The 72,089-nt window shown below is 46.1% G+C and overlaps 1 protein-coding gene across 2 annotated transcripts; it reads right to left on the bottom strand.

Moving 5' to 3' along the window:
• Positions 1-32,622: 32,622 nt before the first annotated feature.
• Positions 32,623-52,285, bottom strand: LOC137382856 (14-3-3 protein gamma-1-like). Of its 2 annotated transcripts, XM_068055376.1 has the most exons (3): positions 52,173-52,285; positions 47,988-48,059; positions 32,623-34,220 (listed from the first exon to the last, which is right to left on the bottom strand). In XM_068055376.1, exons 2-3 carry the CDS (start codon positions 47,994-47,996, stop codon positions 33,564-33,566), a joined length of 666 nt encoding a protein of 221 aa, XP_067911477.1. In that variant the 5' UTR covers positions 47,997-48,059; positions 52,173-52,285; the 3' UTR covers positions 32,623-33,563. The 2 variants fall into 2 exon arrangements, with proteins under 2 accessions (XP_067911477.1, XP_067911476.1); XM_068055375.1 differs by lacking the exons at positions 47,988-48,059; positions 52,173-52,285 and adding an exon at positions 42,563-42,862.
• Positions 52,286-72,089: the final 19,804 nt, after the last annotated feature.

Below are 72,089 nucleotides of genomic sequence, written 5' to 3'. Positions count from 1 at the left end.
ATTTAGAAAAAATCAAGGTAATCAGGCAGAGTCGACATGGTTTTGTGAAAGGGAAATCATGTTTAACCAATTTATTGGAGTTCTTTGAGGGAGTTACATGTGCTGTGGATAAAGGGGAATCGGTGAATGTGTTGTACTTAGATTTCCAGAAGGCATTTGATAAGGTGCCACATCAAAGGTTATTGCAGAAAATAAAAGCTCAAGGTATAGGGGGTAACATATTGGCATGGATAGAAGATTGGCTAGCTAACAGGATACAGAGAGTAGGTATAAATGAGTCATTTTCTGATTGGCAAGATGTAACGAGTGGTGTGCCACAGGGATCAGTACTGGAGCCTCAACTTTTTACAATTTACATAAATGACTTAGAAGAAGGGACCAAAGGTATGGTTGCTAAATTTGCTGATGACACGAAGATAAGTAGCAAAGTAACTTGTGAAGAGGACATAAAGGGGCTACAAAGTGATATAGATAGGTTAAGTGAGTGAGCAAAGACTTGGCAAATGGAGTATAATGTGGAAAAATGGAAAATTGTCCACTTTGGCAGGGGGAATAAAAAAGAAGCATATTATCTGAATGGTGAGAGATTGCAGAACACTGAGATGCTGAGGGATCTGGGTGTCCTAGTGCATGAACTGCAAAAGCTTAGTATGCAGGTACCGCATGTAATTAGGAAAGCTAACAGAAAGTTATCATTAATTGGGAGGGGAATTGAATACAAAAGTAGGGAGGATATGCTTCAGCTATACAGAGCATCGGTGAGACCACATCTGGAATACTGTGTACAGTATTGGTCTCCACATTGAAGGAAGGATGTAAATGCGTTGCAGACAGTACAGAGAAGGTTTACTAGTGTCATGCAGTCCCTCACCTGTCAAGAATGAGGCATATTAATTTCGCCACATGCACATTAAATTTCAAATTGTTGCTGGGAAGAGGAGAAGGCCTGATACAAGGGGTTGCCAGGCCCCTGGCTGAAAAGACATTTTTGCATATTAACAGACAGTATTTGTTGACAAAGGACCATTCCCTGACCCACCCAGTACACAAAGCCAGAAGTGGTTATACCAGTCATGTGACTACCCTGCTGGCCAACCTGGGGAGTTTTAAATTGTAGAGACAGTGTTTGAACTGGCAAGAGGCTCTTGGCTCCTGGATTAAAAAGACCTTCTCTGCTGGCTGGATAGTTTGCCACAGCCTGCCTGGCTGCTCCCATCTCTTTCTCACGGAACTCCAGAAACCGACTGAAGACCCACGAATCCCAAGAGAGAAAAATCTCCTACAGTGAACAAGGTTTAAGAAGAATACTGGGCCCCAACAAAAAGCAACATCTACTTACAAAATGGCTCTACGGTGAGCTCGAAGAACCATAACAACAACCCTTCAGATATTGCCTCAAACCTTTCCACTTAAATTTTTTTTCTTCTGAGATGGTGCAGGAGGGAGGGGTTCAGATTTTTGGGACATTGGGACCGGTTCTGGGGGAGGTGGGACTATTACAAATTGGATGGTATACACCTGGGCCGGACTGGAACCAGTGTCCTTGGGGGTGCTTTTGCTAACGCTGTTGGGGAGGGTTTAAACTAATGTGGCAGGGGGATGGGAACCAAATGAGGTCAGTGGAGAGTAAGGATGTAGTAACTAAAGCCTGTAAGGAACTAGATAATGAAGTCAGCGTGACTAAGGGGAAGAGTAGGCAGGGAGCAGATGATGAAAGCAAAGGGACTGGTGGTCTGAGGTGTATTTGTTTTAATGCAATAAGTGTAGTAGGTAAGGCAGATGAACTTAGGGCTTGGATTAGTACCTGGGAGTATGATGTTATTGCTATTACTGAGACTTGGTTAAGGGAAGGGCATGATTGGCAACTAAATATCCCAGGATACCGATGCTTCAGGTGGGATAGAGAGGGAGGTAAAAGGGGTGGAGGAGTTGCATTACTGGCCAAAGAGGATATCACAGCTGTGCTGAAGGAAGGCACTATGGAGGACTCGAGCTGTGAGGCAATATGGGCAGAACTCAGAAATAGGAAGGGTGCAGTAACAATGTTGGGGCTGTACTACAGGCCTCCCAACAGCGAGCGTGAGATAGAGGTACAAATATGTAAACAGATTATGGAAAGCTGTAGGAGCAACAGGGTGGTGGTGATAGGAGATTTTAATTTTCCCAACATTGACTGGGATTCACTTAATGTTAGAGGTCTAGATGGAGCAGAATTTGTAAGGAGCATCCAGAAGGGTTTTCTAGAGCAGTATGTAAATAGTCCAACTCGGGAAGGGGCCATACTGGACCTGGTGTTGGGAAATGAGCTGGGCCAGGTGGTTGACGTTTCAGTAGGGGACTACTTTGGGAATAGTGATCACAATTCCGTAAGTTTTAGAATACTCATGGACAAAGACGAGAGTGGTCCTAAAGGAAGAGTGCTAAATTGGGGGAAGGCCAACTATACCAAAATTCGGCAGGAGCTGGGGAATGTAGATTGGGAGCAGCTGTTTGAAGATAAATCCACTTTTGATATGTGGGAGGCTTTTAAAGAGAGGTTGATTAGTGTGCAGGAGAGACACGTTCCTGTGAAAATGAGGGGTAGAAATGGCAAGATTAGGGAACCATGGATGACAGGTGAAATTGTGAGACTAGCTAAGAGGAAAAAGGAAGCACACATAAGGTCTAGGCGGCTGAAGAAAGACGAAGCTTTGAAAGAATATCGGGATTGTAGGCGCAATCTGAAACGAGAAATTAAGAGGGCTAAAAGGGGTCATGAAATATCTTTCGCAAACAGGGTTAAGGAAAATCCCAAAGCCTTTTATTCATATATAAGGAGCAAGAGGGTAACTAGAGAAAGGATTGGCCCACTCAAGGACAAAGGAGGAAAGTTATGCGTGGAGTCAGAGAAAATGGGTGAGATTCTAAACGAGTACCTTGCATCGGTATTCACCGAGGAGAGGGACATGACGGATGTTAAGGTTAGGGACAGATGTTTAGGTCAAGTCGGCATAAGGAGGGAGGAAGTGTTGGGTATTCTAAAAGGCATTAAGGTGGACAAGTCCCCAGGTCCGGATGGGATCTATCCCAGGTTACTGAGGGAAGCGAGAGAGGAAATAGTTGGGGCCTTAACAGATATCTTTGCAACATCCTTAAACACGGGTGAGGTCCCGGAGGACTGGAGAATTGCTAATGTTGTCCCCTTGCTTAAGAAGGGTAGCAGGGAAAATCCAGGTAATTATAGACCGGTGAGCCTGACGTCAGTGGTAGGGAAGCTGCTGGAGAAGATACTGAGGGATAGGATCTATTCCCATCTGGAAGAAAATGGGCTTATCAGTGATAGGCAACATGGTTTTGTGCAGGGAAGGTCATGTCTTACCAACTTAATAGAATTCTTTGAGGAAGTGACAAAGTTGATTGATGAGGGAAGGGCTGTAGATGTCATATACATGGACTTCAGTAAGGCGTTTGATAAGGTTCCCCATGGTAGGCTGATGGAGAAAGTGAAGGCGCATGGGGTCCAAGGTGTACTAGCTAGATGGATAAAGAACTGGCTGGGAAACAGGAGACAGAGAGTAGCAGTGGAAGGGAGTTTCTCAAAATGGAGATATGTGACCAGTGGTGTTCCACAGGGATCCGTGCTGGGACCACTGTTGTTTGTGATATACATAAATGATTTGGAGGAAAGTATAGGTGGTCTGATTAGCAAGTTTGCAGACGACACTAAGATTGGTGGAGTAGCAGATAGTGAAGGGGACTGTCAGAGAATACAGCAGAATATAGATAGACTGGAGAGTTGGGCAGAGAAATGGCAGATGGAGTTCAATCAGGGCAAATGCGAGGTGATGCATTTTGGAAGATCCAATTCAAGATTGAACTATACAGTAAATGGAAAAGTCCTGGGGAAAATTGATGTACAGAGAGATTTGGGTGTTCAGGTCCATTGTTCCCTGAAGGTGGCAACGCAGGTCAATAGAGTGGTCAAGAAGGCATACGGCATGCTTTCCTTCATCGGACGGGGTATTGAGTACAAGAGTTGGCAGGTCATGTTACAGTTGTATAGGACTTTGGTTCGGCCACATTTGGAATACTGCGTGCAGTTCTGGTCGCCACATTACCAAAAGGATGTGGATGCTTTGGAGAGGGTGCAGAGGAGGTTCACCAGGATGTTGCCTGGTATGGAGGGCGCTAGCTATGAAGAGAGGTTGAGTAGATTAGGATTATTTTCATTAGAAAGACGGAGGTTGAGGGGGGACCTGATTGAGGTGTACAAAATCATGAGAGGTATAGACAGGGTGGATAGCAAGAAGCTTTTTCCCAGAGTGGGGGATTCAATTACAAGGGGACACGAGTTCAAAGTGAAAGGGGAAAGGTTTAGGGGGGATATGCGTGGAAAGTTCTTTACGCAGAGGGTGGTGGGTGCATGGAACGCATTACCAGCGGAGGTGGTAGACGCGGGCACGATAGCGTCTTTTAAGGTGTATCTAGACAGATACATGAATGGGCAGGAAGTAAAGAGATACAGACCCTTAGAAAATAGGCGACAGGTTTAGATAGAGGATTTGGATCGGCGTAGGCTTGGAGGGCCGAAGGGCCTGTTCCTGTGCTGTAATTTTCTTTGTTCTTTGTTCTTCTGCTCGTCTCTATTTGCATGGGTGCATCATGTATGCATGCTAGCGTGGGCGCATCGTGTATCCATAGGCGTCAACTGAATTAGTTTGAGTTTAAGTTTAATAAAATTTCGCCTTTCTTCTTTAAACCTAAGAAAGCCTGTTTGTGCTTGTTTCTTTGCCTTATAATTGGAAAGTGGTGAACAAGGGTTCACCAAGGGGGTGTGGGATCAGAATTCCTCCCCCCCCCCCCCCCCCCAACCCCAACTGGACTTTAAAACTGGACTTTGTGGAGTATGGGGAAAGAACCTCAACCCCCATGGACAATAATATTGTGCATGAAAGCCAAAACTCAACAAAAAGCACACAGACGCAGGCTGCATTCCAATGGGTCAATTTCAAACATTCCAACAGACAACAGAACTGATACTGTTAAAGGACTGGAATTTGGAACATTATCATAACAGTGACACGGCATAACTGCCATCATGTAACCCAATTAAGTTATTGGGGGGGCCATTGTTACAACTAACCAGCCCCAGACCACAGCATTCACTCCTGTCAAGACAGGAGAGAAAACATTTTCCTGCATATCAGCTCTGGAGCCTGGAATACCTCACCTTGGTGGAGTTCATTGTTCTTGGTCATGGAAATAACATCAGCACTAAGTGGATCTAACTGGACCAGGCAGGTAATGGACGAAAGAGATTAAAAGGTGCTAAGCGCTGACCATCCAGCAAGGTGGCTTCAGGACATGTGTTTATGATATTTCAATAAGGATCATCATAAGGACAAGATCGAAGGGTTTGGCGCTGCAGTCAAGGAGGAGGGTCAGGAACGGTCAACCTGGCTCGTGGACCTACAAATTCTCACCGGAAGGACCAGTGCCTGGAGGATTTTAAGTTATCAGCCAAATCCGAGGGGTATTTGGGGCTGAGAGTTTAGAGCAATTTTAAGTGTAACAACCAAATCCTGGGAGGGTTTGGGGTTTTTGAATTGAGTGAGTTTGGGGCAGATATGTAGGGTTTTGCCTGTGGTTTTCTGAAAAAGGTTTATCTTATAAGTCCTGGTGACTTGTGTGTTTGGGTGGGAGCCGAGGTTAAATCGTGGAGGGATTTAAATTGGACTAACCAATCAAGGTGTCATGTGGTGTCCTTCAAATTAGTTTAGAGATCTTTGTATCAGGATATCAGGAGGGTATTAATAAATAAATTTGTGATTCAGCCCAACCCTGTGACTGTGCAATTTGTCCTTTATAAAATCCTAAAGCCAAGAACCATCAGTAAGGGGGGGGGGGGGGGGGAGGGGAAACGGGAGCGGGAACCTCTTACAGGAGGAGCTAAAAACACAGTGTGTTGAAAAATAAAACCCTATTACAGTAACACCAGGTAAAGGCTGAAAGGAACCCTAGACCTCTTTCTCACCCGGTCATAACACTAGAGTAATACCTGGAATGGGCGGAGTTGGAGAACAGAGCAGGCAATAGAGAAGCTGTGGTGGATCAACTGGTGGCAGATTTAAGCAGTGAAAGGCAGGAGAGGAAAGTGCGGGAGGAGACTTCAAGAACACAGTAGAGTATTTACAGTGTCAGGTTACGGATGGTAGGAGGGAGTGCCAGGCTCAACGTGAACAAAGTGTCAGGAATCTGGAGGGGGCTGACAAGGCTGAGGGGCAGCTGGAAGACATTAAGGCAGCTTACAGGGTAGCTCAGAGTCAGGCACATGAAGAGGCTGACCATGGACCCTGTAGGGAAAGGATTCGGAAGCTGATTCTAGCATTATCAGGGGCCAAGGGTATGGCTTGTCTCATGGCACCAGGAGAAGGTGGTATAGACTGGAATGAAGAGGGGAAAGGGTCTGACGACAGGATCCAGTACAGCGGGAGTTGGCCAGCTCCTGAGACACCGGCTCCACCGAGACTGAGGTCCCCCTGTGCCAGTAGAAGTTCGGGCCCGCCCCCTGCATGCGGCCGTCTAGCCTTTGCAGAGTGACTATGTGGTTTCCTATACCACGCTACATTTACAGGAAATGCTAGCCGGCATGCCGAAGCTGAAGCATGGAGGGGACGCCTCTGTCCACTTCGCTAGCCTCGAGCAGATAGGGGGATCAACAATTGCGATGAGGACGAGGTGAAAAAGCTGATCTCGTTCTCTCTGGATGGGAAGGTGGACCAAAGCTTATCTGCAGCCCATTCTTACAGGTCAAGCAGACCCGGCAGCTAGTGGGTGAGGCAATGGATGCGTTTGCGGACAGATTATGGCCGGTGTATTTGAAGGCTACAGGGGGGATCCAGGGCCGTTTGCAACTGGTAGAAGCCTCCAGAAACCATTGGCTGAGGACACTAGTAGTCCACAGTCTGCCACAGATCAGAACAAGGGCAGAGTCATGGTTTGACCCCGAGGTTTGACCTGACAAACACTGAGGCAGGGGTGCTGAGGAAGCTGACCCTGGCGTTTAAAGCTAACTGGGGGGAGGAGCTCAAGCAGAAGGGGAAGGTGCATGAGATGAAAGGAAGCAGGGGTGGCAAAAGAGAATGGAAGCAAGAAGGAGGTAGCGGGAACAGGGCACGTTTTAACTGCGGAAGGACAGGACACTGGCTCAGGGATTGTAGGTTCCCGAAAGGGGGAAAACCACAGGACAAAAGCTGCAGGAAGTAGAGGTGGAGAAGGAGAAGGTAAATGGGGGTTCCCCAAGTTCAGAGCTTCGGGAAGTGGAGGCAGAGAAGGAGAGTGTAGATGACCCAGTAAAACTTCTGGTGACCGCATTACAACAGGTTATGAGCAAAGGACAGGGAAAACTGGAAGCCGCAGTGAGCAGTGAGAGGCCCAACATCCTCACTCCTTTCCAATGACTAAGCCGTGCCCACCCTGAGCACTTGTGCCCACTCAAATACGATGAATGGGGGAGACCCTGCGTAAAAATGAAAGTACAGGACATGTGTGGGGAGTATCTAGTGGATACCGGAGCTTCCAGCACGGTAGTCCATTCACCTAATCCGACCACTTCTCCCTGGTCGAGTGGGACTCCGTTTAAATTAATGGGCTTCACAGGGAAAGAGTAGACTGGAACGGTGTCAAACCCCCTGTCGATAGAGTTAGGACCCCTTGCCACGAAGTGGAAATGCATCCTGTTGAAGGGGGTCCTGAGAGCCAAACATGAAAAACCGTTGTCTCTGGGGGGCAGTGGACTCAGTCAAGCTAGAGGAGATTGTTGTATTACCCAAGGACAACAAGGTGAAGGATAACGCCTGCACTGTGCAGCTGAGGGGAAGCTACAATTTATAACAGTTAGTCCAAAACACCCCGGCTACATATCGAAAGTGTGTGCAAGATAATCTCGCTGTATTCGCAACCCACCGACACGATTGTGGTAGGATGGCAGGGGTAGAGGGGACGGTACAGGGAGATCCGATGTCGTGACCCCAGAAACAATAGTTTCCCCAGGGAGGCAGAGAGGGACTTGGAAATCACATTGAACTCCTTCTTGGAGCAGGGTGTTCTGAGAACAATAGTGACCCATGTAAACTCACCCCTGTGGCCGGTTAGGAAGCCTGATCAGTCGTGGAGAGCCATGGTGGAGTACCGGGTTCTCAATAAAAGCATCCCCGCCTGCACACCCACCGGAGCAGCAGCCGTGCATTTAATAGGGAATATCCCCAAGGAGGCGACAACCTTCACCGTATTGGATATAGCGAACGGGTTTTGGTCCATTCCACTAAGACGGGACGACCAATATAAATTTGGTTTCGCATTTAAAGGGCAACAGTACACAGGGACATGCCTCCCACAGGGGTTTCACAACAGCCCCTCGATTTTCCACCAGTGTATGGCGAATGCCCTGAAGAGGTTTAGCCAGCTGATACAGTATGTGGATGACCTACTACTGTTCTCGGGTAGTACAGAGGATCACGGGTCATTGTTAGATGAACTGTTGAAGCTGTTAAAGGAGACGGGGTTTAATGTCAGCTCCAAGAAGGCCCAGATTAGGCAGGAGGAGGTGCAGTTTCTAGGACTAACAATTAGGGCAGGGGAGAGGGCAACAGATGAAGCCAAAAGGAGAGCAGTATAGGAACTACCTACCCCGAAGGACGTATCCGGGGTAAGGTCTTTTCTGGGAATAACAGGGTACAGGGAGTTCATTGAAGGTTCTGCAGCAATGGCAGCCCATTTACTTAGGCTCCTTAGGAAAGGGGTAGAATAGGAATGGGATGAGAGTTGCCAGGAGGCATTTACCCACCTGAAGGAGAGCCTCCAAACTGCCCCTGCACTGGGGAGCAATAAATGGAAATGAGGACTTTTACTTAGAGGTAGCGGCCACCGGGGATAGTTTGAGTGCGGTGTTACTCCCAGAGCGACACGATAGGCTGAGACCAGTGGCTTACACCTCCCGAGTCCTGACAGGTGTAGAGAGGGGCTACTCAAATTGCCAGCTCCACCTATTGGTGACATACTGGGCCGTGAAACGCTTTCAGTCTTTGACAGAATCATCCCTAGTGATTTTACTAACTGACCGTAGGACAGGATGTGGAATATATGGCGCCGATGCTGGAATAGAGAAGGCTATAAAACTCCCCACCACAATGAGCGCACAGCAGGCTGAGCTGGCAGCTGTCGCCCATGTGGTCATGCACCCCGAGGAATTCCCAACTCCCGACATAATATGCTCAGATTCAATGTTCACCTGTAACTCCTGTACCGAATATTTGGCAATATGGGCCAGGCGAGGATTCAAGTCCGCAGACAGGAAACCATTGGTAACGGCCCCGCTGCTAAAAACAATATTGAGTGTTAGGGGCAGCAGAGGGGAATACTATATCCAGAAAGTGAAAGCGCACTCAAAGACAGAACCCACGTGGGTAGGCAACCAGAAGCAACGAGTTGGCAAGGAACAGGGCCTGGGAGGGAGTGTTTTGGGACCTGTCCCCATCGGGACAGATTGCCCACTGTGGGGGGAACATAGGGTGCACCGAAGGTAAATCTGCCCCTGGACCTGTCCCAGGTCCAAGTGCAAGATGCGGTTCTGAAGGCAGTGATCAAGAAAAAGGGAGAGGGGGAGCCAATCGAGGGTCCTTTTGGGGCAGCCGATGTAGTGGTTAAGGAAGGGGTGCTGTTTAAAGGAGAAAGGTGGATTGTGCCTGTGCAAGTAGTGGGAGGAATTCATACAGCTCGCCCACGGGGGACCAGGAGCTGGACATTTAGGGCTGGAGACGACCTGGAGGAGAGTAGAGGAGGCAGGTTGGTGGCCTTATCTCAGGGAAGAAGTAAGGGAATACTGCGATAGCTGTTTGGTGTGCACTGCTAATAACCCAGATCCCCACCGCAGGAAAGCCCCACTGGGGCACGTTAGAAGGATAGAAGGGCCCTAGCAATCCATACAGATAGACTTCATTGGGCCACTGCCCATCACTAAATCCAGCAACAAATATTGCTTGGTACTGGTAAACGTCTTTTCCAAATGGGTGGAAGCCTTCCTGTGTAGAACAGCCACGGCATTGGTCACCGCTAGGATCCTGGTAAAGGACATGTTCTCCCGATGGGGACTGCCTCAGATAGTGGAGTCAGATCAGGGGAGCCATTCCACAGGACACATTCTGCAGGCTACCCTGCAGCTCTTAGGGATACAGGGGAAATGGCATGTAGCCCACAACCCTCAGTTGTCAGGTATAGTGGAAAGAATGAACCGACCCCTCAAGGAAAGGCTCAGGAAAGAGATAGGGGAGCACCCAAAGAAGTGGGATGAGGTCCTGCCCCTAATCCTAATGAACATCAGGGCCAGCCTCTCTAAAAGCACAGGGTACTCTCCACACGAACTGATGACCGGGAGGGCGATGCAGACCCCGACTCATGTCTTGGTGCTAGTCCTGACTGGAACCCAGACTAGAGAGATCAATCAGGATAGGTTTGTAAAGGATCTTTATGAGACCTTGAGGGAAATACATTGGGAGGCAGCGAATAATATGGGGAGCCAGCATCAGGAGAACAAAATGCTGCTGGAGCCACAGAGATTTCAGGAGTGGAAGGTAGGAGACCAGGTCATGGTGAGGAATTATTACCGGGTAGGAGCATTCGACCCACTGTACATAGGGCTGTACAATATTGTGGACAAGTCAAGCCCCATGGCATATGCAGTGCGGCTCCTGAAACAGACAAAATGGTTCCCTATTAACTAATGTAAACTCCATGACCCTGAGGAAAGGAAGGCAAAACAAAATCAGGGCCAAAGGTACAAGCGTGAGCCTGAGGAATGTTAGTCCTTCCCCCATGTTTTGGGATGATGCCGAGGACCCAGACAGCAGGGTGGTAAGGAAGAGCAGTTGGACGTCCAGGGTGCCTTGGACGCCTCCCCACACATCAACCCTGAGCCGCAAGAGACCCTGCCCTGATAGACAGGAAGGGGGAATGCGGTAATTGAGGCACCCCATGTAAATTTGTACATAACCAAAGTCTGACCTGTGGAGGGAGGAGCCCTCACAGAGTACTCTATTTTTCTTCTTTTTCTCTTTTCTATAGAAGCAAATCGGATCCAAGGACACGAGATGGAGTGTACCATGTGGCTGAGCGTGGTGACAATCCTGGTGGGAGCCAGACAGACGGATTGGGGCAACACTGAGATGTCTTTAACCTATGGGTGTATGGGAGGAGCTGGACCCAGTGTAAGACAAGGGACACAGATGGGTCAACCTTATATTCCCATGAGGGAAAGTGGCCAGGTTGGTTGGAGTCAAATTCGACCAAATACTCCAATTCCACCGATTACCAGATTGATGAAGTATCAGTGCCCTGCCCAAGATTAAATATTACATCCAGCAAGGTACAAGTGAAAGAGGGAAGGCAAGTGTGCCTAGAGTGCACGGGGAGCATCGCAGTGGGAGGGTGGTGATGGTTGCGAAAGACGGATCAGACTAAGGGTGATGTATTCGGGGACTGGGAAAGATTGGAAAACGGTTCATTTAGACGTGTTTCTGAGACAAAGGGGGGAGCAAAATTGTGTTGGGACAAATGGTGGAAGGAGGAACAAGGGATTTATGTATGTGTGCGAGGATCAGAAGATAAATGCCAGAAGGGGGCAGCCATTGCTTTCAAATGCCAATGTAAGGATTCTGGATCTGGACTGGACTGGACTCAGAGACTAGACTCTTGTGTGGTCCCAGATCCCCACAACACCGTCAATGCTACCGAACTGATAGCACTTGGAATACAGCCTCCACCCAGGGCCCCAACGGCCCAGGTTATAGAAGTCAAGTGTCCCGGAATGACACCCAGACCCAGAAACGGGTTGGTGCTAATTCCAATAGGGAAGATGCTGTACCATGATGTGCACTATGAGACAGCATCTGTCGTCCTCAATTTGACGGAGGTATGACTACCTCGGTGGTGCCCAGCAGAGACGGAGAAGTTGTTAAAGGAAATGTTCTGAAAATTCTACGAACTAAATTACGGGGACAAATATCGGGAGGATTTGTATGAATTGGGTAGTAACAGGCACATCGATTCAGGAAGAGGGAAGAGAGAGTTGATCAATGACACAGCCACAGTGTTTAATACAGGGACATCATTGATCAATAGTTTAGATAGTGCCCAACTCCAATTGCAGGTCAACACCTTGCGAGATCAGTTAAAGAAAATACTAGGGGGAGGTAACGAGGTTGAAGGGCAGGAGTTACAAGAAAACCAAGTCATGACAATCCACCTGACAGAAATAATAGCTGAGCTGGAAAGTCATGCCCAGACTATAAACAAACTAATAAAAGAGGACCGAAACGCGTCAGATGGGGCCGCCCAAAACGATGCATGCGTTATGTACGGTGCGTGGTTGCTAAGTGAGGGGCGCAGTAAATTGGAGGATTTGGAACAGGGTCACATACCATCATGGGTCGACAACAGACACTTAAGGGCCATGAGCACCCACGACAACCTCATGAACCCGTGCCAGTTGCGGTTGGCCTCTGAAGTGGACCCAGTTCCAATTGACTGTGGCTGCAATAACCATCTATAATGGGTGTAGTTCTCAGGATGCCAGTGATGGGCCGGTGCCAATATACCGAGTGGAGAATATTGGGGTCATCCAAAATGGGGTAGATGTGTGGCATCAAGAGGCCCCTCTGTATGTGGTTAAATGGGGGAACTCCGTGTCTGGCACGGACCTAAAGAGGTGTCAGGAAAGGGGCGCGCATGTGGTATTGTACCCATACCGTATGAACGAATTCAACTGACCGGTGTGTGAGTTTGCATCGGAAGGTGCACACCCCATCAACAGCACTATGGAGGTGATGGTTCAGGACCATGTTCCACCTCAGGTGGTATATGAGGGCAGCGGGACATACTGTGTTACCACCAGCGCGAGCCGATTTAGGCTAAACAATGACACCTGGTGCCCCATCCAGGACCCAACCTTCTGTCTTAAGCCCCCGTTGGAGGTTCAGATATTGCAGGAAAGAATAATCCCTATCTGGGATCATACCTCGGTGAACCTTACCGTAGGCACTGCCCTCCCAAACCTCCAAGAATACAAAGCCCACTTTGGATCTGAAATTCCATTCCTGCCCGATCACCTCACGAAATTGGGACAGAGGAACAGAGACACAGGGGATGAGATTAGGGAAATAGCCTCTCCATCCTGGTGGGATAATGGTTTCAATATTGAAATTCCCTCCTGGATTCGAGTTGCTTTGCACGTGTTGGTGATTGTACAAATTATAATAATATTGTATGTGTTAAGATTGTCGTGTAAACTGAAATGAAAAACCAAAAGGTAAAACATGGGGAAATGATTAAGAAGGGGTTGATAATGGATTCTGATGTATATATAGTGATTTGACTGAGGCTCACAATTCCCTTAACGCAACAGAAGATTTCATTGGAGGTTATATCTCTAGTATTCGAAATATTAAAGGGAGGAGATGTGGGATTGGAATTCCTCCCCCCGCCGCCGCCCCCCCCCCCACCCCCCCCACAACTGGACTTTAAAACTGGACTTTGTGGAGTATGGGGAAATAATTCCAACCCCCACGGACAACACTAGTACTGTGAGTAAGAGCCAAACCTCAACACAAAGCACACAGACGCAGGCTGCATTCCAATGGGTCAATTTCAAACATTCCAACATCACAACAGAACTGATACTGTTAAAGGACTGGAATCTGGATCATTATCATAACAGTGACACGGCATAACTGCCATCATGTAACCCAATTAAGTTATTGGGGGGGCCATTGTTACAACTAACCAGCCCCAGACCACAGCATTCACTCCTGTCAAGACAAGAGAGAAACCTTCTTTGTGTATATCAGCTCTGGAGCCTGGAATACCTCACCTTGGTGGAGTTCATTGTTCTCGGTCATGGAAATAACATCAGCACTAAGTGGATCTATCTGGACCAGGCAGGTAATGGACGAAAGAGATTAAAAGGTGCTAAAAGCGCTGACCATCCAGCAAGGTGGCTTCAGGACATGTGTTTATGATATTTCAATAAGGATCATCATCATAAGGACAAGATCGAAGGGTTTGGCGCTGCAGTCAAGGAGGAGGGTCAGGAACGGTCAGTCTGGCTCGTGGACCTACAAATTCTCACCGGAAGGACCAGTGCCTGGAGGATTTTAAGTTATCAGCCAAATCCGAGGGGTATTTGGGGCTGAGAGTTTAGAGCAATTTTAAGTGTAACAACCAAATCCTGGGAGGGTTTGGGGTTTTTGAATTGAGTGAGTTTGGGGCAGATATGTAGGGTTTTGCCTGTGGTTTTCCGAAAAAGGTTTATCTTATAAGTCCTGGTGACTTGTGTGTTTGGGTGGGAGCCGAGGTTAAATCGTGGAGGGATTTAAATTGGACTAACCAATCAAGGTGTCATGTGGTGTCCTTCAAATTAGTTTAGAGATCTTTGTATCAGGATATCAGGAGGGTATTAATAAATAAATTTGTGATTCAGCCCAACCCTGTGACTGTGCAATTTGTCCTTTATAAAATCCTAAAGCCAAGAACCATCAGTAAGGAGGGGAAACGGGAGCGGGAACCTCTTACAGGAGGAGCTAAAAACACAGTGTGTTAAAAAATAAAACCCTGTTATTACAGTAAGAACAGATGAAGGCTGAAAGGAACCCTAGACCTCTTTCTCACCTGGTCATAACACTAGAGTAATACCTGGACTGGGCGGGCTGTCTTACGAGGAAAGGTTGGACAGGGTAGGCTTGTATCCATCGGAATTTAGAAGACTAAGAGGTGACTTGATTGAAACATATAAGATCCTGAGGGGTCTTGACAGGTTGGAGGTGGAAGTGTTTCCCCTTGTGGGAAAATCTCAAACTAGGGGTCACTGTTTAAAAATAAGGGGTCGCCCATTTAAGACAGAGATGAGGAGAAATGTTTTCTCTCAGGGGGTCGAGTGTCTTTGGAATTCTCTTCCTCAAAAGGCGGTGGAAGCAGAGTCTTTGAATATTTTTTAAGGCAGAGGTAGATTCTTGGTAAGCAAGGGGGGGTTGGTGAAAGGTTAGCGGGGTCAGTGGAAATGTGGAGTAATCAGTTCAGCCATGAACTTATTGAATGGCAGTGCAGGCTCGAAGGGCCGAGTGGCCTATTTCTGCTCCTAATTCATATGTTCGTATGGAACTGAGATGCCCAATGTTGGGGAGAGGGGGTGACTGTGATTGGTATCTGTATATTGACCATGGGGAGGAAAGGGGGTTACTGTGATTGGTCTCTGTATATTGACCATGTGGCTGTATTAAGAGAGAGGTTTGGGATCTATTGCCAGGGCTCTATTCAGATCTGGATGCCTGTTCCGCAAAGCCATCCCTATAGAAAGGTTCCACCCAAAATTATAACTCATTTCTCCACAAACGCTGACTGGGTGTTTCCAGCATTTTTTGAGAGCTTTTTTTCCCAAGTGCTCCTTTTGGAAGAGAGCCTGCCTTCAATCCAGGCCTCAGTCCAGCGTTTTTCCTTGTGCGACAGCTGAGATCAGCAGCTCATTGTGTGGGGAACTCGCAAGACACTGGCTGTATGTGACAAAAACCCCATCTTGCTTTTCTTCCAGTTTCTTTAGTAGTGGCGTGGAGATAAACACACACGGAGTACGGAATTTGAAAATAAAACATTGATAAAAATTGATTAAAACCCTAATTAACTAATTAATAAGTAGAATAACTAAACCAGAGGGAGGAGATTACTGTATTTAGTAAGCATTTAATATTTAGAGTAGAAATCTAGCACTAGGGGCCAAATAGTTAATTGTAACATAATTTTGTAAGGATTTGATAAGTATTTATTTTAAATTAATTTATTTATTAGTGCTAGAAAAGTCAGTTAGAGGGGTGAAGTGCTTCACCTGTGAGATGTGGGAGGTCCGTGACGCTTCCAGAGTTCCAGATGACTACATCTACAGGAAGTGTACCCAGTTGCAGCTCCTCACAGACCGCATGGATCGGTTGGAGCAGCAACTGGATGCAGTTAGGAGCATGCAGGTGGCAGAAAGTGTCATAGACAGGAGTTTTAGAAAAGTGGTTACACCCAAGGTGCAGGCAGATAGATGGGTGACTGCTAGAAGGGGCAGGCAGTCAGTGCAGGAATCCCCTGTGGCTATTCCCCTCTCTAACAAGTATACTGTTTTGGATACTGTTGGGGGGGGGACGGCTTATCAGGGGAAAACAGCAGCAGCCAGAGCAGTGGCACAACGGCTGGCACTGTTGTTCAGCAGGGAGGGACAAAGCGCAGAAGAGCAATAGTTATAGGGGACTCTATAGTCAGGGGCACAGATAGGCGCTTCTGTGGACGTGAAAGAGACTCCAGGATGGTATGTTGCCTCCCTGGTGCCAGGGTCAAGGATGTCTCTGAACGGACAGGGGGCAATCTGAAGGGGGAGGGTGAACAGCCAGAGGTTGTGGTACACATCGGTACCAACGACATAGGCAGGAAGAGTGACGAGGTCCTGCAGGGGGAGTTTAGGGAGTTAGGTAGAAAGTTGAAAGACATGACCTTTAGGGGTGTAATCTCGGGATTACTCCCTGTGCCACGTGCCAGTGAGGATAGAATTAGGAAGATAGTGCAAATAAACACGTGGCTGAACAGCTGGTGTAGGAGGGAGGGTTTCAGATATCTGGATCATTGGGATCTCTTCAGGGACAGGTGGGACCGGTACAAGAAGGACGGGTTGCATCTAAACTGGAGGGGCACAAATATCCTGGCTGCAAGGTTTGCTAGCGTCACTCGGGAGGGTTTAAACTAGTGTGGCGGGGGATGGGAACCAGAGCAGAAGGACAGCAGGTGAAATAAATGAGGAGGACATAGTAAATAAGGCCAGTAAGACTAAGAGGAAGAGCAGGCAGGGAGATGTTGCGGAGTGCAGCGGGACTGGTGGTCTGAAGTGCATTTGTTTCAATGCGAGAAGTATAACAGGTAAGGCAGATGAACTTGGAGCTTGGATTAGTACTTGGAACTATGATGTTGTTGCTATTACAGAGACTTGGTTGAGGGAAGGACAGGATTGGCAGCTAAAAGTTCCGGGATTTAGAAGCTTCAGGTAGGATAGAGGGGGATGTAAAAGGGGTGGGGGAGTTGCATTACTGGTTAAGGAGAATATCACAGCTGTACTGCGGGAGGACACCTCGGAGGGGTCATGCAGCGAGGCAATATGGGTGGAGCTCAGGATTAGGAAGGGTGCAGTCACGATGTTGGGGGTTTACTACAGGCTTCCCAACAGCCAGCGGGAGGTAGAGGAGCAGATATGTAGACAGATTTTGGAAAGATGTAAAGGTAACAGGGTTGTAGTGGTGGGTGATTTTAACTTCCCCTATATTGACTGGGACTCACTTAGTGCTAGGGGCTTGGATGGGGCAGAATTTGTAAGGAGCATCCAGGAGGGCTTCTTGAAACAATATGTAGATAGTCCAACTAGGGATGGGGCCATTCTGGACCTGGTATTGGGGAATGAGCCCAGCCAGGTGGTCAAAGTTTCAGTAGCATTTCGGGAACAGTGACCATAATTCCATAAGTTTTAAGGTACTTGTGGATAAGGTTAAGAGTAGTCCTCGGGTGAAGGTGCTAAATTGGGGGAAGGCTAATTATAACAATATTAGGCAGGAACTGAGGAATTTAGATTGGGGGCAGCTGTTTGAGGGTAAATCAACATCTGACATGTGGGAGTCTTTCAAACGTCAGTTGATTAGAATCCAGGACCGGCATGTTCCTGTGAGGAAGAAGGATAAGTTTGGCAAGTTTCGGGAACCTTGGATAACGCGGGATATTGTGAGCCTAGTCAAAAAGAAAAAGGAAGCATTCGTAAGGGCTGGAAGGCTGGGAACAGCCAAAGCCCTTGAGGAATATAAAGACAGTAGGAAGGAACATAAGCAAGGAGTCAGGAGGGCTAAAAGGAGTCATGAAAAGTCATTGGCAAACAGGATTAAGGAAAACCCCAAGGCTTTTTATACATATATAAAGAGCAAGAGGGTAACCAAGGAAAGGGTTGGCCCACTCAAGGACAGAGGAGGGAATCTATGTGTGGAGCCAGAGGAAATGGGCGAGGTACTAAATGAATACTTTGCATCAGTATTCACCAAAGAGAAGGACTTGGTGGATGATGAGTCTAGAGAAGGGAGTGTAGATAGTCTGGGTCATGTCGTTATCAAAAAGCATTAAGGTAGATAAGTTCCCAGGGCCTGATGGGATCTACCCCAGAATACTGAGGGAGGCAAGGGAAGAAATTGCTGGGGCCTTGACAGAAATCTTTGTATCCTCATTGGCTACAGGTGAGGTCCCAGAGGACTGGAGAATAGCCAATGTTGTTCCATTGTTTAAGAAGGGTAGCAAGGATAATCAAGGAAATTATAGGCCGGTGAGCCTTACGTCAGTGGTAGGGAAATTATTAGAGAGGATTCTTCGGGACAGGATTTACTCCCATTTGGAAACAAACGAACTTATTAGTGAGAGGCAGCATGGTTTTGTGAAGGTGAGGTCGTGTCTCACTAACATTATTGAGTTTTTTGAGGAAGTGACGAAGATGATTAATGAAGGAAGGGCAGTGGATGTTATCTATATGGACTTCAGTAAAGCCTTTGACAAGGTCCCTCATGGCAGACTGGTACAAAAGGTGAAGTCACACGGGATCAGACGTGAGCTAGCAAGATGGATACAGAACTGGCTTGGTCATAGAAGACAGAGGGTAGCAGTGGAAGGGTGCTTTTCTGAATGGAGGGCTGTGTCTAGTGGTGTTCCGCAGGGATCAGTGCTGGGACCTTTGCTCTTTGTAGTATATATAAATGATTTGGAGGATAATGTAGCTGGTCTAATTAGTAAGTTTGCGGACGACACATAGGTTGGTAGAGTTGCGGATAGTGATGAGGATTGTCAGAGGATACAGCAGGATATAGATCGGTTGGAGACTTGGGCGGAGAAATGGCAGATGGAGTTTAATCCGGACAAATGTGAGGTAATGCATTTTGGAAGGTCTAATACAGGTGGGAAGTATACAGTAAATGGCAGAACCCTTAGGAGTATTGACAGGCAGAGAGACCTGGGCATACAGGTCCACAGGTCACTGAAAGTGGCAACGCAGGTGGATAAGGTAGTCAAGAAGGCATACGGCATGCTTGCCTTCATCGGTCGGGGCATATAGTATAAAAATTGGCAAGTCATGCTGCAGCTGTACAGAACTTTAGTTCGGCCACACTTAGAATATTGCATGCAATTCTGGTCGCCACACTACCAGAAGGATGTGGAGGGTTTCAAGAGGATACAGAAGAGGTTTACCAGGATGTTGCCTGGTCTGGAGGGCATTAGCTATGAGGAGAGGTTGGTTAAACTCGGATTGTTTTCACTGGAACGACAGAGGTGGAGGGGCGACATGATAGAGGTTTACAAAGTTATGAGTGGCATGGACAGAGTAGATAGTCAGAAGCTTTTTCCCAGGGTGGAAGAGTCAGTTACTAGGGGACATAGGTTTAAGGTGCGAGGGGCGAAGTTTAGAGGGGATGTGCGAGGCAAGTTTTTTACACAGAGGGTGGTGAGTGCCTGGAACTCGCTGCCCGGGGAGGTGGTGGAAGCAGGTACGATAGCAACGTTTAAGAGGCATCTTGACAAATACATGAATAGGATGGGAATAGAGGGATACGGTCCCCGGAAGTGCAGAAGGTTTTAGTTTAGGCAGGCATCAAGATCGGCGCAGGCTTGGAGGGCCGAATGGCCTGTTCCTGTGCTGTACGGTTCTTTGTTCTTGTTCACACAAAGACAATGAGCAGCCCAGCTACTTACACTACACTAGGGAAAGCAAACATTACACATCTGTGTAACAAAACAGGTGGAGTCACGCTTGTATAATCTGAGTAACACAATATTTGCAATGTCATTAAAGTGAATTACTCAGCACACCCTGACATAAGCCTTGTACTTTAGCACTTGGGTGTTTCTTTGAGCCCTGGTGTCAGTTGTTGATCTGTTCGTAGTCTCCTTCCAATACTACACTAATACAACTGGTTTCTTGGAATGCATCACCAAATTCCCCTAATGACATCTAAGTATAGATGTGAAGTAGATTTTTTTCTAGATATCATATTCACAGACTGAGGGATGTTGCTATGGGAAATGGAACACCTTCCATTTTACACACTCACAAGTGTCAGCATCACGTGCTCCCTGGTCAGATGTAGCACAGTTAAGGAATAACATGCAGTTATATTGGGCCTTGTCACGACCTCAGGATGACCCAAAGCAATTTACAGCCATTGAAATACTTATGCAGTCACTGTGGTAAAATAGGAAATGTGGTAGCCAATTTGCACATAGCAAGCTCCCACAAACCGCAATACGATAATGACCAGATAATCTGCTTTCGCTGCTGGTTGAGGGATAAATGTTGGCAAGGACACTGGCACAAGTCCCCTGCTCTTCTTTGAAACACTGCCATGGAACCTTTTATGTCCATCTGAGAGGTGTAATGTTCGGAAGGAACTATGATGAAATAAAAAAAAATCAACTGTTAAACTGAACCACAAGAAAATTGGCACAATTGGACCACAGGAAAAATGGAGCAGAGGTCACGTGACCAAATCCAGTACTGTAAATAAACAAGTCTGTATGCAAAGGCAAAACTCATTAACTGTGTCTGAATTAGCTCTGGGGAAATCCCATTGAAATTGAAAGGAGCCCATTACATGTTGATGACTCCTATCTACAGGAATGAACTAACAAAGGTTGTGTAGACAGACTGACACCACAGCCCAAGCCAAGATGAATAGGTATCAAGTAGCACCATTGTATAGAATGGTCCTCATCCGGACACCTACGGATAGCAATGGTTTCCATATCCTAGATCAGTGAATAGTCACACCGGGAAGAGGGCCCTGTGTCACCTGACAGAGACTCAAATGTGTTGGATTTTTACCTTAAACGGTAACCCTCTGGAGACAGAGAGGAGATCAAGAAAACACCACAGAAAACCAGTTCCAGCAAAAGACTGAGAGGTCAGTCCCACTAAAGAAGAAGCCCTGCTCCTGATACTATACTTCAATTTGCTACAGCAGACCGAAGTTTTAACCACCAGAATCTACAACACCTCAGCAAGTTCATGACTGCAACATCCAGGCCTGCATCTTTAAAAAGACTTTCCTCCTGAGAAGATTCAACAGGTTCCTGTGAACTATGAACTCTTACAACACTTGGGACATTAATTGCATCTTACCTTTTCCCTTCTTTCTATCTGTCTTTATGTGTAAATGTGCGTGTGAATGATGAGTGGGTGAAGGATGCAAACAATTCAGGTTTTGCTGTTTAAATAAAAATTTAACCTTCCTTTTCTTAAACCTATGAGAAAACCTGTCATTTGTCTGTTTATTTGACCCTAAAAAACGCTCAGGGACTGACACACCATTTCTTAACAAAACACTATTTACGGTCAGTTGGGAGGTGAAAAGTGAAAGCTACCCTCACCACTTACCAGCTAACCATAATAGAGGGGAAAATGAGGCCTCGACTTAACATCTCATCCAAAAGATGCCACCTCTGACAGTCAGCTAGATTTTTGCTCAAGTATCTGAAAGAGGTTTTGAAACCACAAATCTATGACCCTGTGGCAAGAGTGCTACTCCTGAGCAAGTATCTGATCAAATCCCAGAGGTTAGAGGCAAGTGTATAATCCCCAATTCTGCTCAGTCCCAGAGGTGAGAGGCCAGTCATTGTCCCATCACCCCCAACCCTTCCTGTCCCCCCAACCCCCCAATAACTTTCAAGTCACAGTCATGACATGTATGTTACTTCCATATTGTTAACTGAGCGCTAGGTGGCCCCCATGATGGGAGTAAGCACTTTGTAGCAAGTAAATTCCTTTACCTTGTCTCTGAATCTTTTTTTTAAATCATATTGACACTACCTGAAAGAATGGCAGAAGTAAGTTCAACAGTAATGTACGGTGCAGAAATAGGCCATTCGACCCAAGGAGGAGGTATTGGATTGGCGGTTTGTACTTAAAGTTGATAAGGTGCCAGGACCAGATGAGATGCATCCAAGGATACTGAGGGAAGTAAGCGTGGAAATTGCAGAGGCACTGGCCATAATTTTCCAGTCTTCCTTAGACTCAGGGGTGATGCCAGAGGACTGGAAAATTGCAAATGTTACACCTTTGTTCAAAAAAGGCTGTAAAGATAAGCCCAGAAACTACAGGTCAGTCAGTTTAACTTCAGTGGTGGGAAACATATAAAAACAATAATTCGGGACAAAATTAATAGTCACTTGGACAAATGTGGGTTAATTAAGGAAAACCAGCATGGATTTGTTAAGGCCAAACCATGTTTAACTAACGTGCTGGAGTTTTTTGAGGAGGTAACAGAGAGGAGTGATGTGGGCAATGCTGTTGATGTGGTGTACATGGACTTCCAAAAGGTGTTTGATACAGTGCCGCACAACAGACTTGTGAGCAAACGTATAGCTCATGGAATAAAAGGAACGGTAGCAACATGGATATGAAATTGGCTGAATGATAGGAAACAGAGAGCAGTGGTTAATGGATGTTTTTTGGGCTGGAGGAAGGTTTGTAGTGGAGTTCCCCAGGGATCAGTGTTGGGACCCTTCCTGGTATATATTAATGACCTTGGTGTACAGGGCACAATTTCAAAATTTGCAAATGATATGAATCTTGGAAGCATTATGAACTGTGAGAAAGATAGTGTTGAACTTCAAAAGGACATAGACAAGTTGATGGAATGGTTGGACAAGTGGCAGATGAAGTTCAATGCGGAGAAATATGAAGTGATTCATTTTGGTAGGAAGAACATGGAGATACAGTATAAAATAAAGGGTACAATTTTAAAGAGGGTGCAGGAACAGAAGGACCTAGGTGTACATGTGCATAAGTCATTGAAGGTGGCAGGACAGGTTGAGAGAGCTGTTAATAAAGCATACAGTATCCTAAGCTTTATTAATAGGGGCGTAGAATACAAGAGCAAGGAACTTATGTAAAAATTGTACAAAACACTGGTTCGGCCACAACTGGGGTCTTGCTCACAGTTCTAGGCGCTGCATTTAAGGAAAGTTGTGAAGGCATTGGCAAGTGTGCAGAAAAGATTCATGGGAATGGTTCCAGGGATGAGGAACTTCATTTACAAAAATAGACTGGAGAAGTTGGGACTGTTTTCCTAGGGGAAGAGAAGGCTGAGAGGTGATTTGATAGAGATATTCAAAATCATGAGGGGTCTGGATAAAGAGTAGATAAAGAGAAACTGTTGCCACTCATGAAAGGATCAAGAACGAGAGGGCACAGATTTAAGGCAATTGGCAAAAGAAGCAATGGCGACATGAGGAAAAACTTTTCACACAGCGAGTGGTTAGGAACTGGAATGCACTGCCAGAGAGTGCAGTGGAGGCTGGTTCAATCGAGGCATTCAATATGGAATTAGACTGTTATCCGAAAATCAAGAATGTTCAGGGTTACGGGGAGAAGGGGAAGGGGTGGAGGGGGGAATGGCACTAAGTGAATAGCTCAGTCGGAGAGCCGGTGCAGACACGATGGGCTGAATGGCCTTCTTCTGTGCTGTAACTATTCTGTGTATAATCCCCAACTCTGCTCAGTTGCAGAGGAGAGGCCAGAGATGACAGTTCGATACTTTATTTGTAGCCCAGCCCTGTAGAATTCTGCGCTTCTCAGGAATGGATATAATAGTGAGCTTATTGTGTCTGTCCCTATTAAATCTGTTACCAGGGAAACTGAGTCAAGTAGGCAGCAGATGGAAACCTGCAGTTGCATCGACCAATTCTGGATCAGTTCCAAGCTGGCAGGTCTAGCAGGGGACACTGTGTCACTCTGTACTCCTTTCACAGCTGTGTACAATCATTAGATGGTTTGTCTCAGTCTGCAATGTCTTCAAAGTTGGAATTTGGGCTCAGTGTTTGAGGCAGGAATACGATTTTCAATGGAATAGCTGATATATTTTTTCAAGTTTGTAGAGTCACGCTCTGCTGCACTGTTTAATGTCAGGATGTCCTGAATAAAATGGGAGAGGGACAGAAAGACTATATCAGGGAAAAGGTCAGCACAGACCATTTTCTTAGTAGTAGGTCATGGAGTGTTATCATTGAGGTATATTCTGCCATTCAATGAGATCATGGCTGATGTGCAATCTAGCTCCATATACCCAATTTTGACCTATATCCCTTAATGCCTTTGGTTAACAATCTCAGTTTGAAAATTAAGAATTGATCGAGCATCAATTGTCATTTGCAGGAGAGAGTTCCAACCCTCTATAACCCTTTGTGTTTAGAAGCATTTCCTAATTGCACTCCTGAAAGGTCTGCCTCTAATTTTTAGACTACATATCCTTGTCCTAGACTCCCCAACCAGCAGAAATAGTTTCTCTCTATCTACCCTACCTGTTCTCATTAATAATTTGAAAACTTCAATCATATCACTGCTTAATCTTCTAAATTCCAGGGAATACACCCTTAATATCTCCTCGTAATTTAACCCTTGGAATCCAAGTAGCATTCTGGTAAATCTACACTGCACTCCTTCCAAGGTCAATAGATACTTCCTAAGGTGTGGTGCCCAAAGCCGCTCACAGTACTGCAGGTGTGGTCTAACCAGGGCTTTGTATAACTGAAGCATGACGTCTAACCACTTGTATTCTAGTACACTAGATATAAAGGACAGCATTCCGTGAGCCTTTTTGAATAATTTCTGTACCTGTCCGTGACATTTTAATGATCGATGCACATGGACCTCTAAGTTGATTTGAATCTCCACTGCTAACTTTTCACCATTTAGAAAGTAACCTGATTTATCTTTTGTTGGTCCAGAGCGGATGACCTCACATTTGACTGCATTGAAATCCATTTGCCATAGTTCTGTCTATTCACTTAATCTATTAATATTGCTTTGTAATTTTATGCTTCCATTTAAACTGCTCGCAATGCCATCTATCCTAGTGTCATCAGCAAACTTAGATATGTGGTTCTCTATCCTGCCATCTAAGTCATTTATAAATGCGGTGAACAGTTGAGACTCCAACACAGATCCCTTATGATATGTCACGAGTCACTGTGCCAAATGGAGTGTCTGCCCATTGTCTGTACTCTCCGTCTGCTGCCACTTAGCCAATTTCCTAACCAGTTCAATAATTTGACTTCAATTCTGTGAGCTTCAACTTTCGCTCACAGCCTCTTATGAGGGACTTTATCAAATGTCTTCTGTTAGTCCATTTAAATAACATCCATAGACATTCCCCTGTCCATTATTTTAGTTACCTCTTCAAAAACTTCAATCAGCTTCGACCTACCCTTTACAAATCTGTGCTGGCTTTCTCTGAGCATCTGAAAATGAAGATTTAACAAAGTTGGGAGATCACCAAATAAGATCAAATCAAAGCCTATTGGTTACATTCCCCCTTATTTCTGGAAATATGTTAGTGCACGTGTCTTTCAGTTCCTGCCACAAGTCCATTCTCAATTTTTTTCACTAAATCAATACATGCAATTTCCCCTCCATTTTGTTCCCTCCTTGTAACTCAGACATATGTTCAGCTCTGCCCTCTGACGCCATGGTTACATAGTCACTGATCATTTGTGACTGTAACCTGTGACCATCAGCAGGCTATTTCTGCAGGTATCACAGCTATACCCAGTCTGTCCTCATGCAATGTACACAAAATGTGTTCAAATGTAATTCTGCACCACAAAAACAACAACTTACACTTAACGTAATAAAATATCCCAAGGCACTTCACAGAAATGTTAGAAAATAAAATATGGCACCACAGCAGATGAGAAGTTGTTAGGACAGGTGACCAAAAGATTGGTGAAAGAGGTAGCTTTTAAGGAGGAGAGACGGAGAGGGACAGAAAGGGTTCGACAGGGAGCTCCTGAGCTTAGGGTCTAGGCAGCTGAAGCCACAGCCGCCAATGGTCGGACAAAGGAAATCAGGAATGCGCAAGAGGCCAGATTGGAGATAGGCAGAAATCTAGGAGGTTTATAGGTCTGGAGGAGGTTACCAAGGCCCATTCTATGATCAGTTGATGCCCTGCAACAGCGGGTCCCTTGGCCGCAGATCCCCCCTGCAGTGAGCTGAGCTGTAGAAAGCAGAGCAGATGTTGAACCCCTCCAAGTGACAGTGAGATAGAATGCAGATAAATCATCCAAAGTTGTGAAACATAATTTTCTAATGAATCCATTCAAGAGCAGTATTAAGGCTACCTACCTTCCTGACTGCAGTGTGTGTGTCGCATGAAGGAGAGAAAAATATATACTTCCGAACATTTCCTCTCTCTTCTCCATATAAGCTTTCCAATCCGCTTTGCTCTACCCTGCGGTCTACTTTAACTGCTAACCTACTAATGATGACTTACTGCATCGCCATCGTAATTGCATCACATGATTTCACAAACAGACTACGTGGTGGACATATAAATGCTGGGTACACCCTGTCCCTCTGCCCTGCCTGGGTACACTCTGCCCCAACTGGGTACACCCTGTCCCTCTGCCCCGACTGGGTACACCCTGTCCCTCTGCCCCGCCTGGGTACACCCTGTCCCTCTGCCCCAACTGCGTACACCCTGTCCCTCTGCCCCGCCTGGGTACACCTTGTCCCTGTTCGCTACCTTGGTACACCCTGTCCCTCTGCCCCGGCTGGGTACACCCTGTCCCTCTGCCCCAACTGCGTACACCCTGTCCCTCTGCCCCGCCTGGGTACACCTTGTCCCTGTTCGCTACCTTGGTACACCCTGTCCCTCTGCCCCGGCTGGGTACACCCTGTCCCTCTGTCCCAGCTGGGTACACCCTGTCCCTCTGCCCCGGCTGGGTACACCCTGTCCCTCTGCCCCGGCTAGTACACCTTGTCCCTGTGCCCTGCCTGGGTACACCCTGTCCCTCTGCCTCGACTGGGTACACCCTGTCCCTCTGCCCTGCCTGGGTACACCCTGTCCCTCTGCCCCAACTGGGTACACCCTGTCTGTCTGTTAAAAGACCTGTGGCTAGAAAGACTACATGAGGAAGTGAGCACATAATCTAGGCCGTGATTGAGGGAGTACTGCATCATCAGAGGTTGTATCATTTGGATGAGATGTGAAGGAGAGATCTTCTGTATTCATAGCTCAGGGAGACAGTAAAAAGCAGGAAGCTCTCCAAATGTCCTGGTCAACAGTCCTTCCTCGATAACATTGCCAAAAGGTTAATGGTTTCAGCTTCCAGGACATTGATCTTGGTGCAAAATGGCCGACTTAACAATTATTGCACCTCAAAAGTAATTATGTGAAACATTTACAGATGCTGTGCTACATAAAGAATGATTTAACCACAACATAGTGTGGGTATAAAAAAATCAGAAAGACTTGCATTTATATAGCGCCTTTCAGAACCTCAGCTTTACACCCAATGAAGTTCTTTTGAATTGTAGTCACTCTTGCAATGTAGGAAACTTGTGCACAGCAAATTGCCACAAATAGTAATGTGATAATGACCAGATAATTTATTTTTTTAATGATGTTGATTAAAGGATAAATATTGGCTGGAACAGCAGGGATGACTCCCCTGCACTTCAAAATAGCACCACGGGATCTTTTACATCCACTGGTGACAGCAGACAGGGTCTTAGCTCAACAAGCACAGGATGTACTGGAGTGTTAGCCAAGATTTTTGTCCTGGAGGGGGAATTTGAACACACAATCTTCTGACTCAGTAACAAGAATGCTATTCACTAAGCCACAGCTGACACTGTGAAGACTGTAACCACCATGTTCTCTTGGGTCCCAGTAATGAAGGATGGCTGCAGCCACCACCGAAAACAGAGGAAGTGTGGGCTAATGCTTGGGGTAGGATATCCCTATTGGTACACAGCAGGCATGGCAATCTGCATCCATGAAGTCTACCTGCTTTCTTCCACCACATTTCTGGGCCATGGAGACCTGTGAGATTTTCTATGCTTTGCTACTGTTTTGGAACCATTTACAGCTCCTCAGGACCCAGCTTTCGTTTGTATACTTGTCTCATTATCGCCTGCATTTGCCTTCTCCATCATCCATTTATTCACTCCTGGCCCTTCACCTTATCACAGACCTTTCGTTTGTCAGGTTCTGTAATGGGCAGCTGAATGGCCAATTTAAGGCCCAGGTGCCAAGTTGTCAAGCTGCCCCAGTGTTCAGATTAAGAATTCTACACGGGTTAAATATGACACTGAAGGAGGTCGTTTGGCACATTATGCCTATGTCAGAATTATTTTCATAACGTGTCTCACAAGCACAGGATGTCCAAAGCAAGTTTGAGGTAATGAGGTAGTTTTTGAAGTGTAGTAACTGGTGCAATATAGGGTGTGAATGGTACCGAGTGTAATGGACACTCCTGGTGAAGGGTGTGTATTTAGCCAGACTTCACAAATGCTGGAATACTTCTGTACAATTCAATATGGAGTGAGCCTTTTCCTGCAATCCTGGGGTAGTCAGAGTTCCTTTTACCTCTTCAAAAACCCTTATTAGAAACAATTGGTGTACTCATCTAGGCATTTGATTAAATGGTACAAAGCATTCCCTCTCAACTCTCCCAGTGACAAGTCAGCCCCACACACACACTTGGGACTCCTGCATCAACATCCCTTGACACCTAGTCACAGGACATACCGCAGGTGAACAACGATGGAATTTGTGTTGCTCTTTTCCAAAACAAAATACAACCAACAGCACACAAGCACTATTCCTGCATGGTAAATCAGACAGTATGACATTTCCAGATGTTTGCTGTATAGTTTTAGTTAGCTGTGAAGCCGAAGAAACACAGAAACATAGAAAATAGCAGTAGGCCATTCGGCCCTTCTCCGCCATTCATTATGATCATGGCTGATCATCCCACTCAGTAGCCCGTTCCTGCTTTCACCCCATACCCTTTGATCCCTTAAGACCCAAGAGCTATATCCAACTCCTTCTTGAAAACATACAATGTTTTGGCCTCAACTGCTTTCTGTGGTAGTGAATTCCACAGGTTCACCACTCTCTGGGAAATAAATTTCTCCTCATCTCAGTCCTGAAAGGTTTACCCTGTGTCCTTAGACTATGTTCTGGACTCCCCCACCATCAGGATCTTCCTCCTGCATCTACCCTGTCAAGTCCTGTTAGAATTTTATAGGTTTTTATGAGATCCCCCCTCACTCTTCTGAACTCCAGCGAATATAATCCTAACCAACTCAATCTCTCCTCATGTCAGTCCCGCCATCCCAGGAATCAGTCTGGTAAACCTTCGCTGTATGCCCTCTATAGCAAAAACATCCTTCCTCAGATAAGGAGACCAAAACTGCACACAATATTCTAGGTGTGGCTTCACCAAGGCCCTGTATAATTGCAGCAAGACATCTCTGCTTCTGTACTCGAATCCTTTCTCTATGAAGGCCAACATAGCGTTTGCCTTTTTTACCGCCTGTTGGACCTGCATGCTTACCTTCAGCAACTGGTGTACGAGAACACCCAGGTCTCGCTGCATATTCCCCTCTCTCAGCTTATAGCCGTTCAGATAATAATCTGCCTTCCTGAGACCAAGTGGGGCAGCATTAACATTCACCTTGTGCCCTGGGTTGATTGCAGCAAGCCTGATGGGATAAATCGCCCATCAGCTCGAAGATGAAACTGTCTAAGACAGTCACAACCCAGTTCCTAGTGAGCCCAGCCCACAATCCAAAATTGCTTTAAGTCAGCAGTAAATCCATGTACTCTCTCCACCACCCCCCAAACAAGAACAGTAGGTATCGGAGAAACAAAATTCACACCAGCAGATAGGACAAAAGGGCATTGGCTAGAGCACAAAACAAATTTCAATCCCAGCAGCCACAGGGACCATTCAAGACTAGACATTTGTGTTCTAGATTCTATCCACCCTACCCCCAACCCTGTCAGCTGCGGCTCAGTGCTAGCACTCTTGCCTTGGAGTCGTAGTAGGTTCAAGTCCCACTCCAGAGACTTGAACACAAATCCAGGGTGACACTTCAGTACATTACTTTCCAAATGTAGCCACTTATGCAGCAATAAATGTTCACTATATTCAAGGTAGCGTCTCCACTAATGTCAAAATTCTTCATGACATAGGCCAAGTTGGGAGGGTGTAGGAATTCCACTCAAAAGAAATTAGTGAGGGCTCTCAGCAGATGAATGACGAGATAATCTGCAGGTTGAGGGATGAATGGTGGCCAGGAGAACTGACTCTTTTTTTGAATGGGATTTTAACCTCTACATGTACAGGAAGACTGATTTAATTACAAAAAGCAAAACACTGGATGCTTTGAATTTGAAATTTAAAAAACAGAAAATTCTGGAAATACCGAGTTGATCTGGCTGAGAATTTCCAACATTTTCTGTTTTTATTTGAAATCGGTTTAAGACCTGTCTGACAATGTAATACTGTTAAACTAGATTGTGTTCGAAATTACGAGGGGTATTAAAAGGAAGCAAATTGTAAGAAAACGGTTTCCACTGACAGAAGGATCAGTAACCAGAGGACAGTGTTAAAGGGATTTAACCACAGAAAAGTTTATAGCACAGAAAGATGCCATTCAGCCCATCATGTCTGCGCCGCTGAAAAAACTAGCTGCTCATTCTAATCCCACCTTCCAGCACCTGTTCCGTAGCCTTGCAGGTTACGGCACTTCAGCTGCAGGACCAGGTACCTTTTAAATGAGTTGAGGGTTTCTGCTTCCCGGTGAATAGGTTTTTCCTCATATTCCCTGGTAATTGATCTCCCTGCTAGGGGAAACAGGCCATTCCTATCTACTCTATCTGGACCCCTCAATTTTATACACCTCAATTAAGTCACCCCTCAGCCTCCTCTTTTCTAAGGAAAACAACCCTAGCCAATCTTTCCTCATAGCTGCAACTTTCAAGCCCTGGCAACATTCTTCTAAATCTCCTGTGTACTCTCTCCAGAGCAATTATGTCCTTCCTGTAATGTGGTGACCAGAACTGGATGCAATACTCCAGCTGTGGCCTAACCAGCATTTTATATGGTTCCAGCATAACATCCCTGCTTTTGCATTCTATACCTCAGCCAAGGAAAGCATTCCTTATGCCTTCACCACTTTATCTATCTGTCCTGCCTTCAGTGACCTGTGGACATGCACTCCAAGGTGTCTCACTTCTTCTACCCCTCTAATTATTCTCGTGTGTATTCCCTTGCTTTGTTTGCCCTCCCCAAATGCATTACCTTACACTTCTCTAAATTGAATTCCATTTGCCACCTTTCCACCACTCAACCAAACCAAACTATTCGAGTCTACAGCTATCCTCTTCACTATCAACTACATGGCCAATTTTGTGTCATCTGCAAATTTCCCAATCATGCCTCCCACATTTATGTCCAAATCATTACCATCACAAACAGCAAAGGACCAAACACTGAGCCCTGTGGACCGCCTTCCATTCGCAAAAACATTCACCCATTACCCTTTGTTCCCTGTCACTGAGCCAATTTTGGATCCAATTTGCCATTCCCCTGGATCCCATGGGTTTTTAATTTTAAGACCAGTCTGCCATGCCTTGTCAAATGCCTTATTAAAATCCATGTAGACAACATCCACTGCACTATCCTCATCAATCTTCCTTGTTACTTCCTCAAAAAATTTAATCAAATTCGTAAGACAAAAAGAACCAGATGGGAAGGGGAGGGTTTTTTTTTTTTAAGTCTTGATGATCTGGAATGCACAGTCTAAGGGTGGCAGAAGCAGATTAAATAACTTTCAAAAGGAAATTGGATAAATACTTGAAGGGGAAAAATTTGCAGGGCTTTGGGGAAAGAGCAGAGGAGTGGGACTAATGGATAGCTCTCAAAAGAGCCAGCACAGTGGTTTGAATAGCCTTGTTCTGGCTGGACATTTGTGTGTGCTTGGGTCAGGATGAAGTTCACAGTGTGGAGTCCAGTATGTGAGCAGATTAGAAGGCTGGCACCCCACTCCCACACTGCTATTTTTCCCATCTGAACTGGCATTTCATTAATCCCTGGGTCGGAAATGTCATTCCCATCCTCATTCCACACCTGCCCATGCAAAAAAATCCAAATGCAAGCTTGGCATCTCGAAAACTGATGCACTGATAATGGGATAATGCCAAGTTTGTGGCAAGGTAGCATCAACACCAAAAAAAGTCACGTTTTGTATTTGGGATCAATGAATTGCCATTTACGTTATCTGAGGGATGCTGTTTTAATCCAGGACTTCTCTGGTTACCATAGTAACATTTTTGAAAGTCCCTTTCCTAGATTCATAGTCAATTGGCACCTTTTAAACACAACACAACTGGATCAATATCTATGGAGAAGACGGACTGAGAAATACAGAGGTGTCACAAAGCATTGATATTTTCCCTCTGGGGAGATTGGGGAAGTTAGATACTGATGTGTTGTAAAGTCGGAGGATAAGGTGGTGTGAGAAGGAAGATCAACAAAGCAGACGCAGACTCCAGGTAGAGGTAACCTGATGTCAGGCTGGATTTCTTTACAGGTGGTTGAATTTGCATGCAAATATAGGTTGATTTAACACTGACTTCTCTTCCTTTCCTCCCTTCCAAGATCAAATGTAACTAACCAACAGAAGACAAGAAACAGGGCCAATTCCATGATACACCTGAAGCAGCATTTATTGTCATCCATTCAACCCAACATTGAATTACGGTTTGGCATTCCATGGGATTTCAATTTTCTTTTTTTTTTAATGCTGTTCGAACAGGATCTTGTTTTGTGAGCTCAATCGAACTTACTCGAGAACTGATTGGTAAAGCAGATGTATTACAAAGAAAATGTATAATCATTGAGGTTCAGACAGACATCTGACAAAAATGTGGTATTAAAACAAAAGTATCAAAACATTTTAGCAGATGCAATGCATTACCCAAGATCTGTGTACATCATAGAGCTCCATATAAATTAACAGCCAAAAAAAATTCAGCAACACAAAATAGCCAGTCCTCCCAGCTTTATATGAATTTACTTCATGGTTAAAGATTCATTTGCTAAAATGGGCAGACTATATGTAAACACTACAATAGAGTCAATTTCTGACCCACTTTATTCCAAATTGATTGGGTCCTGGAGTTTAAACGACTGAAAGGGATACTGTAGTTTCCACATGCAGAGGCGATCGGCCAAGAGAAACATCACGGCCTTTCCTCATTCCAATCTCGACTGCAGTGCTCAAACAGCAAATACTTTTTAATTTCTTTTTGGGATGGGATGGGGCAGATTGGTGGTTCTAAAAACCACTCAAACTTTAAAAAGGGACCAAAAACAATTTCTGCAAGTGATTCACCAGCAACAAAATGGCTCAAAGAATTTTTGCACAATTTTGAAGTGCGACTACAGCAAAGGGGCTTAAATACTGACACAGCTAATGAAGACGCATCATTTTAGTCTTTCCTTCTCTGATGGGCATACAGTGGATTTAGAGGAGCTGTGTGTACAGTAGATATTAGCAGTAGGGTATATAGCATGTCTGTGTTGGGCGGGTGAGGCAGGGAGGGAGGAGAGGAGGAGATGAAGAGGGTGACTGCACAGACTCAGTTGTTGCCTTCTCCTGCCTCGTCATCTTGCTGGTCACTTGTCCAGAGGGTGAGGTTGTCCCGTAGTAACTGCATGATGAGGGTCGAGTCCTTGTAGGAGTCCTCGTTTAAAGTGTCCAGTTCGGCGATGGCGTCATCAAAGGCTGCCTTGGCCAGCTGGCAGGCCTGCTCAGGAGCGTTCTGGATCTCGTAATAGAAGACTGAGAAGTTGAGGGCTAGGCCCAGGCGGATGGGGTGAGTGGGCTGCATCTGATCCTTGCTGACCTCGAAAGCCTCCTTGTAGGAGGCCTCGGACAATTCCACCACGCCGGCTCTCTTCTCGCCAGTGGCCACCTCAGCCAGGTAGCGATAGTAGTCGCCCTTCATTTTCAAGTAAAAGACTTTGCTTTCCACCTGGGACTCGTTGCAGTTCTTAATGAGGAACTTGTCGAGCAGGGACAGCACATCGCTGCACACGGCCTCCAGCTCCTTCTCCACCTTCTCCCGGTAGGCACGCACCATCTCCAGCTTCTTCTCATTGCCATCAGCAGAAGTCTTCTGCTCAATGCTGCTGATCACCCGCCAGGACGACCTGCGGGCTCCCACCACATTCTTGTAGGCCACGGAGAGCAGGTTGCGGTCTTCGTTCGACAGGGCCTCGTTCAGCTCAGTTACCTGCGAACAAGAAAACAAGCAATAAATAAAAATTACATCGAGGGGCGAGAGTGTGTGTGGGGGCAGGCAGTTAGTGCCCACAATGGGTTGGCAGACAAACACATCACCCAAGTTGACAGCGCAAAATGTCCTTGAGTCAGCTCCCAGTCTGTGTCGGTTTGGATGTGTGAAGAGCACAACTGACAGTGGGGTGAGAGGTGAGCGACTGGCCTGGCTCTCAGTGCCGAGCACTAAAGAAAGAACTACCAGTTATACAGCGGCTTTCACAACGTTGCCAAGTACTTCACAGTCAATGGGGTGCTTTGCACGTGTAGTCGCTGTCATAATGCAGGGAGTCAGTCAGATTTTGTCAGGGTGTGGAAGGAATACTGGGTAAAAGGAGTTTGACTTTTTCTGTGCTTTACTGAGCCTCTGATAAACCTGAGCAAGACGGGTCACAGTTTCAGTATTACTGCAAAAGGACAGTGCACTATAGGGAAAGAAAGGGTCAGGTTCTGCTCCAATTCCCCCCCCCCAGTCAAACAAAACACCTGAGCTCATACACCAGTAATGGCCATATGGGCCAACAGCTACTGTAAAACCCAGAGACGGAGAGAGAGAGCACTTTCAGGGCAAAAAAAAACACCCAGCTTCCCCAATAGACAGGCAGTCAAATGATTCAATTCTTGCACCTGAAAATATTCAGGCCTGAGGTTATCTGCAGACCTTGTTCCCAGAGCCCAGCCACTGCGCAATGCCTCACATATCAGCTTTTTTTAAAAAAATTGTGCTCCTAGATAACAGCATTTGATGAGAAACAATAGTGGTCATGGCAACAAAGTAGTACAAATGACAATCATGTGACATCTGACTCATTATCTCCAGACCATGCTCCAAATTGCTCCCTCCCTTTATAACAAAACTCACCTGTTCTGTGATAAACTTCAAATTTATTGTGACTATGATAGCAGTCATACTGCTAACACTGGTTAATGATTGCATTGACTCCTAAAATCTCTCACATTATGAAAAAACCATCCCCGTTAGAACAATGTGCCACTATTCGTGACCTGGTCTATTGTTAGTTATGTCTTGCAATTTTAAAAATATACATAAAATGATGGATTTTAATTATCCTGAGCCACTATGCACCAGTCACCATTCAGCAACCTTTTGGGGGATGAATGCTCCCGAGGATTCTGTGATTTTATGGAGCTGAACAACACATCAGGTTAACTCAACTGCACCTCCCACATGGTTCATGGTGAGAAACCAATCACATTGGGAGTGAAGAGTGCAATCTACCCCTATTATAGAGGTTCGTAAAACAGTGCCTTGATGAGGGCAATGGTACAAAGGGACAGGGCTGGACTGGATTTAAACCACAGCTTTGAGAACCCTCTACCATGGCACCAGCTTGAACGTTTGAGCTGGGGTGAAATATTACCAAGAGTGCATTCATCACAAGTGAACCACGAGCCAGCTGAACTGACAATATGAAATGATTGCACTCCTAGCAGGGCTAGAGTGTACACACTGCTCTACTAGGAATAGGACTGAGAATGTGCACTGAAAACAAGGAAAGAGTAATCGGTGTTATCTTAAACAAACTGAATAGAATTCTTTGACCTTTCAGGGTCTTCATTTTGGGCTATTAGTGTACTGTTTGCATGCGGGGGTGGGGGGAGGGGGGGGCAGGTGGAAAGGGGGGACTTCCTGGGTTTTTAGAAAAGTTTCCACATGAAAAGACTTGGCATTTATACAACACCTCATGACCTCAGGACATCCCAAAGCATTTTACAGCCAATGAAGTACCGTGGAAGTGTAGTCACTGTTGTAATGTAGGAACAGGAGCTACATTCTGAACAATGGTACAGGCACATCTGTACAACATCAACTTTTACACAAAAAATTTCTGCACGATACTGATCTGACATTTCTCACAGGAACAGTTTCTGAATGAAATAAACCAGCTCTTCAGGTTAGGACTGAAATACAGTCAACTTCATGCTACACAATGATAACATTTCCTTGCAGCTAAACAAGATTTAAAACATGCAGTGTAATTGAGAGATTTGGTCAGAAGGAGTTGAGTAGAATTCCCATTTCCAATGGTATCGCGGTGGGGGGGGGGGGGGGTGGTAGGGGGGAGCATGCGAGGGGGAGAACAGGTGTCTTACAAATAACCCTGGACGGGGCAGACCATGGTCTCACCAATGCTTTGCAGAAAACCACATCACCAAACCCCATCTTAGTGTCCGATAGTATTAATCCTGTTAAGAGTTCTTACTGGAATAAAGTCCATGTTTGCATAAACCTTTTTCTTTAAAAAAAAAACCCAAAAGGTTTCCAGGCCCTTAATTTTTTGCCCCGTCTGCAACGCAACAAGGCTCCTTCAACAGTACCTTGCAAATAGGTGAACTCATTCACTAAGAACAAGGGCAACAGACACATGGGAACACCATCACCTGCAGTTTCCCCTCCAAGTCCCAGACCATTGTGACTTGGAACTATATCACTGTTCCTGGGTCAAAATCCTGGAGCTCCCTTCCTAACAGCACTGTGGCTGTACCGACACCACATGGACTACAGTGATTCAAGAAGGCAGCTCACCACCACCTTCTCGAGGGCAATTAGGAATGGGCAATAAATGCTGCCTTGCCTGAGTGACACCCACGCCCCAAGAACAAATAAAAGTCACTTCTCCAGGTGAAATGCTGGAGATGCAACCAACCTCTACCATACACAGTAACTGTGGTGAAGTGAGACCAGACTCTAGGTGCTACTCAGCAACAAACAGGAACAGGCGCGCACTATGGCTGAGGGGGCGTGTGGGAAGGTGAGGAAGATGATGAACCCTGAATCTGACCATCACAAGATGTGACCAAATTACATCTTATTGCAGTGCTGGTTAACAGTTCAACAGAGAAGACAAATGGAAAGAGTGGGTGGGGTTATATACTCAGGTTAGCTCCAAGCCTCAGTGCAAAACAATGCAAAAACACCACTGTTTGTCACAAAGTGGGTAGACATTTGCCAGAAGTGAAGCATCAGTTCCTGGGACTAATAAAGTGGAATCCACAAGAGCTGGCAAAGAAACTCATTCAAAGCTTTCTTGCTGTTGAACTGGTCGTCAAGGTGTACAGACATGCAAACACACACACATACTTACTTGAGATTTTTTGCAGTATTTTCTGGTAGTTTGAGCCGAAGGTTCTAAAGACAATTAAATAATTCTCCCCCACAATATTCAGTTTTGCAAACAAGACATGCGCTGCTGGCCCAGTGTGTCTGCTCGTATCATCGTGACAAGCCAGCTAGTTGAAGAGGCGGAGGTCATACTGTGAGATCCCAGTGAATAGCTGCAAAACAGGATGGGACCAAGCTCAAAGCCCAGTCTGTGCTGGCAGGGGGAGCAGTAGGTATGTTACACCTGGCCTCAACTTGGATGGGGAAAATAAACCAACATTATTCACTGATGCATATTGCAAGCACATGCACGGAGGACAGGATAGGACCTGAATGAAGCAATTCACATATGGCATCATGCGGGACCAATCAACTCTACCACCAGGCCAACTGACCCCCATAGAACCATGCCAACAGGATCACTGTTTCAGAAGGAGAGGAGAAAGACAAAACTGGAAAACAAAGGTTCAATACAGAACCATAGTGCAGGATGTCAGGAGAGAAGACGAATATATCAAGCAACACTGTGCAGACATTGCCACACCAATGGTTTCAAAGGCTGTATGTGTATAGCAGAGAGAGAGAGAGAATTATTATTAGTAACTGCGACACACTGCACCTTTAGGCATGTTCTTTTAATGTGCATCGGTCTTGGAGATGTTAGCTAATGAGACATATATGACTACTGTTCAAACTGCCAGGGAAATTCGACACCCAAGAGGCTGGAAGATGGACAGAGACAGCAGTTTCAAGGCTCTTCACAGAAGCTGTTGAAGTGATGTAGCCCCGACACTGCAGCCCCACCAATCCAACAGGAAGAAAAATACATGAATGACGCATCATGGTTTAGGCATTACCCATTTCTAGTGCTGTCCTGCTCTTCATTTACTCACACTCCCTTGAGTTAAACACATCAAGCACCATCCCAGCTGAGTTAATAGTTGTTTTAGCTGAAATACTGTATATATACTTTTCTCTATTCAGCCACAAGGAAGCAAGCAGGTCCAGAGTAGCTGACTCCATTTTTCTCTGTCCTGTAAAGGGGTATTTGACTATCTAATTTTCAGCTGTACTGTTTCAGTAGTTTGGAAATTTCTAAACATGTAATCATGAAATAGACAGAAGTCCCATTTTCAAACTAGAAACCTTTCCCATTCCTTGTGTTACAAAGTGGAGGCTCTAGTTGTGGTTTTCAATGAATTTTCACTCAAGATACCAGATCTCAAACCATGGTTCCATTATCCAACTCAATCATCATCCTTTCACTTTAGATTTAGTAACCCTCAGTGCAGCAGACAGCTCTCTGGAACAATACTAACAGCTCCCTGACTCTATTACTGATTCAAACAGTGAGAATTTTTCCTGTGAGTGTTGGTCACAACTATTAGAATCATACCACAAAGGAGGTAGCTATTTGGCCCACTGCACTTGTGTCAGCTCTCAAAGAGTTAACCAATTAATACAACTCCCCTACTCCTTCCCAATATCTCTAAATTTCTCCTTTTCAACTATATATCTAATTCACTTTTAAAAGTTACTATCAAATCTGCTTCCACCACCCTTTCAGCCAATGCATTCAAGATAATTTACTGCTTAAAATTTCTCACTTCACTTCTGGTTCTTTGGCCAATTATCTTAACTCTGCATCCATTGGCTACCAATCCTCCTGCAGCTGCAAACATATTCTCCTTATTTCTATCCTATCACAACCTTCATAATTTTGAACACCGCTACTAAATATCCTAACATCTCTGCTCTAAAAAACATTCCAATTATCACAGAAGTTACATGCCAGATCACTTACACACAATATCAAAGTGATAGTGAAATCTAACACCATGACAGCACAGCACTAGCCACCAATCGACTGCGGGCACGGCACTGGCCACCAATTCAAGTACCTGCTACCTGCCCAGATATAATCATTTTTGTTACCAAAACATTCATCTGGGTCACACACAACCAGCTCCAAAATGAAAATCATGCAAACAAGAGGAACTAAGCACCATTTGCAACAGTCATGTACTAGTGTTTTGACAGGCATGGAGATTCTCCCTCCCAATGGTGCAGTGTACCACCATGTGTAATTCAAAAAACAAGCATGACTCCTTCACCTCTCTTCCTGCCCAGCCAACACAGAGATTTGTATCTGCAGAGCAAGTGGGCATTATCCAGACTACTAACTAAGCTTTCAAAATGTGATTCCTAAACACTAAAAATCCCACTTAAAAAATTATTCAATGGCCCTGGAGGTTTCGCCCTTTGAGCGAAGGGTGTCACCCAGTCGACACCTATTATTTAATCATTCTTCCAGCCACACACCCCTCCCTAATTCCCAAAAGGTGGCTGGATCACATCACACCAGATGCAATAAATCGATCGTCAGCTCTGACAATGCAATTCCGCTGTACGATCCCCAGCTGTGTATTCCCAATGGAAGCTCCCAACTGTCAACTGCTGAAACATGCTGTGCTGCGCTCCAACATCCCATGCCACCCATACTGATCCACCCAGTTACACACATTCCCAGCCGTGAGTCATGAAGCCTCTCAACAGCAGGCAGCAGCACAATGGTGCACTCAAGCTTTGAGCTATTCAGACAGATATTGAAGTGGTAACACAAGGCACAAATAGATATATGCATTCAGAGATCTAAGTGAGCTAAAATTGTTGGGAGTGTATCCTCAGATGCTGCATGATGCCCACACCCTGAGCTCCACGCTAACTACACTCAAAAACCCTGCCACTGCCTGTGTACACATCAGTTTCAATGCAGACACTCAATGCCTCCATGGTCAGTTGCATTCAAAGGACGCCCAGAATTCAACAGACTGGGTGGAGACTATCTAGCCCCAGAATCCGATAAACTCCAGCTGAGAAACCTGTGCCAACCCCTCCCGCCTGTCTGTCTCAGAAAAACGCCTGTCTGTCTCCCTGATTCCAGCACATTACTACATTGCTGGTGCGCTAACACAGCTCCATCCTGGCTTGCTTCCCTTCTTCACATGTAATGAGACTTAATTCATTTTTCATACTGAAGGATGGTGCAAGAAGCAAGTCAGCTATTTCAACTATTCCATTCAAAAACACAATATATTGAGAACAATGGGAATGAACCTTTAGTTCTTTAAACTGATAGCATATCTCACATCAAGTCGAAGAACCTTCATGTAAACCCAAGGTGAAAGTGTTAGATGAAGGGTTACTGTAGAAAGCAGCCATCTGCCCCTGAATTTAAGGTGGCTGCCTTATCTTTACTGCGATGCTGCCCACTCTGACACAGACCTTTCCACTCACTCAATGTCATCTTTCTCTAAAGCCAGATTGCACCCCTACAGATCCCATCCTCCACTAAACCATCTGTGTCAGCGAATGCAGCTTTTTCTCCATCTTTGTCATCCACCCTAAAAAAACAGATTTGAACAGAATCCAATTCATATCCAGCTAAATCTCATCCACTTTTATTGGGGAGGGTTAGGTTTTGTATCTGCATTAGGTCATCTTTTAAAGACAGATAGACCCCCCACGGTTTCACTATTACAGATTTCTCAATATCGTTCGGAGGGAGGGGAAAAAATTCGAACCGCGGAGCAATTCTCTGAACCAGACCACACCCAACAACTGTAATTCACATTCATCTGAAAAGCTCTCCTCCTGGATACTATAGGGATTTATTGGAGGCAGTGAACAGGAACCAGTTAGCTGAAACGGAAAATAATGGGATATACAAAACACGTGTGCTCCACATGTCCAAAAAAATTTTCCTTCATTAAACAAGAACCCTGAAAATAAAACCATTAGAAAGTGTCATTGTTCCTGGATTGCAAGATGCTGCCGAGTTACTGACAGAACCTTACTTTGATTTAATGTAACACTCGGGATAACAGACAGCCCAACACAAAGGGCTGCATTTGCCACCCCCCCCCCCACTGTGCCGCTGGATTTGCCCCCCCCCCCTCCCTCCACTGTGCCGCTAGATTTGCCCCCCCCCTCCCTCCCTCCACTGTGCCGCTAGATTTGCCCCCCTCCCTCCCTCCACTGTGCCGCTAGATTTGCCCCCCTCCCTCCCTCCACTGTGCCGCTAGATTTGCCCCCCCTCCCTCCCTCCACTGTGCCGCTAGATTTGCCCCCCCTCCCTCCCTCCACTGTGCCGCTAGATTTGCCCTCCCTCCCTCCACTGTGCCGCTAGATTTGCCCCCCCTCCCTCCACTGTGCCGCTAGATTTGCCCCCCCTCCCTCCCTCCCTCCACTGTGCCGCTAGATTTGCCCCCCCCTCCCTCCCTCCACTGTGCCGCTAGATTTGCCCCCCCCTCCCTCCCTCCACTGTGCCGCTAGATTTGCCCCCCCTCCCTCCACTGTGCCGCTAGATTTGCCCCATCCTCCCTCCCTCCACTGTGCCGCTAGATTTGCCCCCCCTCCCTCCCTCCACTGTGCCGCTAGATTTGCCCCATCCTCCCTCCCTCCACTGTGCCGCTAGATTTGCCCCCCCTCCCTTCCTCCACTGTGCCGCTAGATTTGCCCCCCCTCCCTTCCTCCACTGTGCCGCTAGATTTGCCCCCCCTCCCTTCCTCCACTGTGCCGCTAGATTTGCCCCCCCTCCCTCCCTCCACTGTGCCGCTAGATTTGCCCCCCCTCCCTTCCTCCACTGTGCCGCTAGATTTGCCCCCCCTCCCTCCCTCCACTGTGCCGCTAGATTTGCCCCCCCTCCCTTCCTCCACTGTGCCGCTAGATTTGCCCCCCCTCCCTCCCTCCACTGTGCCGCTAGATTTGCCCCCCCTCCCTCCCTCCCTCCACTGTGCCGCTAGATTTGCCCCCCCTCCCTCCCTCCACTGTGCCGCTAGATTTGCCCCCCCTCCCTCCCTCCACTGTGCCGCTAGATTTGCCCCCCCTCCCTCCCTCCACTGTGCCGCTAGATTTGCCCCCCCCCCTCCTCCACTGTGCCGCTGGATTTGCCACCCCACTTCACCGCTAGGTAACAAGTTCCTCTTTTGATATAAACTATCCCCGGCTCAATCCCAATGAATGAACCAGTCTCTTCCAACAGAGGAAACTCCAGCCAACTTCATGCATCTTTCTCGGATGGAGGAGGTCCCAGTGTACGGGAGACTCGCCCGTTACCGGCTCGCCGCCTCCCTCGGTCCCAAATAACCGTTGATGGTAGGGGGTCTACTCACCGACTTCATGGCCGCCGCCATGTCATCGTAGCGCTCAGCTTGCTCGGCCAGCCTGGCTCGCTGTACCAGCTGCTCTCGGTCCACCATCTCAGACACGGCACAATATCTCTACCCGGGAAGGGGGGATGGTGGCGGGGTTTACACTGACCGCCTTTCCGATGATGGTTGTGGATGTTGAGAGCGAGTGTCTCCAGCACTGCAGACTAGCTGCCCCTCTCACAAGCTCTAACTCTGTCTCTATCTCCGGCTCCACCACCGTCGCCCCACACCACCTACCCACAAGGCACTGCAGTGCCGCAGTCAAGCATGCGCAGTAAGGCCGTCGAGCCCGCGCCCGGTGCCCGGCTATTTAATAGTGACGTCACTTTCTAATTTTAGAACCATGCGGATTTTTTCAGGGGCGGGTCGTCGCCTGCGCGCGCGCGTGCGCATTACCTCCAGGGTGAGAAGAGTCGTTAGTGCGCACGCGCTGCCGTCCCAGCGCGCGCGCGCGCACTCTGCCCGTTGGGGGCGGGTAGGGTGAGGGCGCCCAGGAGAAGCGGGAAAGTGGAGGGCGGGGCAGCTGCCGAGTGCGCAGCCGTGTTGCTAGGCCCGGCTGAGTTCTTGCGGCGGCGGTGGAAGAGGGACGCCGCTGATTGGCTCATCGCGGCGCGGGTGGGAGAGAGACGCTGATTGGCTCATCGCGGCGGCGGCTGTTTCGTCATCCATTTAAAGTCCCTGATCATTGCCAGTTTCTGCTGGTTTCAGGTTTCCCTAAGGATTTAACGACTATTGTATCTGGGATCAATGGCTACTGCAGTGTATTAACCCACTACAGTTAAAAGTGTTTCACTTTACTTGCTGGATCTGTCCGCGCTATTAATACTGGTGCCTGCAGCCGCTGCAAGAACATGGCAATCGCAGCAGGAGTAGGCCATGCAGCCCTTTGGGCCTGCTCTGTCCTCAATACGATTACGGCTAATCTTCTATCTCAACTCCACGGGGCTAAAGAGTGGTGAGTCGAAGAGACTTAGTAGTTGGCAGGAAAAAAGACAGAAGCGCAAGGAGAGAGCCAACTGTGCAACAGCCCCGACAACAAATTTTATCTGCAGCACCTGTGGAAGAGTCTGTCATTCTAGAATTGGCCTTTACAGCCACTCCACACGCTGTTCCACAAACCACTGACCACCTCCAGGTGCTTACCCATTGTCTCCCGAGACAAGGAGGCCAAAGAAGAATTCCCTTAGTATTCACAAATATATTGAGCTCTGTCTTGAATTAATTAATAAAATTGGAATTTAAGAAAAGCCAATCTCAGTAATGGTGACCGTGAAACCATTATCAATTGTCATAAAAACCCATATGGTTCACTAATGTCCTTTACGGAAGGAAATCTGCTGGCCTTACATGGTTTGGCCTACATGTGACTCCAGACACACAGCAATGTTGTTGATTCCTAAGTGCCCACTGAAATGGCCTAGCAAGCCACTCAGTTGTACCAAACTGCTACAGAAAAGTCTAAAAGCAATGAAACCTGATGGACCACCTGGCATCGACCTGGGCATGGAAATGACAACGGCACACCCAGCCCTGTCGACTGTGCAAAGTCCTTCTTATTAATATATGGGGGGTTGTGCCAAACTTGGAGAGCTGTCCCACAGTCTAGTCAAGCAACAGTGTGAAATAGTCACGCTCACGGAATCATATCTTACAACGCCCCTGACACCACCATCTCTGGGTATGTCCTGTCTCACCAACAGTACAGACACTCACAAACATTGGTGGTTGCACAGTGGTATGCAGTCGGGAGGGAGTTGCCCTGGAGTCCTCAACATTGACTTTGGACCCTGTGAAGTCTCATGGCATCAGGCCAAACATGGGCACGGAAACCTCCTGCTAATTACCACCTACCCTAAGAGAGAAAAGTCTCCTACAGCAAACAAGGTTTAAGAAGAATACTGGGCACAACGAAAAGCAAGATCTATCTGCAATCAAGGACTCTACAGTGAGCTCGAAGAACTGTAACATAAACTCTTCAGATATTGCCTCAAACTTTTCCACTTTATTTTTCTTCTGCACTTTTCTGTCTCTATTTGCATGTGTGTATCGCGTTTGCAGGCATGTCATGTATCCATAGGCGTCAACCGAATTCAAGTTTAAGTTTAATAAATTTCAACTTTTCTTCTTTAACCTAAGAAAGCCTGTTTGTGCTGGTTTCCTTGCCTTATAATTGGAAAGCGGTAAATAAGGATTCATCAAGGGTGAGCTAAAAACACAGTGTGTTTAAAATTAAACCCTCTTACAGTAAGACCAGGTGAAGGCTGAGAGGGACCCCTAGACACCTTTCACACCTGGTCGTAACAGTCATCAACAGTGTTATCAAGCGCCACTTACTCAGCAATAACCTGTTCAGAGTTGCTAGGTTTGGGTTCCACCAGGGCCACACAGCTCCTGACCTCATTACAGCCTTTGTCCAAACTTGGACAAAAGAGCTGAATTCCAGAGGTAAGGTGAGAGTGACTGCCCTTGACATCATGGCAGCATTTGACCTAGTGTGGCATCAAGGAGCCCTAGCAAAACTGGAGTCAATGGGAATCAGGGAAAACTCTCCACTGGTTGGAGTCATACCTAGCACAAAGGCAGATGGTTGTGATTGTTGGAGGTCAATCATCTCAGTCCCAGGACATCACTGTAGGAGTTCCTCAGAGTAGTGTCCTAGGCCCAACCATCTTCAGCTGCTTCATCAATTACCTTCCTTCCATCATAAGGTCAGAATTGGAGTTGTTTGCTGATGATGGTAAGATGTTTAGTATCATTCACGACTCCTCAGATACTGATGCAGTCCGTGTTCATATGTAGCAAATCCTAGATAACATTCAGGCTTGGGAAGATAAGTGGCAAGTTACATTCGTGCCACACAAGTGCCAGGCAATGACCATCTCTAACATGAGAGAATCTGACCATCTCCTCTTGACATTCAACAGCATTACCATCGCTGAATCCCCTACCATCAACATCCTGGGGGTTACCATTGGCCTGAAACTGAACTGGACCAGCCATGTAAGTACTGTGGCTACAAGAGCAGATCAAAGGCTGGGAATTCTGCAGCGAGTAACTCACCTCCTGACTCCTCAGTGCCTGTCCACCATCTATAAGGCACAAGTCAGAAGTGTAATGGAATACTCTCCACTTGCCTGGATGTGTGCAACTCCAACAACACTCAAGAAACTTGGCCATCGAGAACAAAGCAGCAGGCTCGATTGGCACCCCATCCATCACCTTAAACATTCACTCCCTCCACCACAGGCACAAGGTGGCAGCAGTGTGTACCATCTACAAGATGCTCTGCAGCAACTCTCTATGTCTCCTTCGACAGCACCTTCCAAACCCACAGCCTCTACCACCTAGAAGGACAAAGGCAGCAAATGCATGGGAACACCACCACCTGCAAGTTCCCCTCCAAGGCACACACCATTCTGACTTGGAACTATATCGCCGTTGCTACACTGTCACTGGGTCAACATCCTGGAACTCCCTTCCTAACAGCACTGTGGGTAGACCTATCCCTCATGGACTGCAACAGTTCAGGAAGGTGGCTCATCACCAACTTCTCAAGGGCAATTAGGGATGGGTAATAAATGTTGATGTAGCCAGCGACGCCCACATCCCGTGAAAAAATAAAACAAAATTTAAATAAATGTATTCATTAACTGAGCATCCACAACTCTGGGGTAGAGAATTCTGAAGATTGACAACCCTCTGAGTGAAGACATTCTTCTCATCTCAGTCCAAAATGGCCAGCCCCTTATTCTGAGACTACGTCCCCTAGTTTTAGACGCTCCAGCCAGGAGGAAACAATCTCCCAGCATCTACCCTGTCCGGCCCTAAGAATTTTATACGTTTCAAATTGGAGCATGATCCAATTTCTAAGCTGTGATCTGCAGGATGATGCTTTTACTTTATAGGACATTGAATAAAAAGACCAACACACTGTTTCAAGTTTAAAAACATGTTGGGAAGACTTGCTGGATAATTAAAGGTTCCAAATAATATATTGAAATATTTTCAGAATGACAACCACAGAATATTTCTTCATTTGATGCTGCTTCTGAGGAGTTTTATGAACAGCTGATGATTATCCACATTCTAACACACTGGGGGTAATTTTAGCTTCGCCGGGAAGGAAACCCACAGGATCGGGTGGAATGTCTGTTTTACTCCCTCCACCACCGCCCACACCACCCCCCCAAACCTCACCACCACTTTCAATAGAGAGTAAACTCAAGAAGGTCTAAAATAGTGTTGACCAATTCACCTTACACTCAGAGGCTTTGCACCACTTTGACATCCAGTGAGCCCTCACACCATGCAGGAAAGGGTCTTATTGAAATTCAAAAGTCAGGATATGAGAACATCATTCAGACCCCAATGGTATTTTAACCCTTAGCAGCTGCATTTGGTGCCCAGTGCCTGCTGGGTGCAAAGGAACAACACCGGGTGCAAAGGAGCAGCAGGCCCAGAAGAGCCCCTACGGTCCTGGGCTTCCTTCCCCCCCACCACAATCACCTACCCACCCCCACCACTTACTTGATTGCCAGTGACTGTTCCCATGCATCCCTGGCTGTGGTCTCCTGCAGCAATTGGCTGTGTCTTGTCCACTGACCTGCAGCATTGATGCTGGGTTCAGGCAGCAGTTGGCTCTTGTATATCTAAATGAGGCCATGAGTTACTTGCCAACCATCCCCATACTCACCCCTCAATTCCAGTTAAAATTGGGACTATTAGTTTGTAATAAACATTCCCCTAAAGCATTCACCAAGGGTCATCCTGTTCTATCTTTTTTGGCTGACTTCAGCCATGCCTGGCAATGGGCATGTGACAGTTTGCCTCACTGCCTTCTGGCTTGGTGGGGGAGGGAGCAGGGCAGGGGTATGAGCCAGGGTCCCAATCATAATCCAATTACTATTTGTAGATGTCAGTTGGTTTAAAAGATTCAATGGCAGTATTTGAAGAAGGACAGGAGAGTTCTCCCTGGTGTCTTGGTCAATGTTGATTCCTCAACCAACATCTGTAAAAACAGATTATCTGGTCTTTTATCTCAGGGAGCTTGCTGTGTGCAAATTGGCTGCTGCATTTCCCTATATTACATCAGTGACTACACTTCAAAAGTACTTTGCTGGATATAAAACACTTTGGGACACCTTGAGCTTGTGAAAGGTACTACATAAATGCAAGTTCTTTCTTATGAACCCTCACTTGATCTTGCTGCCAAATTATAGAATGGATTAATGACACAATGCTTGGGAGGATGAGCAAAAAATAGGGAGCTAGACGCATTGCAAGGAAATATCCAAGCTCATCAATATGGATCAATGAACTTCACTAAAATATCTTTTTCTAATGAACTTACAGTAAAATTATATCTCAATACCCAAATATTACATACCAGTGGCATATTTTACTGCATCACTTTGTAGATTCATGTTTTCAGTAACAGTAGAGGCCAGACCAGAGTCTCCTGTGTAAAGGAATATGTTGATTAATTTCAATGGGGAAACTGCATCACAAGGCACACTTATCCTAGCAACAGCAAAAGCTGGCAGGCGAATCAAATGCAGAGGTCAAACATTATGCAGGATGTTAATACAGATTTTATAGTTGTCAGTCATTTGAAGCCTCCAGTCCCCATAAGGACTACACTGTATGGATGGAAATGCATTGATGGATGGTGGCTGTGCTGGTGACACAGATACATGTATTCTGTGTGCTAGATACCAGCAGTATCAATTAAACTTGCTGAATATAATCTCCGATTCTAATGCCTGCAATGATCTTATCACATCTTCTCCTCCCACCCACCTCTTCATTCTTCTCCTCTTCCTTCCTGAAGGTGCTCACTTGTGCTGCAGTATGAAGTTAAAGGCATCAGTAGTGGCCATTATTCATATGTAAGCTTAGACAGTGGGTGATGGAAGGCTATTCAACTGTGGAAGGTATCACACAAAGTTCAATTTTTGCTCTTACTTGGCATTTCCACTTGTGGACTTTCCAGCGGAAGTCACCTGGATAGCAACCAGGAGTGAGAACAAAGCTGCATTTGTCTCCTAAGCCCAGGGGTCCTGAGGTCAATTTTACTACTCCAAGTGTCCCCCTCTAAATGACCAGAGAAATTTTTAGTATGTGATTAAGAATGAGAGGAACAGAACAATGCAAGTGCCTATTACTGTTCCTTTGATGTCTTGAAATTCTGAGTTGGTTATTCTTTAACAAGTAAAATTGAGAAGTTTTCCGTTCTTTATCAACTTGTAAAGCAGAAGCAGGATATTTGTCTGGTATAGAGGCGTTTTGATAGGGAGAAACTATTTTCACTGGTAGGTGGGTCAATAACTAGAGGAAACAGAGTCAGATAATTCACAGAAAAGGCCAAGGAGGAGCAAAAGTTTTTTTTTACTCAGCAAGAGTTTATGATCTCGTTGCACTGCCTCAAAAGGTGGTGGAAGCAGATTCAGTAGTAACTTTCAAAAGGGAATTGGATAAATATTTAAAAAGGAAAGATTTGCATGTATGTGGAAAGACAGGGGAGTGAGATTAATCGAATAGTTCTTTCACAGAGCTGGAACTGACCCAATGGGCTGAATGGCCTCCTCTGTGCTATGTGATTCTATGATGGTTTTCTGGTAAGTACTGTATGTGTGATGGACATAGTGGCATCGTTATACAATCACAGCCTTCTCCCAGCACTGTGCTCATGGCAAAAAGACAGTTTCAGTAGGGAGACCCATGTGAACCAAAACTTATAGCCTTACAAGAAAGAACTTGCATTTAGTTAGCACCTTTCATGATCTCAGGAAGTCTCAAAGTACTTTACAGCTAATTAAGTACTTTTTAAAAATTGTAGTCACTGCTGTAATGTAGGAAATGCAGCAGCCAATTTGTGCACAGCTAGCTCCCATAAATAGGAATGTGATAATGATCAGATAATCTATTTTAGTGATGTTGGTTGAGGGATACTGGTGAGAACTATCTTGCTGTTCTTCAAACGAGTGCAATGAGACCTTTTATATCCACCTGAGATGGCAGGCAGGGCCTCAGTTTAACATCTCATCTGATCTGAAAGATGGCATCTCTGACTGCCCAGGACTCGCTTAGTGTTGAGTAGCAGTGTCAGCCTAGATTTTGTGCTCACAACCCACAACCTTCTGATTTGGAGGCAAGAATACTGCCAACTGAGCCATGGCTAATACCTAGAGGTAGTCCCAAGCATCATGGACCCAGATCGAGGAACCTGGCTCAGCCTAGGGTCGTGTGTTTGATTGACATTTATGCCTGAAAGTCAGAGGGTCATTGATGCGCTGTTGTCCTCTTTGACAGACAACTGCTGGCCAGGGTGTCCAATAATGGGATCACATTGGGCTTCTTGAGTTAGATTTCAGTTTTGCACCCTGCGGCAAAGACTGTGCCGACCAGCAGAGAAACTAGGTCAGTCTGAGGCTGCGGCTTTATTCACAACATAAGAAGTTTGTCTCTGTTTTAAAGTCTATGTTTAGAGACAAAGTGACTGGTGTCTTTATTATTTTTGCGGTAAGAAGGATAGCAAATTGTATAATACACTGTTTATCTATTGATATCAATAAACTATCTGTAACTTGGGGAGGGGGGAGATGTTTTCCCAGGCTATTGGAGGCAGGTTTGGATGCAAGGAGGATGGGAAAATTGGAAAAATGCCATTAGACTAGGTATCTCGAAGTGTTCCCGCCTACTTCCAGGGGTGGGGTGGTGCAGAAATCAGAATCCCCCGTGGCTGAGGCAGGAAGGCAAATAAACTCATTATGGAGGAAATTAAGAGGGGTTTTTAAAAAATTCATTCATGGGATGTGGGCGTCACTGGCTAGGCCAGCATTTATTGCCCATCCCTAATTGCCCTTGAGAAGGTGGTGGTGAGCTGCCTTCTTGAACCACTGCAGTCCATGTGGGGTATGTACACCCATAGTGCTGCTAGGAAGGAAGTTCCAGGATTTTGACCCAGCAACAGTGAAGGAATGGCGATATAGTTCCAAGTCAGGATGGTGTGTGACTTGGAGGGGAACATGCAGGTGGTGGTGTTCCTATGCATTTGCTGCCCTTGTCCTTCTAGTTAGTAGAGGTCGCGGGTTTAGAAGGTGCTGTCTAAGGAGCCTTGGTGCATTGCGGCAGTGCACCTTGTAGATGGTACACTCTGCTGCTACTGTGCGTCGGTGGTAGAGGGAGTGAATGTTTGTGGATGGGGTGCCAATCAAGCGGGCTGCTTTCTCCTGGATGGCGTCGAGCTTCTTGAGTGTTGTTGGAGCTGCACCCATCCAGGCAAGTGGAGAGTATTCCATCACACTCCTGACTTGTGCCTTATAGATGGTGGACAGGCTTTGAGGAGTCAGGAGGTGAGTCCCAGTGGAATCCCTCTTTTCCACAGCAGAACAGTCTCATGGTTTATCTCCAACCCAACAGTTCGGACAAAGCAGTGCACAGGGGAGAGACTGCCTTAGTGAAACTGACAAGCTGTGAAGGCTTTGATCAGTTACACTGAAGAGCTGCAACCATGGCCTGGTGAGAGGCTGCTGTTCAAAGCACTCCTGTTGAACAGCAGCACTTCACCCACTCTCAGCTGGACTTCCCTGCTGCCAGTCTTCAGAGTGGCATGGGAGCAGCTTCTGCAGCTCCACAGTCCACCTCTGCTGAGGGTCTCGAGTGGGGAGCATTCCACTACAATGTGCTGCAGCTGGAACACCAGCAACAGCACCAGCTGCCTTCTCCTCAGCCACATATCCCTCCATAGGACAGAGAGAATGGGCACTGAGATCCAACTGGAAGGAACTGAGACCCCTAACAGAAGGTCTACAACCCTGCTATCCTGACATGTGTGAGCACCAGTGCCTCAGGAGGCTCAGGCTGGCACGGCATGTTGCTGCTGACATCTGAATCCTCGTAGTGCAAGACCATCCTCCCAGCGGACCAGACGGGCACGCATTGCCAGTGGTCGATAAGGTGATGTCACTGGAGGCCCAGCCCTCCTGCCTCCCTCAAGTTCGCATCTCTTGACTCTTGCCAAGTTGTGCAATCTCTTCTACAAGGAGAGAAAGCAGGGGAGGTGGGATTGTTAGGAATGGCTTGTGCTCAGAGGAGTGAAGGACAACATTTGAATATAGTGGCTCTGAGGCATGGGTGCAAGAGGGCAGTAGGTGTTAGGGTCTGAAGTTCTGTTAATGGATGATAAATATCTGGTAGTTCAAGATAATAGGGTGAACAGGTGTTGGGTGTTTATTAGTTAATTGTATTCAAGTGTGTATATCTAAAGAAAAGCCAGCCAGCTTTGGCTGGGGGTGTTGTTTGGAGCGCAGCAGCAAGTTTTGTGGCAAGCAAGAAAGAATCCCCCACCAAAGCATCCTAGCCTCAGTGCCTTCTTCACAAACAGGCATGGAAATTTCTCGAACAGTAGGCTGATGGTCATTGTGAGTGTTGTCAGATGGGCATGTGAGATGCCTGCAAAGAGAGGAATGAGTGAAGCTGCAAGGTGTCTTGACCTGAGACGTGTTGTGCACAACAATGCTGTGCAAGTAAGAGTGTGGGGCTGGGCACCTGACAGTGTTGTGTCACTCACCTTTCCCGCCCTCCTGAGGTCCTGGATCCTCCTGGCACACTGTCTGCAGGTTAGAGGAACCACACGGCTGCTCCTCACTTCCTTGGCTGCTTCTTTTTTTTTATTTCCAAAATATACTTTATTCATAAAAATCTGCAAAAATTACATTGCCAAACAGTTTCAAACAGCACCAAAAAATACAAACATTGCAAGGGAGATCAGTTTCCTTCTATACTATCATGAGTTTCTTCCCAACCCTTCCATTTCACAATTGTCATGCCAATTACAGTTTTACATTTACAGCAAAAGAAAATATCAACGATACAGTTCGAGGGGTTTCCCATGGATCCAGCCCCTCAGTCCAGCTTGGTGGGGGGACCTTACACTGTGGTCTTTCCCCATTGAGCCTTTGCTGCGGCTGCCCCAAGCTTTAGTGCGTCCCTCAGCACGTAGTCCTGGACCTTGGAATGTGCCAGTCTGCGACATTCGGTGGTGGACAACTCTTTGCGCTGGAAGACCAGCAAGTTTCGGGCAGACCAAAGGGTGTCTTTCACCGAATTGATAGTCCTCCAGCAGCAGTTGATGTTTGTCTCGGTGTGTGTCCCTGGGAACAGCCCGTAGAGCACAGACTCCTGTGTTACAGAGCTGCTTGGGATGAACCTCGACAAAAACCACTGCATCTCTTTCCACACCTGCTTTGCAAAGACACATTCCAGGAGGAGGTGAGCAACTGTCTCTTCCCCACCACAGCCAACGCGGGGGCACTGTGCGGAGGGGGCGAGACTTCGGGTGTGCATGAAGGATCTGACGGGGAGGGCCCTTCTCACCACCAGCCAAGCTACGTCTTGGTGCTTGTTTGAAAGTTCTGGTGATGAGGCATTCCGCCAAATGACTTTGACGGTCTGCTCGGGGAACCATCCGACAGCATCCACCGTCTCCTTTTCCCGTAGGCCCTTGAGGACATTCCGTGCAGACCACTGCCTGATGGACCGGTGGTCAAAGGTGTTTTCCCGCAGAAACTGCTCCATGAAGGATAGGTGGTACGGCACGGCCCAACTGCATGGAGCGTTCCGCGGCAATGTGACCAGGCCCATCCTTCGCAACACCGGGGACAGATAGAACCTCAGCACGTAGTGACACTTGGAGTTTGCGTACTGGAGGTCTACACACAGCTTGATGCAGCCGCACACGAAGGTGGTCATTAGGATGAGGGCCACGTTGGGTACATTTTTCCTGCCCTTGTCCAGAGATTTGAACATCGTGTCCCTCCGGACCCGGTCCATTTTAGATCCCCAGATGAAGCGGAAAATGGCTCGGGTGACTGCCACGGCGCAGGAGTGGGGTATGGGCCAGACCTGCGCCACGTAGAGCAACAACGTGAGCGCCTCGCACCTGATGACCAGGTTCTTACCCACAATGGAGAGAGATCGCTGCCCCCACATGCCCAACTTTTGTCGTACCTTGGCTACTCGCTCCTCCCATGTTTTGGTGCACGCCCCGGCCCTTCCGAGCCATACCCCCAGCACCTTCAGGTAATCTGACCTGACGGTGAAGGGGACAAAGGATCGGTCAGCCCAGTTCCCAAAGAACATGGCCTCGCTCTTGCCGTGGTTAACTTTGGCTCCCGAGGCCAGTTCGAACTGGTCACAGATGCTCATCAGTCTGCGCACGGACAGCGGATCCGAGCAGAAGACGGCGATGTCATCCATGTACAGGGAGGTTTTAACCTGAGTGCCTCCGCTGCCTGGGATTGTCACCCCTCCTATGCTCGCATCCTTCCTAACAGACTCAGCAAAGGGTTCAATACAGCAAACAAACAAGACCGGGGAGAGAGGACAGCCCTGTCTGACTCCAGATTTGATCGGGAAACTTTCCGATTCCCACCCGTTGATTGAGACTGCGCTACTGATGTTTGTGTAGAGCAGTTGGATCCAATTGCAGATTCCCTCCCCAAACCCCATTTTGGAAAGCACGTCCATCATGTAGGTGTGCGATACTTCCTTGGCTGCTTCCATCCACACATGCTTGATTGAAGAAAATGTCTGTTCATCCTCCTGTAAGGAGAGCTCACTTCACTGCAGCCCTTCAGCTGCACCTCCAGGTAAGACTGAGACCTGGGGTGGGGCAGCTTTTCCAGTCTCACCATTCCTGTGGGTGCTGCAGCTTAAAAAATCCAAGTGCTGCTGAGCTTTTCTGAAACATGCCATGGTCTCTTAAATTAGAAATCCTTCCTCTGACAAAGTAGCCACGTCATCCTGGCCGCTTCCTCCTAATTGGATGAGAAGCCCGGAGATGGCTCTTAATTGCTTTGCTTTGATAAAGAGCAACCAGAAGGCCCACTAATCAGGAGGTCGGGTTTGTGAAAATGGTCCCAACATCTGATAACATAACTAAGGTGGTAAGATGTGGCTCATGCAGTCTACGGGACCACTTAAAATCCTTGCTAGCACTCGTTAAAGAGGCTGCAGGGCATTTTGATGGCTAATACATCATCTCATGGCCTCTCCTAACAGTGACCAGTTATTTGGGAGTAAACACAGTGTTGGCATCAATTTCAAGTGCTAGTGAATGGGATGCTCACCACTTGAAGGGATACTGACTATTTCATGGTCATTGCTACTAGTGCTGTGAATCACTTAGGGAGACTTTCTGGGTCACTTAGTCAAGACTTCACTAACAATCTATCAATATCTATTCTAGAAAATTTCTGAGGATTTCACCTACAAAAGAGAAATGCTGTGCTACTCCACTTTATAGAATTCAGCAGCAGAAAGTGAGTGCTTGGTCTTGGGCATCCTGCTAGCAGTCACCCTTGCTCTGGACAGGGAGTGGGAGGAGGACATGGAACCAGTCAGAGCAGCACCAGCTGCTGAAGAGAGGGACCGGAGGGCAAGGTGGCATCCTTTCCCCCTGTGGGTAGAAGATATCCCTCCTCCACCAGGACCACTTGTGCACCCTCTCAGCCTGTCCCTGAGCCATCCTGCAATGTGCCACTGTGTGCCAGCCACAACACTCCACATCTTTAGTGGAAGTGAGTGTGAGGAAACCACATGTATCTAATCAGCATTTGAGTGCTAAACCTGCATGTGTCTGTTTAACACCTCTGGGAAAGTTCAAATTATGGCAATTAGGAGAAAAATTGTGTGCGAAATCTGGAATTTCAACCAGTTGTGTTTTATTAGCATGGTGACCACTTCATTCCTGTTTTCACCCTTTAGCCAAAATGACACCCCATAAAATGTTCAGTCCATCTTTTGAAGAGAGGAGAATCACATGGTTGCACATGATACATTTTGGTAGCTGGTCAAAGTTAAAAGTTCTTTGTTGCAATCCCTGGGTCTTGTTAGATATTGGGCAGGTTAAGCCACATTCCAATTTGTAGCGGATACAAGGTCCACTAATGGGAGTTGCTGTTGATGCTGAATCCAAGAAAATATCTGGTGTAAAATCCCCAAAATGTGACACCCTTGCTGCATAACTTTCTGCTGCTATTTGCCACTGCTTTTGCTTTACACAGCGTGACATAGAATTTACAGCACAAACAGGTCATTCACCCCAACTGCTCTATGCTGGTGTTTATGCTCCACACGAGCTTTGTCCCACCCTACTTCAAGTCCTATCTGAATATCCTTCTATTTTTTTTCTCCCTCATTTGTTTATCTAGCTTCTCCTTAAATGCATCAAAGCTATTTGCTTCAGCAAGTTCCACATTGTAATCACTTTCCGTGTCAAGAAGTTTATTCTTTATTGGATTTATCAGTGACTATTTTATATTTTTATGGCCCTTAGTTTTGGAGACAGAAGTAGAAACATCTGCTCTACATGTACATTATCAAACCCTTTCATAATTTTTAAAGAGCTCTCTTAGATCACCAAACCACTCCAATCAGCCCCCTCCCCCTGCCCACACACCAGCCTTCTCTTTTCTAGCGTTTAGTCTTTCCTGATATTTATAACCTCTTCTCCAATGCCTCAATATCCTTTTTGTAATATGAAGACAATGGGCTGAATTTTATTCGTGTGCCGCCCTTCACGGCGGCGCGCACTGAGCAGCTGCCGCTGAGCCCCCGCGATATTACACGTGGGGACAGGTGGGACATCCAGCGGAGTGAGGGACCTTTTGACAACTGTGCAGCAGGTGCTGGGGCCCTACTTAAAACACCCCAGCGCCTGCTTCCTGACAGCTGTCAAAGAAATACTTACCTCACTGTTGAAGAGTGGGGCTGCTGTCAATCTGGTAGCAAAGCAGAAAGTGCTGGAGAAACTCAGCAGGTCAGGCAGCATCCGTGGAGAGAGAAGCAGAGTTAACTGGACCAAGTTCACAGACCTGAAAGTTAACTCTGCTTCTCTCTCCACAGATGCTGCCTGACCTGCTGAGTGACCCCAGCACTTTCTGCTTTGCTGCCACATACTTACCCTGCTGTTTCCCAGTGTCCTGTGAAGTTGTGATCCTCTTCTTCCACTCAAGTGTAACATTCCTTCTTGTAGGCGTGCCGCACCTGGGTGAATAATCTTAATTTCGCACATTCCAGGACATGAGACTTAAATGTACCATAAAAGGCAAATACACAACAGAAATAAAACCATAATTGAAGAATATCCACATACTATGGGCTTCTAATCATCTGATTGTGATAAGCCACAGACTAATATGCATTTGGAATCTGTATTTATTTCTCTGCTAGCTGTTATGTGAAAATACATGTAACTGCAATTAAACGATCTTTGTAAAAAAAACAGGAAAGTATGTTCATATTCTAGCTGCATTGCCAACTAGAAATATTACACCAATAATTATGATCAGCTGCTGCAGAAGCAAAGTGTTCGTGAGCACGTGTCGATGTGTAATAGATAAAAAACCATCACTAGTCCTGCATTGGTTTTCAAACATGTGCAAGACAAACCTTGCAGCCAGAAGTTAGAGTAGTTACACAGTGGAGTCACGTTTGCATTTAAAGGACCACACCATAAACTGAGGATGACAGAGGGGTGCTCTAGGGTGACCCCACAGTTCAGCGAAGCCTCCCTGCTCACTCTTCTCCAGACTGTGCGGGCAAGGCGGGAGGTCCTTTTCCCCAACGATGGCAAAAAGAGGCCCTCCCCCCTGAACAAGGCAATGGAAGAGGAGGTGAGTAGCCATGGGGCCATCCAGCGACAAAAGGTCCAATACCAGAAGAGGATGAGCGCCCACTCCCCCAGCCAGCTGGGGCCCTCTAGGCACAGGGTACAACTGCCAAAGTCATCCACAACCAAAGGAAAATCAGATCAACAGCCTTCCTCCAGTCAGCTACTGCCTCTAATGGTTTACACAGGGATGCTGCAGATGTGGACTGGTGCACAGGAGGTGAGTGAGGGTGGTGTGTCGCTTGCAGAGCTCATGTCGCTTCCAATGGAACAGATAAGCCACTGTTGTAATTCCCTAGCTCACTGCTAGCCCTGCATGCAGAGCCTGGGTGCCATCTGCCCTCCCATGTGACTTTCCTGTTGTAGGTCCTCAGTGTCCTCAGAGTCCAAGAAGGGATCCTGTTGACATCTCTCCTCATCATGCCAGGCCTGCCCCCAATTGGGTGCGCAGTTGTGCAGAGCACAGCGAGCATAAAAGAAAGGAGCTGGCCATTTAAGCCCGTAGTAAGGGCATCACCCTATACATACAGGCATTGGAAGCGTTTTTTCAGCATGCCGATCGCCTGCTCAATCATGGCTCTTGTAGCTCAATGGCTGGCATTGTATCTCTCCTCTGTAGCAGTGGTGGGGTCTCTCACAAGTGTTGGCAACCATGTCTGCAAGGGATAGCCCTTGTCTCCAAGAAGCCACCCCTCTATTTGAGTCAGTTCAGTGAACAGCGGTGGCAGCTGGGGCTGGCACAGGGCCCAGGTGTCATGGCAGCTGCCTGAGAAGCAGGCACAGATTTGCATGAAGCATCTCCAATGATGACATACCAGCTGCACCTTGAATAAGAGGATTCCTTTAATGGTGAGTTCTGCAGGTGGTAGCCTGGCTGGAGGCCTGATGGCCACATGGGTGCAGTCTATGAACCCTAAAACCTATGGTTCTCCGGCAATGGTGCCAAAACTGATGGCCCTCTGGGCCTGGCTCTGAGAGTCTGTGCTGAAGCGGACATACTCACTGGCCCTTCAGTGCCGGGCATTGGTGACCTCCCTGATGCAGCGGTGCACTGCTAACTGTGTGACCCCACAAAAGTCTCCAGTGGGCCCCTGAAAAGCTGTATAGACGTCAAGCTTAAGAACTGCTGCCACTATGAGGACTGCAGGTATAGGATGTCCACCGAAACCCATGGGCTGCAGGTCATCGTTGAGCAGGACGCAGAGACGTGTCACCACCCTCTCTACATGCGCAAATTGCTTCTGTCACCAGTGTTCTGACATCCGATGGCATGGCATGTGGGGCCTGTAGATGCACGGCGACCGTAATGCCGAGCTCCCCTTGGGGACAGCTACTCACAATCGGGGGCCTCTACGTGGACCGCACCTGCCTGTTGATTTCGCCTCCGACGCATACAGATCCTCAAGAGAAGCGGATCACACGATGTAGGAAGAGCCATACCCATTTTCATGTCATACAGTCACAGAGTTTTACAGCACAGAAACAGGACCTTCGGCCCAATGCGCCTGCGTTGACCATCAAGCACCCATCCTAACTAATCCCATTTTCCAGCACTTGGCCCATAGCCTTGTATGCTATGGCGTTTCAAGTGCTCATCTAAATGCTTCTTAAATGTTGTGAGTGTTCTTGCCTCTACCACCCCTTCAGACAGTGTGTTCCAGATTCACCCTCTGGGTGAAAAAATATTTCCTCAACTCCCCTCTAAACCTCCTGCCCCTTACCTTAAATCTATGCCCCCTGGTTATTGATGCCTCGCTAAAGAAAAAAGTTTCTTCCTATCTTTCCTATCAATGCCCCTCATAATTTTGTATACCTCAATCAGGTCCCCCCTCAGCCTTCACCGCTCCAGCCATAAGTCTCCTTTTTTTTCCTTATCCAATCCTCTATATCCCTTGACATCCAGGGTTCCCTGGACTTGTTGGTCCTACTCTTCACCTTTACGGGAACGTGTTGGACCTGAACTATCACTATTCCCTTTGTGATAAATAAAGTTGTATCCTTCATTTATTCAAAGGTTCCTAACACGACAGGGATTGGTGTTGACAGGTACATCAGCTGCTTTCATGGATCAACTATGTGGCATGGCATAGCATTGCACATCTTAGCTAACACTCAGAGTGGCACAGCATGACCACCGAAAGATCCTACCAGCTGCATCGATTGCCCCCACCATCCATATAACCTTTATGCTCCTACCCTTTCTGGAACCCTCCCTACACACAGGGTGATGAAAGTGCCATTGCTCTTTCACAAACACAGACACAGAGCGTACACAGTTTACGCAGGGAGGGTACACAGTACCTCCCTTTATGCCTGCAGAGCTTTCTCTCCAGTATTCCCAGGCCCCCCCACTCCTCCTTTCCACATTGCAGAGCTGAGACCCCTGTGATCCCCCCTCCCTCCTCCCTTACAGGATGCAGAGCTGAGACCCCTGTATATCTGGACTTACCTTCACTGTCCAGTACTCCTGCTTCTGATGTCCTGTCTGTTTTCTTTTTGTGAACAGGACGGCACATGACGGCCGCCCGTTCTACTTAAAATGCGGAAGTGCTTGGCGAGAGGCTGCGGGAAGGATAATCAGGAGAGGTCAGTAGTGTTTTACATATTCTAATTGGGGTGCTGCCGCCGAGCGGCGGTGAGACCGCACCGAGGCCCCCCCATGGCTGGTAATATGCAGCGGGCCCGTCTCAACGTTGGGAGTTGAGGTGAGCCTCTCCCTGCAGAATCTTACGGGCCCCCCTGCGCGACCCACGGCATCGAGTGCCGGTAAAATTCAGCCCAATATATGGATTTAGGATATAGGAAAGCAGAGACAGTATGGTTAGAATTCAGCAATGAGAGGAATAAAACTGTAATGGACGATGACTACAAACCTGATAGCAGCAATGAAGTGGCAGAATGTATTAATTCTGATCAGAGAGGCTTGTATCAAAAGCAGAGTTGTTTTAATGGGAGACTTTAATTTGGATATAGATTGGGAAGTCAGAAAAGTTGTGAATCTCTTGAGTGCATTCAAGACAATTTCTGGAGTAACATATTCTGGAACCAACAGACTTAGTTAACAATCTAACAGTTAGGGTATGATTATTTAACAGTGATTAAACTGTTATCAAATTTAATGATAGGTTTAAATAGGAGAAGCTTAACAGTTACAAAATGGGGGGGTGGGGGGACCTTACCACCTTAGTCTCTGGCACAACAGCGCGACCATTTCCGGGTTGTAAACCCGACCTTTCAATTAGCAGGCCTTCTAAGTGCTCTTTACCAGAGCAAAGCAATCCAGAGCCCACCTCCAGGCACCCCCCCCCCACCCCCACCCCACCAACCAATTAGGGAGGGCAGACGGGATGATGCGACCATTTTGTCAGAGGAAGGATTTCTAATTAAAGGAACTACAGCATATTTCGGAAAAGCCCAGCTGCACTTGGATTTTTTTAGGCTGCATTACTCATAGGAATGGTGAGGAGACCTGGGAAGGTCCCCCCCGCCCCCCCCCCCTCCCCCACCACCCCCACAGGTCTCTCAATCTTACCTGGAGGTCCTACAGCAGGATTTGAGGTGACCTCTCCCAAGGAAGGGAGGAAGAGGACAGCCTCTCCAACCAAGCAGGCATGGATGGAAATGGCCGAGGAAGTCATCAGCCGGAGTGTGTTCCCTCCAAGAGGAACCAGGATCTCGGGGGATGGTGTGACACCATCAGGTGCCCAGCTCCACACTCTGACTTGCACAACATTCTTTCAGTGTTACACATCTTGCAGCTCCACACGTTCCTCTCTCTGCAGGCACCTCACATCCCCATCTCAGCAGCCAACACATACACTCACCCTTGGCATATTGCCCTCTCACACCCATGCCTCACAGTTACTCTCCACAAATGGTGTCCTTCCCTCCTCTGCACACAAGCCATTACCAGCACTCTCCTTGTAGAAGAACAGAGCACACAACTTGGCGAGAGGTAGAGACCCAAGTTGGAGGGAAGGAGGGAGGGTTGGCCCTCAAGTGACAGGCCACTGGGAAAGGAGGTCTTGTTGCAGGAGGCTGCAGATGTCAGCAATGACCGACCATAACAGCCTGAGCCTCCTGAGGCACTGGTGCTCAAACATGCCGGGAGAACAGATCCTCTGCCTGTAGACTCTGTGTTGGGGGTGGGGGGGGGGGGGGGGGTCTCACCTCTTTCCAGCTGGATTTCACCTCCACTAAAACTAAAGGAACAAGCATACAAAAGTGCAAAGAATGGTGTAAGTCCAGGAGACCAGGAAAGGAAAACAAAAAAAGTAGTGAGAGCTGCAAATCTAGTCACTATCTCGTAACTGTCCACAGGTCCTTCCTGTGCGCAAATTGGCTGCTGTGTTTCCTACATTATTTCCAGCATTTTCCATTTATATTTATGATTTCCAGTCTCAGCATTGTTTTGTTTTTGTGTAAGTGAAGGAATGTTGTGTATATCTGCACTGTTAGATGCAAAACCTGTGTCACTATTTTCATGTCAGCTCTTTTGAAGCTAGGTTTTTTAGGTTGCCATGTGTGTACGTCACTCAACATTTAAGATTATGGGGCTATTTAATGGACCACTCTACACCTTTAATTTATACATATTAATATGAAAAAGGATACAGGTCCAGTACAGTGCATAATGATAAATCTCAGAGGAATTCCAACAGTAATGCCCTGTCTCTGGTTTCATTCTGCTTATTCATTTATGTTCCTAGGTTTTGAACTTTGATGACTGTCCTCTATTGCACAGGGAATTAAAGTAACTGCAAGAAATTCTGTTTTTAATTTCACTGCAAAAAAAATGATTTGCAGTTACAGAATGAACACAAAGGTCTGATATTTACAGGGAGGCGGGAAGTGAGCAGGGGAGACTAAAATTGGGCAAAAAACCCATCGAGGCCAGAGACACGGAGAGCTTGTCAAACCTAAGAGCAGGACCTCATTGTTATTACTTTTTGTGGGGATGTTCACTGATGATTGCACAGTGTTCAGTTCCATTTGCAATTCCTCGGATACTGAAGCAGTCTGTGCCCCCATGTAGCAAGACACGGTCAGCATTCAGGCTTGGACTGATAAGTGCCAACTAACATTTGCACCACACAAGTGCCAGGCACAACCCGAGGGAGGTGGCTGCAGTTCAACATCCTGTTGTATATGAATGGGTTCTGCAGCAACTTGTTTAATAAAGACAGAGAGCAAGTGACCAGGAAGGCGAAAACTTGACCTTGATTCTGCTGATCTCACTCGGAGGTGTTGGGAGGCTTTGCCTCAGAGTCCCCCTTAGGGCTGTGGGGTGATGAGCCAGGTCCCAAACTGATCACTCTGCAGCCACTCCCCTGGGTCTGTGTAGACAAGGAGTGATGAGGAGAGGCTCAGACTCACACTGGGCAGGTGGCATTGGCACCACAGTACCCTAAAAATGAGGCAAGACTATTTACAGGAGAGGGGGGAGGAAATCAAGAAATAAAAAAAGCTTAGACATTTGTTAGTTTTTTTATATAAAAAGGTAAATTTCACTGCATTTATCCACATTCATCAGCCAGACTTCTCATGAATTTTCACTGTGATGTTTATATCACTCTGGGATCATAAATTCTTTGTCATAGACTGTAATTATTCCCATTAATGAATTCCCTTTTACTTACTGCACCTTTATGTAAATCTCCTTCACTGAGAGACATGCCGAGCCTCACCCAGCCAATCAGTTCAATCCTGTCTGCTGCACTTTAATGAATATTTAAAATGTGCTCTTGATTTTCCTGAACTCATCTGGGTACAGGGCACTCTGTTGCCAAAATCTGAATTTAATTTAGCTCCAATTTTTTTCTTATCTTCTCCTGAGATGCAGACCTATGAATCCAAGAGCTGTAGCACCCCCGATACATTACCTGAGTTGCTGACCTCTTCTGGGGATAGAATCTAAGAGCTGTAAACCCCAAGTGCACTACCCCCCACCCTCCCACCCCTCGAATCCAGTACCTTTCCTGAGCAGGCCATTCTTCATGTAGAAGTCTTGATAGTGAATGTCAGCAGATTATTTCACAGTGATATTCATCACACCCAAGATGCTGATTCTGTCCTCGCCTTACATCCCTGAACAGTCCAGCAGGATTCATCGAATAGCGATCAGGAATGGGAACCCTGTCAAATTTATCGCCTTTGTAGCTCAATTGGATATATGGACAATTGTAACGTAACTAATAGCACAGGCCAAGGATCCAGCCTGGATCTGCCTGGTCTACATAGCTCAATATCACACCAGTGTGCTCACTGAGCCATTCGGGAGGTCCCAGGTAAATGGCAGCTTGGCTCCAGTGGAACTACTTGTTGCTTCTGAATCAGATGTTCAAGCTCCACTCCAGAGACTTGAGTCTATAATTGAGCTGGTCATTTCAGTACAACAGTGAGCTGCACTGTGCCTTTCTGTTCGACTGGAAGGGAGGGATCTCATGTCACTATTAGGGTCATGACCAACATTCATTCCTCAATGAGCAGCATCAAAACAGATTTATTGATCATTTGTTTGTAGGGCCTGGCCGAATGGGAAGTGCCTGCCATGAGCGACTGTAAAACAAGATTGGCTACATTTCAAAAAGTAATTCATTGGCTGTGGAGTCCTGGGGATACGAAAGTTGCTATAGGAATGCAAGCTCTTCCCTTACAGGAATTTCTATTATTGGAGGTAATGGGAAATGACGCCCTACTCTCTTTTCTTTTTGCTGGGCTGCAGTCCTGTATTTACCTTCCGGTACATGGACCAGTTGGCCATGATTCACATGATGCAGCAGGCTATTCGGCAAACAAGGCATCACATGGAGGCTGAAACTGTCCACACCCCATGGTCAAGCCTGAAGTGTTGGGAATGTAATTGCACCTGGTTGAATTTCCCTTCCCTAACTCAGGAACTCATACATACTATGCAATGACCATCTCCAACAAGACAATGCCCAACCCGCTCCTCCTGGCCTTCATCAGTACCATCGCTGAGTGCACAAACCATTAATAGCTTGGGGGATTACCATGGACCAGAAGCTTATCTAGATCAGAAATAATTTGCTGCACCAGACGTACTTAACTAGACCAGCTATGTGAACATTGTAGCCTTCAGCATTTGTTCTCAAGATGTGAGCAACACATGCAAGGCCATATTTATTGTCCAGCCCAAGTTGCCTTGAGGTGATACCAGGTTATGTTCTAGGCTTCGGCGGTCATTAAGTGCCAAACAGATATTGTGAACTAGAGTCACATGTAGGTCAGTTTGGGTAGACAGTTCCAGGTTCCCTTCTTGTTAGGTTTTAGCAACAACCCACCAGTTTTCATGGTTATTCTTCCTTAGCAAATTCAACTTCACTACTGGCCATGGTGGGATTGAAGTCAAAACCTCTGTGTCACTAGTCTAGTAGTTGTTAGGCCAGCATCATAATCATTATAATAAAAGCAAAATACTGCGGATGCTGGAAATCTGAAATAAAAACAAGAAATGCTGGAAATACTCAGCAGGTCTGGCAGCATCTGTGGAAAGAGAAGCAGAGTTAACGTTTCGGGTCAGTGACCCTTCTTCGGAATCATTATACCTCAGTGCAGTACCGAAGGAGTGCTGCACTGTCAGAGGTACTATCTTTTAGTTGAGCTAAACCAAGGACCCAGCTGCCCTATCAGCTGGCTTTTAAAAAATCACATTGTACTATTTTGAAGAAGAGCAGGGGAGTTCTGTATCACACAATAAACACCTAAAAACAGATGATCTGGTGATTATCACATTGCTGTTTGTGGGAGCTTGCTGTGTGCAAATTGATTGCCACGCCTCCTACATTATAACAGTGACTACACTTCAAACGTGTGAAGTGCTTTGGAACATCCTGAGATTGTTAAAAGCTCTTTATAAATGCTTTTATAAATGCAAGTTAGAAAGAAACTAGGCTGAATTTTATGAGCCTGCAGCAAAAAAATTGGCAGCCCACCCGTGCGGGTCACACGTCAAAGAGCTGCCGCGATTCCAAGTGCGGTGGCTCATTTAAAGAGCCAGGACAGGTCACCCCACCCCCACCCCCCCCAACCCCCACCCCGTGATCACGTGGAGGGGGCGGGCTGTCCGTCCCCGGCAATGGCCTCAGCTGCCTGTGCGCAGGCGCCGACGCCATCTTTAGAGGGCTGTTAGGCCTACTGGCAAATTTAAATATTTAAAGAAAGATTAAATAAAATTAAATAAATACATCTCTTTTGCCCCTCTCCCAATAACAATTAAATTAATTATTTGCCCTCCCCCCATAACACTCACCTTTACCATCTGACTTTCCCCCCCTCCCAACTGCACAAACTTTAAACTATAACCCTTCCCACCATCCCCCACACCCATGACGTTAATTTGACCCCGTCCCCCAAACCCCCGCACTGAGAAACTTACCTCCTCACCCGCTCCCTACCAGTGTAGCGCCTCGTTTATCCGGACGGGAATCCAACGGCACGGCAGTGCTGGCTGCTGGGGTGAAGATCGCGGCTGGACATTAGGAGGTGACAGGGGAGTAATTAACTCAGGTATTTTAATTTATTTAAATATTTAAACTGCAGTCCTGTCACCGAGCAGCATGGGGACCGCCACAAGGCCTTGTCACCGCTGGTAATATGGGACCGGGCCCTGCTGGCGTCAAGGTCCGTGGCGGCCTCATCCGGGTCATCTTCAGGCCCCCACCAAAGATCCCGACATCGAGGACTGCTTAAAATCCAGCCCACTAAGGCACCTCTCTGGCCTTTCTATCAACTCTGTCAAAGTTACCAACTTGAATGAAATGCTGTTCCCCTTTGATATTAGCTTGTGCTATCTGTATACCTGGTTCAACCAAAGCCACTGCAGGGTGAAATGACTGAGAATTGTTGTATCATAATGACAATAAGTATCTAGGACTAGACATTAATAAACATCATTGTCTCAAATTAACTATCAGCTTGGTTCAAACTGCAATTGGCTCGAATGGAGGATTAATATTAAAATTAACTCGAACTGAATGTTTGTTGCACTTATCCCAATGTCCTCACTCAAACTTTCCCACCAGTAACAACATTTACTGATGACACCAGCTAATGCAGCCAACTGAGGTGAACAGAAATGATCAAAGAGTGTAGATCAATTAAGTGTATATACTAAGAAATGTAGATAAATGTACGGAATGCTGAACCTTAATAAAGCTCTGGTTCGGCCACGTCTAGAGCATTGTGTCCAGTTTTGGTCACCACACTTTAGGAAGGATGTGAGGAATCTTGAAGGGGTGCAGAGGAGATTGACCAGAATGGTTCCAGGGATGAGGGATTTTAGCTGCAAGGTTAGGTTGCAGAAGCTGGGGTTGTTCTCATAGGAGCAAAGGAGGGGAGATTTGATAGAGGTGTACAAAATTAGAACAGGCTTAGGATAAAGTAAACAAAGAAAAAATGCTCCCATTAGCTGATGGTACAAGGACTAGGGGACACAGATTTAAGGTTTTGGGAAAGAGATGCAGGGGGAATGTGAGGAAGAACTTTTTTACACAGCCATTGGGAATGAGCTGGAACTCGCTGCCTACGAGGGTGGTGGAAGCAGAGATGATCAATGATTTCAAAAGGAAATTGGATGGGCACTTGAGGGAAATAAACTTGCAGGGCTATGGGGATGGAGCAGGGGAATGGGACTCACTGGATTGCTCTACAGAGAGTCGGAATGGCCGCCTTCTGTGCTGTAAGGACTCTATAACTGCTGTTACGACCAAGGTGGGAGGAGTGCACTGACTTTTCTAATTCCACTTCTCCAAAGGTCACAGCATACATTTAAATGTTTACCCAGTTACTGATATGGTCAATCATAGATTCTACTCATTATCCCAGAATAAAATACATCAACCAGGTTTCTTTTATAAACAACGAAATTATTAGTTTATTACAAAAGACATAACCAGTAATGAAGCAAAGCATTAACACACAGACTGAAATATGAAAGTTCCCTTTTACCTTAGCCCTTTATATACACACACAACGGTTAACCAGGAAAAAATAGAGATTTACTTTTCAAGCTCTGTTATAAAAAAAGAAAAAACAGAATACTTTGGCTAAATACTTGCTAATTCTTGAAGAAAGAAGAAAAGATATGGAATGATGTCAGTCGTCCCTTTCTTTAGTTTGGCATCCCAAATACGCGTAGACAGCTATCACTGGAATCTTTTTCTGGAGCAATTCGTTCAGGCGACATCAAGGATTTATCTGGCAGGATTTTCCAGCATCTCAGGAGACATGTGGCAACAGAGGTTTCAGGGAAGAATGTAGCATCAATTGCTCTATTTCTTACACTCTCTTCTAAGAGCTTTTCAAAGAGATGGAAAAGACTGAGCTGCGGTGACTGCTCTCCTGGCTGCTTTTTAAAACTCCCACTCAAAACACTCTCCATACCCCAACTGCCTGTCCAAAGCAAAACCAAACAATATCTCAAGAGTCAAGCCTCCTGACCCCTATAAATCTTGACATGTCACTTCTCTTTAAACATCTCCTCCAAGCCAAAAAGCCCCTGCTGGGTATTTGAAGACAGTTGCATTATTTGCAAACAAGACCTCTCAGTCCTTTCAATGACCCCAGTGAAAAACACATCCATGGAATATGTTTCAGTTTTCCCAAATAAAACACAAATCCTCAAAATGAAACAAAAAATGAAAGTACTTTTGTAACACCTACACCCTTGAAGGAATGAAATGTCATTTTTAAATATATTTCATTACAAAATGTTGGAAAAATAGAAGGTGTAAAAGTATTAAAACACATTTACACACTCATTCTCATTCACTCACTACTTGTTGTCACGGTCTTATTTTTTCTCTCCTCGGAAATATTGTGTGTGCCTTTAAGACTGTAAAAAGATCAGTGCACCTTTAAGACAGAAAGTTCCAGAGATTCAGTCTGCTAGAGTGCATTCTGGTTGCCAAACAACAACAACAACAAAAGAAAGGTCACGTGATTCAATGTTGCAATTTGACTTTTGAAAACTAGCTGGCATAGACTGGTTTGAGCAGAGAGTTCTGATATGATTTGAACTGAAGGAGCTGTGTTATTTCTCTCTCAAAATGCTACAAAGTGAAGCTGTGTTTTCTCTCTCAAGATTCCACCAAACAACAAGCCAAATTAATTCCCTAAGGAAATAAGAAAAGCTTTTCTTTCTTAACAAATTATCGGTATTGCTGTGTTTATCACTGAAGGGACAGTTTACACTACAACAGCCGGACTGCTAAATTACTATCTTGGAAGGACCTTTTTTTTCCATCGGACCACTGTGAAGACATCAAGCGACCTTGGACTGTTTCTACATTGGAAGACTCCATTTGCCAGGAATGTAACTTGCAAAGACTATTTTTATTTTTTTGGTCAACTAATTAAAAACTGAATTACTGTTAATTTTAATATATGTATGCGAATGCGGGAGTTAGATTTTAAAATAAGAAGTTATAAGGTCTTTAGGTATTGGTTTATCTTAGTAGTGTTAAAGATTTATAGTTTTTTTAAAATAAATAGTTAATTTGTTGATATCTGAAGATACCTGGTTTGGGCTGCTTCATTTGGGGGTTACTAGAGTGTTCAATTTGGCTGTTTCTTCCGATTTGGAATGCTTAAAGAAATAAGCTGCGACCTGTGGAGCAACGGAACTGAATTAACAGTGCGTTGCCTCCACCACGATCATATTTTAATTGGGGGGGGGGGCTTTGTCCTGTGCGGTTTTAACTCTGTAGCTAATATAGTTCTGCTTTGTACCATATTTGCACGCAGATAACTCAAAGCAAAGTTAAATCCTAGACAAAGCATCCGCAATTACATTATTTTTTCCCGCAATATGGATAATCTTTGAGTGATAAGGTTGCAATAATAAACTTCATCGGAGTAGTCTGGCATTCTGGTTTTTGATTTTTTCCACAAAGTCTAGGGGGTCATGATCAGTATATACCATTGCCTCTCTGTAGTTATGATGGACATGGACCTCAAAATGCTTAAGAGCTAGTAATAAACCCCCAGCGTTTCTTTTTCCACTGTTGAATATCTTTTTTGGTGTTGATGTAGCTTTTTGGAAAAGTATCCCACTGGCCTTTCAATACCTGATTCATCGTCTTGTAACAGGACTGCACCGACACCCAGGTCACTGGCATCAATTGCTGCCTTGAAGGGCTTAGTGACATTTGAAGCAGCCAACACTGGCTCATTAATCAGAATGGCTTCCAGCCTCTCAAAAGATGCTTGGCATCCCCTGTCCACATTATCTTGGTTTTCTTTGTTTGTAGCAGATCCATCAGTGCAGCAGCTATAGTACTAAAATTTGGTAAAAACTTGTGGTAGAAACCACACATCCCCAAAAACCTCATGATTTCTCGCTTAGTCTTAGGGGTAGGGAACTCCACCAATGCTTGTACTTTTGCTGTTCTTGGCAACACTTGTCCTTGCCCTACTATATGCCTGAGGTAGGTTAGTCTCACTTTTGCAAATTCACTTTTGGCAAGGTTTGTCACTAAATCAGCCGATTGTAATTTTCTAAACAGAGCTTCTAATTGTTCCAAGTGATCCTTCCACATGTCACTGTTTACCAGCACATCATCAAGGTAAACCACACAGTTTAGGAACACTGGCTACCACTTGGTTCATTAGTCTCTGAAAAGTGGCTGGGCATTTTTTAGCCCGAATGGCATCACTCAGCATTGGAAAAGACTATCTGGTGTGACCAAGGCTGATATTTCTTTAGCTTGGGGTGTTAAAGGAACTTGTCAGTATCCCTTTAACAAATCTATTTTGGTGAGAAATGTGACACTGTCCACTCTATCAATACAATCTTCCAAGCGAGGTATTGAGTGGCAGTCTGCCTTTGTTACTGCATTAACTTTTCTGTAGTCTAAGCAGAATTCTGTTGAACCATCAGGTTTAGGCGCAAACACCACTGTGGAACTCCAGCTGCTTTGACTGGGTTAAATTAGGTGGTTTTCCACCATGTATTGGATTTCTGCTTTCACCTGGGCCTGTTTCTCTGGATTTAAGTGACAAGGATGCTGCTTTATAGGGAAGGATTCCCTACATGCATATCATGTGTGGCTAAGGTTGTACATCCAGGCTTGTCCCTACAGACTGTTTTAAATGCTGTGAGTAGCCTTGTTAGGTCTTCTCGTTGTTCTGCATCTAAATCGGAAAGCATATTGTCCAATCTCCCTAACAATTCAGTATTAGCTAACCGGATAGTAGGAGATTCAATTTGAGAACTGTCTAAGTCTCCTTCTGCCTCATCCTCACTATCCCTTTCATCCTTCACTGTCCCTACTACCTGACATATCTGTGCTTGTTTATCATCCTCCTGGCAATAATATTGTTTCAACATATTGATATGACACAGTCAATTCTTTTTCCGGTGATTTGGAGTGTGAATAAACTAATTTACTTTACCAATTCTTTTGACCACTTTATATGGACCACTGAACCGTGCTTTCAATGTTCACTCTGTAAAGGCAGTAATATTAACACCTTATCCCCTGGTTGAAATGTTCGGCTCTTGACATGCTTGTCTACCCATTTCTTCATAGTTGTTTGGGAAGCTTTAATGTGTTCCTGAGCCACTTTGCAGGCTCTTGTGAGCTGCTCCCAGAACACAGATACATAATCTAACACAGAAGATATGTCCCTCTGTTCTAAAAACCTCTTTTTGATTAGTTTGTCCATAAACTAATTCAAAAGGACTAAAACCTGTACACTCATTAGGTGAATCCCTGGTGGCAAACAAAAGAAATTCTAGCCCTTTATCCCAATCATGGGGATATTCATGACAGTATGTCCTGATCATCGTTTTGAGGATCTGATGGTACCGTTCTAAGCCCCTTGTGTCTGTCGGTGGTAGGTTGAAGACTTTAACAGTGTTATACCCAAATTACCCATAACGTGCTGAAAACTTTTCGACATAAAACTGGAACCTTGATCCAACTGAATCTCAATTGATAATCCATATCTAGTGAAGAATTGGGTTAACTTCTCTACCACTACCTTAGCAGAAATTGTTCTCAAGGGAATGGCCTCTGGGAACTGAGTAGCCATATCCATAATAGTATATATTGGTGTCCAGCTTTTGTTTTCGGTAAAGGTCCTACACAGTCTAACAACACCCTGCTAAATGGTTCCCAAAAACTGATATGGGAATTAGAGGTGCCGGTTTTATGGCAGGTTGCAGTTTTCCCACAATCTGGCACGTATGGCATGTTTTACAAAACTGCATCACATATTTCCTGGCAATACTTGGGCAGTGCCACTCTCTGGTGAACAACTGTCCATTTTTCGTCTGCAGGTCTGTAAGAAGGTCTCCACTTTCTCATCAGAATCCCACTTTTAATACAATATCCTTCCAGAACTCCTTTTGCCTCAGCTTCAGTTAGAGCCGATTGTGCCACTTTATTTATCTTTGGATCGGCTTGCTGAGCCGTGATCAGAGAAGACTTGCTGAACATTTCCTTCAGATTATCCAACTCCCCAAAGAAAGTTTCAGATATTCAACTATCTGATTGTGGTGCCAATTTTTCCTCTGACAATGCAACTTGTTTAGCCATTGCTCGGCTCACTACACATGAATGAAAAATTTGTGGAACCTTTTCCTGCAACCGTTCTGTTTCTTTAACTTCACTTTGTTTTTCTGTAACTACTGGAGAAGCTACTATCTTCGTTCCAACCAAATCATTCCCCAGGAGTTGGTCAACTCTGTCTACAGGCAAACTACGGACAACTCCCACAGTTACCATTCCAGATATTAGCTCACACTCTAGGTGCACCCGATACAAAGGTATGGGTATATACTGTCCG

Source organism: Heterodontus francisci, chromosome 23, assembly GCF_036365525.1.
Source record: "Heterodontus francisci isolate sHetFra1 chromosome 23, sHetFra1.hap1, whole genome shotgun sequence".
Lineage (NCBI taxonomy): Eukaryota > Metazoa > Chordata > Chondrichthyes > Heterodontiformes > Heterodontidae > Heterodontus > Heterodontus francisci.
The sequence above is the reverse complement of the archived record's forward strand: the minus strand, read 5'-3'. Positions and strand labels throughout refer to the sequence as shown.

Bases quoted from the DNA above. Each gene is read 5' to 3' on its own strand.
- LOC137382856 (XM_068055375.1), bottom strand. From the start codon at position 42,649: ATGGTGGACCGAGAGCAGCTGGTACAGCGAGCCAGGCTGGCCGAGCAA. The intron at 34,221-42,562 runs GTGAGTAGACCC...TCTTGTTCGCAG, and splicing joins TGGCGGCGGCCATGAAGTCG to GTAACTGAGCTGAACGAGGC.